This window comes from Eublepharis macularius, chromosome 5 (genome assembly GCF_028583425.1).
Source record: "Eublepharis macularius isolate TG4126 chromosome 5, MPM_Emac_v1.0, whole genome shotgun sequence".
Lineage (NCBI taxonomy): Eukaryota > Metazoa > Chordata > Lepidosauria > Squamata > Eublepharidae > Eublepharis > Eublepharis macularius.
The window spans coordinates 112,194,582-112,261,909 of record NC_072794.1 but is presented as its reverse complement, the minus strand read 5'-3'; the positions used below and the strand labels follow the sequence as shown (position 1 = coordinate 112,261,909).

At 42.0% G+C, this 67,328-nt stretch overlaps 2 protein-coding genes across 3 annotated transcripts; one reads left to right on the top strand and one right to left on the bottom strand.

Annotated features, from left to right (window-relative positions):
* Window positions 1–21,438: 21,438 nt before the first annotated feature.
* Window positions 21,439–26,531, bottom strand: SNRPE (small nuclear ribonucleoprotein polypeptide E). Its single transcript, XM_054980671.1, has 5 exons — window positions 26,376–26,531; window positions 25,280–25,306; window positions 23,104–23,166; window positions 22,620–22,698; window positions 21,439–21,709 (listed from the first exon to the last, which is right to left on the bottom strand). Exons 1-5 carry the CDS (start codon window positions 26,427–26,429, stop codon window positions 21,654–21,656), a joined length of 279 nt encoding a protein of 92 aa, XP_054836646.1. The 5' UTR covers window positions 26,430–26,531; the 3' UTR covers window positions 21,439–21,653.
* A 1,128-nt stretch (window positions 26,532–27,659) lies between these two features.
* Window positions 27,660–65,980, top strand: ZC3H11A (zinc finger CCCH-type containing 11A). Of its 2 annotated transcripts, XM_054980729.1 has the most exons (19): window positions 27,660–27,772; window positions 34,010–34,063; window positions 36,701–36,892; window positions 37,867–37,986; window positions 43,886–44,009; window positions 44,863–45,066; window positions 45,897–46,013; window positions 51,363–51,443; window positions 53,347–53,448; window positions 54,688–54,750; window positions 55,226–55,321; window positions 55,927–55,992; window positions 56,394–56,882; window positions 57,860–57,936; window positions 59,254–59,572; window positions 60,756–60,928; window positions 61,233–61,300; window positions 63,780–63,827; window positions 64,029–65,980. In XM_054980729.1, exons 3-19 carry the CDS (start codon window positions 36,839–36,841, stop codon window positions 64,285–64,287), a joined length of 2,460 nt encoding a protein of 819 aa, XP_054836704.1. In that variant the 5' UTR covers window positions 27,660–27,772; window positions 34,010–34,063; window positions 36,701–36,838; the 3' UTR covers window positions 64,288–65,980. The 2 variants fall into 2 exon arrangements, with proteins under 2 accessions (XP_054836704.1, XP_054836705.1); XM_054980730.1 differs by lacking the exon at window positions 63,780–63,827 and having other exon boundaries at window positions 27,660–34,063.
* Window positions 65,981–67,328: the final 1,348 nt, after the last annotated feature.

The window sequence follows — 67,328 nt, the reverse complement described above, 5'->3', positions numbered from 1 at the left end:
CATTTGCTTTCATCAGACCAGTCAATCCAGTGCTTCAAAAGGGATAAAGTTCAGTCAGGAAGGACAGCGAGACAATAGGGTGTGTAGGCTTGGAACAACAATGCTATCTTCATAATGGGAGATAAAGACAGAATGCTACCTGTTCCTTTTCTCTTCTAAAGGGCTGGGAGCATCTGTTTTGCCTATGTATTTTGTCATTGAAAGAGCTGGGAAGCGGCACAAGGCCATATTTTCTCTTTGTGCAGGGGCTAGCTGCGACATGCCACCAATCCTATCTCAGGTTACATTCAACTGAGTCCTGGGAATGAACCAGACAATCACCTGTACATGTTAAGGTTGATAGGAGGAAACAAACTGACAGGAACTTGTTTTTACTTCTTGTGAGAAGTAAACCATTGTTTAGAAGTGGGCATGGGCCCACTTGACAGCCACACGGGAAGCTTTAACCTTAATAACTACATTTGTAACTAAGGGTTCTGAGCTAATACATGTTGCCTGATGTTTTCCAAGTAACTGATCCTGAAAAGGCAAGATGAAAAATAAGAACTGGAAAATGGTATAGTTTCTGTTGCTGTTCCTGCTTTGGGTGCCACTGCTAAAAATGGAGATGGATGTACTAGAGCAAACCAGAAAAATGTTTTCTTGAAGTGGCTGTATGGGACAGTTTCATTTCAAGGTACTTTTAAAAGGAACACTGAGTCCCAAACTATATCATACAATTAACACTTGACTCTCAATGGGCACTGGCAACAGGACGGCACCTGTGAGGTCAACCGTGGAAACTCAGTTGAGAAGCACTGCAGGGGGCTGATTCAAGACCATGATGTGGGAAGGATGGGATCCTGTCTCCCCTCATGTCATTTCCTTAACCCAAAATGACCTCGGGGTGGGGTGGGGGAGGTATTTGCTCCATTGGTCATGCAGTAGTTTGGACCTCAATAATCTCATCTCCAATCTATAGATATTCACTTCCTTTAGGCTTTCATCACAGGACTTCTCTTCCAGACCCATAACCATCTTCATTGCTTTGCTCTGAGATTGTTTAATCTTTTATCTTTCTCTAACTGTGAGGTACCCAGATGAGTACAGATGAGATCTGATTAGTATGGAGTAGAGTACAATAAATTGCTTCCCCCAGTTTCAGTTTCAGAATTTCAGTTACTATCACACATGGCAACCTCACCCTACCCGACATCCAGCGCACCCCAAATATCCAGGACTCCCCTCCCCTTGCCCTGATTCCTACCCTAGGCAACTCTGAGTAAAGCCAGCTGAAAGTGACAAATACAAATGGATTACATCAACAACTGCCCATTCTTAAGCATTCTCTGTTGTGGCTCCCACCTGCTGGAGGGACCTGAGCAAGTCAAAAAGCTGCCCACACTCCTATAGTTCTGTAGAAAGTGTAAAACTGAATTGTTCAGGTATAGGATATTTATAAAGTGTTATTGCCATTTATAAGTGCAGTTTTTTAAAGTGAGTAAGGCTGTAGTCAATGTCTGTGGAATTTAAGGCAGTATTCGTAATGTATATTATTCTGTTTTTATTGCATTGTTCATTAATTTTACAATCGAGCCTGCTCGATGAGAGCAGGAAAGCTCCCATGCTCCTATTATTCCTTCCATGGAATGTGTAAAACATAATTGTTCAGGAGGCCTTTTTTAAAAAAAAAAGTGAATGAGCTTGTAGTTAATTTCTTTGGCATGTAAGGCTGTCTTCATTATACTGTTTTTATAGCAGTGTTCTGTAAGTTTGTAATCCAACTTTATTATACTGTATTTAATATTCAGTATGTTTCTCTATATTGTTCTCCAGTCTTATAACTCTGATTTATTGTCTGTATCATATTGTACTTTAGTATGTTGTTCTCTACTTTGGTTGGTGTTATATCGTTCTTACTCCATTGTTTTTAGCTGTAACCCATCTTGAGTCTTAGGTGAGAAAGATGGTCTATTAATGAGGGAAATAAATAAATCAAGGAAGGAAGAAAGGGGTCAGTATATCACTTAGCACTGGGCTTAGGAGAAGAAATGATTATACAGATACAAAGTCCAGAAGCGGTATGGAGGCAAACATCAGCAGAGAGTCTTCTCTTGTGCTCTGCATGTGGGCTTCCCAGAAGCACCTGGCTGACCACTGTTGGAAACAGAATGCTAGCTTAGATGATCTCTTGATCTGATCCAGCAGGGAAATTCTTAATTTTTAATGATGTGTATTTTTGTGAGTGCAAAGATAATGCTTCCAAGGGCTGCCACATTTTCCCCATCTCACAGATAAATTCCCCCTTCCCCTTAAGTTGAGGATCTATTGTGGACTGTGTTATATCAGCAGTAATTATTGTCCAAATCATCATCTGTAAACCCATTTCTAACTATGGTTGCAAAGTGAGGTTTGGTAATGACAGTGGTTAGTGATGATACTAGGACAATGTAATGCTACTCATACTTAGGTCTGAAACTGAATGGGAGGAGAAACACTCAACTTCACTCCTCCCTAAGTTCTCAGTCATGTACCAAGAGGTCAGAGGAGAGGTCCTCTTTGAATCTGAAGGAAAGACCCAGCTGGAGTTTCTCTCACCGTTTCTACCATCCTGCATGTACCTGATAACTTAAGGGAGATGAGGAATGGGTGGTAACCACAAACAATGACTGGCAACAAGATAAACCAAACTTTATTTCTTTATTTACTTAACTTAAATGCTACTTTCCCCCTAGTGGGGATCCAAAGCAGCTTACATCATCTGAACGAGGGACTGGCTCACACGATCACCCAGGGCCAGCAAGCTTCCATGGCAGAGCGGGGATTTGAACCTGGGCCTCCTAGATCCTAGTCTGACACTCTAACCACTACAGCACACTGGACCAGTATGCCCATGCTATGTCTAGAAACCCATATCCTTATTCTTCATCTGCACCAGTTCGTTATGGTGTATTAGCGGGAACGACTATACCAACAGAACTGCATTTCTCTTCTGAGAATTAAAAATCACATCCAAGGTTCCAGTTGGGTCCACAATTTTGAAAACAAAAAACATGGATTTTTCTCACTTTTTCTCTGAAACCATGAGGCATACACAATTGTTTTATTTTTTTAACATTAAAATACTCCAAAAGTGAAACTCCTAATCACGATAGAGTTACCCTACTCTGTTGTATCTCTCTGCTATAAGAAAATAATAGTCTGGATTCCAGTGCTTTGTGTCTTGGTCTAAATAAGAAATCCTATATTTCAGCAACCATAATTTTTTACCCACCATGCTGGAAAAACAATATGAAAATATTAAAAAATAAGTTTTTGAAAGAGCAGCAGTTTAGCTTCTTTTTTTTCAAAAAGCAGCCTTACTTTTAGAATATGCTTAATGCAGGTATAATGGTTGAACTTATGTACAGTAGAATTTGTCTCCGTAGTCAATTTGTTGGGCTTGTCTTCTAAACGCCCTGAAAGAAAAAACACCTGGGCCTTCCTGATATGACAATGCCTCCTTAGGAACACAAAAGCTGGTGCTGATATCATCCATCCCAATTATTATGCTTAGCAAAAAAACCTCAATTCCCCCCTCACCCTGCAAACAATCATTGCAAAGAAGAGCCTTACCAAAGGACAGAGAGCAAAACCAGCCTCCCAGCCGGGACAAATGAGTCTTAAAAGACAACCAAGCCCAAGAATATGGCATGTGGCTGCACGAAATGGATAGTGTCAAAGGCAAGATAAAACCTAGGGAAAAGAAGTCTTGGGTGAGGAATAATTGCAAGGCTTTCAGCAGCCAACATGGTGGTGAAGAAACCAACAAAGATCAGAAAAGTAGCTAAAGAGCTCCACAAAGACTTAAACAATTATCTAGGAGAACAGAGAGAGAGAGAGAGCGAGAGAGAGAGAGAACACGAAGATAACAAAGGCAGAAAACAAAAGGATGGGATAAGCTCCATCTACTAACCATTCCTAGGGCCAACTAGATTTCAAATAAGAGAGCTGGCCAAGGATATGAGATGATGAGTGGATAATGGATTGGTTTATTCTGTTCCTGTTGTTTTTGAAAGAATTTGTTGTATCCAGAAGTGTATGAAGCTGCTACAGATTTATTTATGCAGTACAAAGAGCTCTCCCTTCACTGCAACCTTTTGAGGGGGGTTAGGCTAAGAGTGTGTGACTGACCGAAGGTCACCCAACAAACTTCCATGGCAGAGTGGGGACTTGAAACTGGGTCTCTCTGATCCTAGTGTGACATGCTGGCCACTATGCCATACTGGGTCTTGAATGGGGAGAGTGTGGGTGCTCACTGTGGAAGTTATGGATCTCCTCTCCATTAAAGCATAGGGGTTGATGCAAAGGGAAGAGATAGGAAGGGTGTAGATTTAAAACTCCAAATGCAAAGCTTCTTCATGCTTCTCTCAATCATACAAGCCAGTGACTTCAGGCAACAGCTCATAAGGTTAAGCATACGGAGTGCAATGCTGGCACAAGGGGCCAAAGGAACCCTGGCCAAATCCACACGCACTCACCATCCGCTTATCTTGCGCAGTCATGGCAGTTGGGTTCATTCCACTACCATGCTGTGCATCATCACATTCACTCTCCCAGTGCGTCTTTGTGGCGCTATCAGTTCTCCACACGCCACTGAGTAAAGCGTTATAGTGGGCAGTTCCCTCCTCTGTCGTCAGTGTTGACGGTGGACGTCACTTCCCTTTTTTTAAAAAAAAGAAGTTAATTTTGTGCCTTACCAATATTCTGACTTTTGAGAAATTGAAAGGTTTCCTCCCCCTCTTCTTTGATTGGCCCATTTTTTGCTTTGTCACAGACCACTTTCTAACAATTGGCTGGTTGTTATGGCGGGCAAATTTGAAATTAATTTGTCACATTAAAACATTCTCCGGAAACCCTGTTGCTCACAGTGGTTTTCTGCTTGTAGTAGTCGCCAACATGGATGCTGGTAATAGCAAAGAGTGCTCTCCGCAAGCTCTTAAAAATGGCGGAACACACTATGGGAATGGTCACCATGTGACATGCGCATGCTCCAGGGACCGTTTCTTTTCCCACGCAAACTGCTGCTCACTAAAGAAGGTTTTGCAGTATACCTACCTTTCTTTATTGTGCAAATGCGCTATGAAAGCCCTTTTTTAAAAAAAAGGGCCGGGCATAAACAGATTTCCACCATTATCACGTGGTACGGAAAGGAGGCGCAATTGTGATGTGGTGATGGCGGGGAAGACGCAGAATGAGAAAGCGTGTATCTGCTTGAACAGCGCCACGGTTGCGAAAAAGGTGCGGAAACAAAAACGAAGTGTGGATTCGGCCCCGGTTTAAGCAGCAGCTGTAGTAGAGCAGCTTCTATTCATGCTTCTGCACCAGCATTCTACTCCTGTTGTCTCCAAGCAGCTCAGCTGAGACAATCCAAATATTTGGGTGGAACTATGAACAATGGTAATAATGGTTTTTGCCAATTCCAGTTGTGATAGCTGGCGGAACAGCAGCAGTATTTCTCACTCCTCCCCATACCTGGCATTCTATATAGCAAGTGATGTACAGCAGAATTTCTCTGCTCATCGGTGAAAATTCTGGATCATGACTCACTTTCTTTAGGATCACCTCGATTACTACATGCTCTTTGACACTTGACAAAACAAAACATTTTAGTAAATTTAATAGCAAATATTCCAATTCTGGGGGCTACTTAGATAGGATCTGGCTGTGTTGGATACATATCTTTCTACTCTGTCCAGAATCCCTGTTTTAAAAAAGTAGGTATCATAGTTCATCTCAATCAGTAATCATTAGCATTGTTCTGAGATTTAGTTTGACAGCCAAATACTGTTTAGAATGTAAGGACGAGGAGGAGTTGGGCCCAACAGGAGTAGAATGCTGCTGTAGAAGCACGAACAGAAGCTGCTCTACTACCGCTGCTGCTTAAGTAGGGTTCCTTTGGCCCCTTGTGCCAGCATTGCGCTCCATATGCTTAACCTTATGAGCTGTTGCCTGAAGTCACTGGCTTGTACGATTGAGAGAGAAGCATGAAGAGGCTTTGCATTTGGAGTTTTAAATCTACACCCTTCCTATCTCTTCCCTTTGTATCAGTCCCTATGCTTTAAAGGAGAGGAGATCCATAATTTCCACAGTGAGCACACACACTCTCCCCATTCAAGACCCAGTATGGCATAGTAGCAAGCAGGCAAAATCCACATGTTTGTCCCTCATCAAACTCATTTCAACAATAGCTGTTAAGCCGAGGAAACAACCAGTTTGAGCAACAGGATGCATCTTCTTGATAAGGCAATCAAGATCAGAAAAGAGCCATTTCAACTTGAAAGCTTAAACGCATCATAGGAGCTGGTTGCCTTAGGAGATTGGCCGTGATATGGAGCATCTATAACATTCACTGTTAACAGCCTCAGGTCTCTTTTTCCTGTAATTGCTTTGACTACAATGTACAAATTGCTCAGTAGACTCCCCCAAGCTTTGTGACCAGAAGGAAGAGTGTGAGAATGCCCGGTGTAGTTGTCAATAAGGGTTTCTTGAATGGAGTGGCTGTTTCAGTATGCACAGAGCATATGAAAGGCCATTCTTCTAGGCTTTGTTAGCTGGACTGGCTGAAAATCAGACTTGAGGATGGAAGTCTGTCAACTTACTGCTTAATGAAGGAAGAACATATTAAGAACTTGTACAACTACAGGCTCAGCCTTGGCAAACTTGATTGACCAAACTCAGTGTATTCCACTTGTACCACAAAGCTTATTGTGGGCCTTAGTTAAATATTTGGGGGGGAGGAATCCAAAAGACATGGATAGCAATGACAAAGAGTATGCATGTGCTTTGCCAATTGTCTTAATTTTTGCTGCTATTGCTGCCTGCACCCTGTTGCAATTTATATTTTATTTCTAGGATGTTTAACATAATTGAAATCTCTCAAAATAGGTAACAACCTGACCACAACTTCCGTTCATGTTGGTAATTGTAATTTGGATAAAGAGTTTCGCAACTCCTTTCATCCCGTCATTTTTATCAGGACATTTTATTTATCTTTCTTAAAACATTTTGAAAATCTGATTGCACACACATCCGCCTATTCAGCAATCTTTGTTAATAGAGGTCTCTTTTCAGCTTCGCATTCTTCTTCTCTGATTTGGCCCACATCTTTTTTCATAGTTTGGTAAATGACCCTCCTGCAAATATAGCAGTATATTCAGATATGATTTTTAAAAAAACAGATCTAAGCAGCAAGCTGTTAAAAATTCAAAGGACCTGCCTAGGCATTATTGCCAACACTGCAACCAGTGCTGAAATTACAGGGGTCCAAGAGAGTCCCAAGTTCTCATTCTTGTGATAGTCTGTTTTAATTTGCTTCTTTCATCTCTATTTAAGGTCCTACTTGCCTGGATCTGTACCAGTGCCAAACAGCTTATGTCCAGAACTTTACACCAACCTCTTCTTATGGCTGTTTTATTCATTACATTTTGAAAATGTGCCTTTCAAACATCTCAACCACATATGTAATTTACAAATGTGACAAATATGTACTATACAGTTTCATGCACCAAAAAACTGAGATTGGCTGTGGCTCCTGGAGTGATACAGTTGGGAGAAACTCAGGTTTGTTAGTGCCTAATGAAGTGACCCTTCTATTGAGCAAGATGAGATTCCACCATGAATGCAGTGAAGAGGACAGGGGTGACAGCTGACACAAATGGTGGACTTCTGGCCAATTTCAGGTAGATGCTGGTTACTGGGGTTCTTACAAGGAAAGATGGCCTACATTGGTCCAAATCAGCAAAGCACTTCTTTCTTCCTAATTTTTATATTTTATCTTTTCCCTAAAATTCCCAACAGCAGAGCTCTCTATAGCATTGAGTTACATACCTTGTAAACCGCTATGAGTGTGCGTTAAGCTGTCCTGAAGGGCGGCATATAAATTGAATGTTATTGTTGCTATTATTTCAAGTATAGAGGGAACTGCATTATCCTGGGACAGAGTGGAAAAATCGATAGGCACCCACAGACTCTCCTGTATAGGTAAGTCCATGCAAAAGACCAAGGAGTCAGACACTGGATCTCTCTACCTGATCAAAGTGTGACAGATTCCTTCCCATTCCAATACACACAGCTCCGAAACAGAAACAAAGACATTGCTAAGGGGCCCAAACCCCCTTCGCCTGCCTGGGTCTGTTTACATCACAGAGTTGATCCAAGAGAAGAGGGAGGGAAACTGGGATCTCTCCCTTTCCATCTTTTCTATCAGCAGCCATGCAAGGAATATTGTTCAGTGTTGCACAAAAAGCATCCCTGAAAATAGAAGCACCGGGGCCGAGCCTGCCAGTTGCTGTGTGAGATAACGTCTACTTGCAAACACTGGTGCTTTTGTATTGCTGTCACTGTCCCTATTGTTCGAGAGCCTATTGCCTCGGGGATATTGTTCGTGTCTTTTGTCTCAGCCCAGCTCCTTTTTGTTTGACTTTACTTACTATTTCATTCCTCTCCTTTGTGCTCAGGTTCCCCCTTTTGTCTCCCTTTCTCTCTCTCTTTCTCTCTGCCCCCCCTTTCTCTGTGGGATTTGTATTTAGCAATTGTTCCAAGATCACTGGAAAAACAATATACCCAGGGACTCTTTTTTCTCTTCTCTATTCTTACCTATTCAGGTGGGGTGGGTTGTGAGGGAGAGGAAGGAGGAAGAGGAAGTTCCAGGACTCAATGACTGGAAGAGCCACAAATCTGAGGAGAAAGCTGGTGTTAGAAAATGTTAAGCTAGAACTACTTCACCACTTGAAAAATTCTTATCCTGGTTATCCCCTCCCCTCCCCCACATGCTGCTCATCAGAGACAGAGAGCACAGGTTATCTGGAGAGTCGCAGGGCATGGGGCAAGTTTCTGGATACTAAACTCTTTTGACAGTCCAATTTTTAGTTTAATGCCGATATGAAAATTGAGCTTGCTGGCAAATCAACACAATAATGTTTAGGATTCAAGCAGCATGGTCTCTACACACATAAGAAAACTGAAGCAAAGGAGCTGAGCAGACTGAAAGAGCTTTAGTAGCAGCACCATCACTACTAAAGGGCAGAGCAGGAGTCAACAACTGGAATTCTGTAGTGATGAACTGATATATTCCAGAGGGTTAGCCATGTTAATCTGCTGATACTAAAATAAAAGAGACTTGTGGCATCTCAAAGACAAATAAACATATTGTAGAATAAGCTTTGATAAACTAAAGCCTACTTTGTCCGATGCGTGAAGCTGACAGAGGCATATGTTTACTAAACACAAGAAAGGGCCAATTCACAAGTTACATAGTTTGCATGGTGAGTCACCTATTATAAAGTCCACATTCTTATATGTAGGCATGAGTCCATGCAAGTTGACAAACAGCAGCTCCCTTGGGTTGTTTCTGTTTGGGAAAACAGTGGAGGGAGGGCATGATGTCATTTCTCTTCATGCATTTTGCTCCCGATCTGAACTGGCCCAAGCTCACTTGGAAATGAAGTTTCCAACTGGGAATTTCTAGAACAGAGTAAATGTGACATTCTTCTGAAAAATGGTCTCTGGTTCTCAAAAGCGTGTGCCACAATATTCTTCAAAATGCCACAAGTCTTTATTACTTTAAATCTAGATTTCTTGTTCTGTCACAGATACTTTCTTTCATCAAGGCACTGGATTTTGTCATATTTCAGTTCCTTTTGTACAAAAAAAATGATACATCACTATTCTTTTCTCCATCTACCACATGCAATTTTTTGGCTATGCTCTTTTATTATATACTTTTGTAATGATTGACACAAAGGCTTACTGATAACTGGTTATAAAATTTCTAACACATAATAAAGAACCATAGTTATTGAATTTTTGGCCCTTTGCAGATAGATGATGTTTCTTCCCGAGAACTTTTTCTGCTTTTTGTTTGGTCTTTTAACAGATTACTATGGCAAAAATTAGTATGCCTTGGACAGGGCCAATACTTTTGGCCTGGAGGGCAGCCGAAACCATGCTGGTTTGATACAGATTCCTTCTGCCAAGTAGATGGAACGGAAAACCAAGGCTGGGCCACCTGGGGTTGGGGGAGGTGACAGAGATAGGATTGCCAACTCCAAACTTGGAAAATCCTGGGGTTTGGTGAGGGAACTTTTTTCTCCAGGGCAACTGATCTCTGTCTTCTGGAAATCAGTTGTAATTTTAGGAGATCTTCCGGCCCCACCTGGGGACTGGTAACTCTAACAGGAGCACATCTAATGGCAAGGCCCTACACAGACACGGACAGAGCACACTCACCTGTAACCTCACTTGAGAAATTTAGGTTGTTCATGTTGTTTTTTTATTCATGTACTTTCCATCTGACTTCTGCCTGCATTTCCATAGGGACCCAAACAATACCAGCCTCATCTGTTTATTTGCCCATGCAAATTCATCCTGCTACATTACCCAGTCAACCTGGTGCTTTTGGCAGGTGGTCCTGCTGTAGCGAACAAAGCCACAGCAGGGCTGGGCTGCGGAGGGGGCAAGGGAGAAAGGATTATTCCTCTACATCCTATTATTCAAAGGTCACACGTACCTTGTGAATGACGATATTAAAAGGGAAAGCAGCCCTTGATTCTAAAACAAAAGGTGCAGGGGCTCAAACTCATCTGAAAGGCAGTGTTCTTCCTCTCTGATCTAAAATGTAGAGACCACAGGATGTTACTAATTGTTGGAAAAAGGCACTCTGCACATCGCTGTCAAGTAGCATCTTCTCTGTAGGTACATTATATATTCCTGGCCTAAGCAATGACAGCACTTACTAAATTGAATAAGCTTAAGTTATGGAGGGTAGATTTTGGCTGAATATTATAAGAAACCTGAGAAGAACAGTCTGACAATGGAGCCAATTACTGGGGCAGCTTTGGAGCTCCTGCATTGAGAAATGTATTAGGTCAGGGGACCCCAATGTGCCAGTGGACACCATGACACCTGCTGATGCCTTTCCTGGGGCCCACCAAGTGTTTTTAGAAGGTGGGTGAGGCCAGGTGTGGCTTTTGCCCAGCAAGGCTTCTGACTGATCATTGGAGATTTGATTGGCTGTGCAGATTTTTAAAGACATTGTTTTGACAGCAGCTGCCACCACAGCACAAGAGCTGCTGTAGGATTGTAGTTAAGTAGTTGGGCTGCAAATCAGCACTCTCCTGGTTCAGTTCCCACTACCATTATGAACTCTTGCAGGTGGCCTTGAGCAAGCCACTCCTCTCAGCCCCAGCTTCCTAGCTGTATTGTGGGGATAATAACATCATTGACTTTGTTCACCACTCTGGAGTATGGCACTAATCTGTCCAGAAGGGTGGTATATAAGCACACTGTTGTTATTATTAATCTTCACTATGTGACTGCTTTTTTATGGCTGTCTCTCACCTTCTGCAGCAGCCATTTTATGGCTACTTCTACCACACTGTGTCAAAACTCCAAAGGTGCTCACAGGCTCAAAATGTTTGGGGACCCTTGGACTAGATAGTCTATCAGGCCCCTTCCGATAGCCCAATACAGAGGACTACAGCAGGCAGGAGAGAGGGAGAACAGGCATGAATACCTGGGCCTGCCTCTGTGTGACCACAGCTCCTGTGTGCAGTGAAAGTGTCCACGTGTATGTCCCCTGTCCATGACCGTAGAAATTTGGGAAGCAGTATCCTTGTTCATGGGGAGGGAATGTAGGTGACACTTCCTCCACACATTGGCATTGTGCAGATGATTCTGCTGGGGGGTAGGACCAGGGCACGGCATCTGCTGTCCCTCCCTGTACATTCAGTTAACACATGGAGAAGTCGTATGTAGAGGCCTTATACACAATCCATTCTGGGCCTTATGACACAAGTCATTTTAACTCATTCATGGGCACATGCCTACCGGCAATTCCATGAATAAATGTGTGAACCAATGAAATATGACTGCAATTAGCAAGTAATGTACATGACTGTGATAACCCATTTTCCAGCCATCAGGATTACAAGATAGTTTCAGGTGGGTAGCCCTGTTGGTCTGCAGTAGAAGAGTAAGATTTGAGTCCAGAAGCACCTTAACGACCAACAAGATTTTTCCAGGGTATATACTTTTGAGATTCAAGCTTTCTGCTGGATGTATCCATGATCCATTGGCTTACATGATATATTTCTCCCCAAGGGAATACAATTCTGAAGAAAACTGGAAGTGTTTGTATATAAGAGAAGAGCTCTACATGAACTGGCCCAGAGTTGGTACAGTAAGAGCCTGTTACTTAGGATCACTCAGCTAAAAAGCTGAGGCAGTGTTGGATGTTACGAAAACCTTCACAGTTTGTGCCTGAATACATGCAAAGTCCATAGGGATTTTTGGCTCTGTATGCACCTATAGATCTGGACTGTATATACTATGAACACTTCTTCCTCTCCCGCTTATCTGTTTTCACATTACCCTTTCTTGGTGCCCCTGGAATTTGCAAGGAAGAGTCTTATTTATTGGCATCCCCACCCCCAGAAACCACAAGGCAACAGGAAAACTCCATAGACTGTAGCTAGAGCTTAGCCAAACAATAACCATCCCCAGAGACAACAATGCCCCATTGTCATGCATGGCCTTTTCAGTCTTTTCCATTGTGATGCCTGAGAAGCTGCAGCTAACAAAGGCAAAGCCACTTCCTTGTCCTGCTGCCACAGGGCACATCCTGCTTGGCTGAGAGAGCTGTCCTGGGGAGACATCTTGGTCTAATAATGGGGCTGGAAAGCCCCCAGGAGAGCACTTGGGAAGCAATAGTTGTGCTTAGAAATGGATGGATAGGACTGTGGCCCATTTTTGCATTGTTTTGACTTCAGAAAACAATAAGGCATTGTTGTTTCTGTGGGTCCTGTTTGAATTCATGCCAAAGAGCGACAGCAAAATATAGAAGTTACTAGAGAACCAGGTAGATTTCTCTGTGTGAGGCATGAAATAATTATCAAGGCATATTTTGCCTGGCATGGCACGCAGTGTGCCAATGGATACACAAAAGAAAAAGACAGTGACAGAGGGATTATGGAGAAATGGACATGAACATTCAAACTGAAATAATCAGAATCAGGTAAAGCATTCATGATTAGGAAGTCTAATCCATGCTTCTCAAGTTCAGCCATTGGTACAAAACTTTTTTCATAAAGGCAGAGATGTCCTGAAAACTACTCACAATCTACAACTAAAGACATACTCTAACAAAGAGATATAACATGACACAATACAAAAAACTGGTGTATTAGATAAGAGCGACAGACTAAAAACAGAGCTGAAGAATGCAGAAATGAGAAAGATGGGGGAGATCCTCCCCCTCCCAATATCAAGTGGCTCTTCTTTCTGTATGCCATGCCAGGCACTTCCATGTTTTGACTGCTCTCCCAGAGAACAAGCGCCCTCAAAATGTAGAGAGAGAAGCATTTGAGGGCAATTTTATTTCAGCTCTCTTTTCTGCTATGCCTAGAGAAGAAGGGGGTACAGATGGCTGCAGAAGCAAGTCCCTGTAGTAGATGTTCTGCCAAGAAGCAAGTAGATGTTGTGAACAGGGAGGGACAGAGCTGTCTAGGTGTTCAGCTCAGACCTCACCAAGAAGGGCAAGCAGACTTCTCTCACCACTGATGCCACCTAGAAAAAGAACAGAAGAAAGCAGAATGCAGGAAAGAAAGCCATGCTGCTGCTGTTAGGCATCCTGGAGTGGGCATAAGGGCAGCAACTGCTCAGCCTGATTCCTACACCCCATTTCCTCTTTGACGGAAAGTCCCCTTGATTGAAATGTCTTATTAACGGGCAAACGGTGGTTAAGAAACAGAGAGAGGCCTGAAAATTATGCATCATATCCCCCCAAACGATAAACCTAAGTTATCTCTTATCAATATTAGGCAATTAGGTGGTTTCAGCTGTGGTGGTGAACTTTTTAAGCTTTCAACATGCTTGCACAACATCTTGTCAGGGATCCACAGGAGCATTAATCCACACAGTGGCTAAAACTATGGTCCTAAACTTGGAGAACAGTTCCACTAGAATCAGAGGGGTTTAAGGGCCCAGTCATATAGTACTGCATATGTGCCTGGGAGCGAGTTTTTGTGGCTTCATCCCAGATGCACTTTTTTTGGAAGAGTCCCTGCTTTAATAGACTAACAGTGCAATCCTATGGAGAGTTACTTCAGTCTAAGCCCATTGAAGTCAATGGACTTAGACTGGAGTAACTCTCCATAGGATTGCACTGTAGATCTCAAAACACAGGAAAAGACCAAGCAAAGGGATGAAGAATGTGAACTCAAGCTTCAGACAGGTCACGTCATGCATATGCAGTCAACATACATGCTTAGGTACCTGGCTGTGCATCACTGTATGCTGTATGTTCATAAATGTGCCTCTAGTATCTAACACTTTCCATGAAAATGTTTCATTTCATGGCCTACGATAGACATATGCTGCAAAATAGGGCAGTGTAGCAACTTTATTCCATCTTCTCTAAAATGTTTTACTTAGAGAAAAGAGTAAAATGTGATTATTTTATGAGTGGTGTGGGAGAAAAAGAAAAAAAATCTTTTCCAGGGTGTTGGAGAATTTGGCAGTTTGAAGAAATCTTTTTCGGGGTAATCTTTGATTATACGTAATGCTTTGGAACATTTGGCAATGCAAATCCAGAGCTGATTGGTTGTTTGATTCATGACTACCTAATTCCAAGTTACAGAAAGTGGGCTCTTGTCTAAAAGAGTGAGTTTGTTGCAGTGGAGTGTTTAATTACATTCCCATTCTTGTAATGTAGGTTTCTGTATCCAAAGACACAGTGGAGGCACATTCTTCATTTGGGCTCTCTCATTAGTTTTTGCTTTGTGCTTACCACATCTGGTAGCTTAACACTTGCTTAGTCTCATCAGTCAGTAGCTTTTCTCACTTCTGTTTCCCTGCACTAGCCTTCATTTTATTTTTCTTTGCTCATCCATTTTGCAAGGGCTCTTATTTCAAAACACAAAATATGCCTTAGTAAAGAAGCTCACGACAGCATGATTGATGCAAATTCAATTCATTCAAAACTTGGTACTCTTCTCAGACAAAAAACAATGCCAACAGCCTCACAAAACTTTTTTACTGTCATGCCAAATCAGACAGAAATTGAGCAGTTAGATTTATCACAAGGGTTATGGCAGGTTCTCTAATGAATTTCTGAAGGGAAAAATAATTCATGAATATGGGATAACATTTGCTATATGGTCACAGGAGGACTACTTTTGCAAATTTTATTCAAATTCACTTCTGAAGAACTGAAAGTACACTATTCAGAATTTATTAAAATGCTTATATAGTGCCTTTTTAACATACAGTGTTAACAAGGCAGTATTTATTAATTGAAATGCAATTTCACTCAACAGCGATTGGACACAAAGTCCCCCTTTCTCCATCTCCTTACATGCCTTGGCACTGCTTGGCTTCTACAGTAGCTAAACTTTGTTTTGCCTGCACAGAGGTGGACCACTGATGCAAGGATGACTTAATTGGCTCATCATCCAGTATGCACAGCCTGAGCCTCTCTGCATTTTGGTCCAAAGGTCCTCCTCCTCCTCTGCCAATACTGTGCAGACGCCAGCCCTAAGAGTGCTACCTGGTGGCCATTCTGGCAAATGCCACATTTCCAGATGCCTCCATCCATCCATCCAGGCAATCCTAGAGTCAAGCAGTAACTGAGCAATTTCTGCTGCATCATGCAGTTCGCACTACAGATGAACAATGCAGAGTTTAATGTGCTTTTGGACCTTGTGTGAAACAGCACACAAACCAACGAACAGCATTTCATGAAGATCAAGGAATCAGTTTTATTACAAATTTAACACATGACCAATTACAAGGGCAACCTATGTTGTGCGTGATAAAATGGTTGTGTAAGCCAGCTCTCAGTCTCTGCAGTCAATTCAGAAACCCCAGTTGGTACAGAATGCAGCAACCTGATTACTAGCAGTTGCCTGGCAGAACATGCATGTCATACCCATCCTGCAGTCACTCCATTGGCTACCATACCTACCCATTCACTATAGGGCTCAGTTCAAGGAACTAGTTATCATCTACAAGGCCCTTCATGGCTCAGGAGGACCCACATACCTGCAGGATAGCTGCAAACATCAGATGGCTAACTTTCCTCCTGTTTACACAATGCTCTGTAGCCAAAGCTATTTGCATTGCTCTTTCCTATGTAAAAACCTGGGACCTATGTAAAGTATGGAAAACAAACACAGCCTTGAGCGATTCTGTACCTTCATGGCATTTCATAACTACAAATGCGCTCTCTGAACAGGAGCTTAATAAAATCACATCAGGATCCCAATTTATTTTTTTATATCAATGCTGGCAGTGAGGGAAAAGGCAACACAGATCCTTTCGTGCGTCAGGCAAACCATATTAGTCTGACCTGCTATCATGCTCTATACTAGCAGGCAGGGTCCCGAAACTATACATTTGTACAGAAGAGAGAATTTGAGCAATTTCTCACCCTTCCATGAAATTTTCTTCTACAGAATTATTAAGAAGACAGGAATTTTGTCTTCTTTTGCTTCTGCCCATTCTAAATCCAAAAGGCATGAGGATTTCTGCTTTGGATTGGTTTAACTCATGCCTTATGTACAAGTCTCAGAGGGTTGCTATTGGAAACTAATTGTCATCAGAGTGGGACTCATCTTGTAGGGTTCTGCAGGGCTCAATCTTGTCTCCTGTATAATTTAATTGCTATGTAAAGCCTTTAGGAAAAATCATTTGTAGATTTGGAGCAGGCTGTCACCAATATGCTGACAACACTCTGTATTTCTTTACCCAAATTGCCTGATGATACAGCAGAGGTCCTGAACTGGTGCCTTCCTGCTGTGCTTACATGGCTAAGGGTTGAACAGGTTGAGGTTGAATCCAAACTAGACATTCGTAATGCTGATCGGGAAGGCAGAAGTTTTGAGAGACATTGCGTTCTCTACCTTTGTTGGGGTCCAGCTGATGCTTTCTGCCCGTTAGGGTTACACTGGATCCAGCACTATTACTGGAGATGAACGTTAACAGCTGCTAAAAAGGCATTCTATCAGCTTCATTTAGCCCAGAAGACCACCTCTTACTTTGACTTAAATCAGTGCAGTTGGAGCCAGTTTAGTGTAGTGGTTCAGTGTGGCAGGACTCCTCCACTTGAAGCTGGCTGGGTGACCTTGGGTCAGTCACAGTTCTCTCAGAGCTTTCTCAGCCCCATCTACCTCACAGGGTGTTTGTTGTGGGGAGAGGAATGGAAGGGGATTGTAAGCAGCTCCAAGATTACTTTGTGTAGTGAAGGCCGAGGTATAAAACCAACTGCCCTTCTTAATCTATGCTACGTTTACCTTGAGGTTTGAATATTGTAACTCAATCTACATGGATCTGTGCTTTAATTCAGAAACTCCAGTTGGTGCAGAATGCTGCAGCCCAGTTACTATCAGGCATAAGGAAGAACACACACCATCTTATTCTGACTCTCCATTGATTACCAATCAGTTAGCAAGTTCAACTGAAGATTCTGATTGTCACCTACAAAGTCTTTAATGGCTTTGGGCCTACACACCTGCAGGACTTCATTTCCCACTATGCTCCTGTACTATAGCTTCGCTCATCTGAGCAACGCCTTCTAGAAGTGCCACAGTGCAAACAGATCAGCAGCTGCCCATTCACATGCATTCTCAATGGTGGCTTCCACCTTGTGGAATGGCCTGCTTGAGAAGGCCTGCCACATTTCTATAATTCCAAAGAATGTGCAAAATGGTAGTATTCAAGAGGCCATTTTACAAAAAAAGATTAATTGTAGGAGCATGAAACAGTCCAGGAAGAAATCTTTATAATGCAATAGAACTGTACTGCAGTTATTATTGTAGGAATCACCTGCTTTTACTGCATCATGTTCTACATTGCAATCCCCTTTTTTATTTATAGTATTACTTTCCTTAGTTTATTGCTTGCATTGCTCTCCAGTTCTGTAATCCTAATCCTATTGCATTGTTCACTGGCTGTTCTACGCTGACTGTGCTGTTTTATATCCTGTAGTCTGCCCTGAGTCTCAGTGAGCAAGGTAGACTGTAAGGAGATCTCATGTTACATTTCTGAGTTGTATACAAGGGAAAATTCCATCAGGTACAACTGCTAAGGCAAAGAAACACTAGAAAAAGAAAGCTACACCTAGTGACTAAGCAGTCCTCCTCAACATCTGATAATTTCACTATCATCCGCCCCCGCCCCCACGGGAATGCAACGGGTGTCAGTGTTGCTACGGCAGAGTATGATGCACAGGAAAGATCCCCTGCAACACGGTGCATGTATTAGACCCACTGCTTGGATACTTCTATACCTTGCTAAGCAGGCAGCTTTCTTGTTACAGGGCGTGTGTTATGTTTCCCACTGAGACTGGGTATAATTTGATCAAAAGCTGTTGCGCAGGACAGACAACTTGACCAGAAGCAACAAGATAGCCTGTTCGTAATCCTAAATGGTGTTGGTGAAGCCTGGGCTTAGCAGGTTTGTTTTAGCCATAGAAGCATTAGGGCTATTTATGTTATATTTTGAGGGTCCTCTTGATAACCACCACACCAAGTGCTACAGATAGGTTCAGAGATGTCAAGACAGCAGTCAACATCGCTACTCATCCAATCGTCAGTATGTACACTACAGCTGGCTAACTCCTGCAACCACAGAAAATAGTTTCATACTGTCAACAAGCTATGCAATAATGCACTGAATATGAGTTGCATGAGGTCATTACTTCAAGCTCCTGCACAACGGAAAAGCTATGTATTATGGAAAAATACAAACTTGCAAAGCAAACACAACGGCTTCAACAAAGCAGAAAGTCAAGCAAACAAACTTTTAAAAATGCTGGAGTTCACTCTACCTGATTTGTTTTTTTTCTGTCATTTAGAAAGAGAACTTTTTCCTCCTCCAGTTCAACAACAGGAATTTCTCAGGAGACAGGTGATCAAGATAGCAGAGTTAACAATCAGAAAGACAGAGACATGCTTACTATTACTAGCTGAGAACAGTCCTATGGCCTGAAGCTCAAAATTCATCTGTTTTCCAGGTTGTTGTGCAGCCAATAAAACTGCAAAAATGAATACGGAAGGAAACTCTCCTTCACTTTGGGCTCTCTGCAACAGAAATAGTGATTCCTTGCAAGGTGCAGCTGCACCCTCTAGTGACTACTTTCCCCCGTCAACTTCTGGTAAACTTTGTTTCTTCAGAGCACCACTTCTATTTATCCCTGTTCTTACAAGGGGAGATTTATCACTACCTGAGACACTTAATCTTACATTTTGTACTTTATACAAAACAAATTTTTCTCACAACCTCAGAAACAGAGACAGGAATTAACTGATTTCTTCAACATAGGGGCCAGCTCTACTTACGTTTGCTACACGGGGAAAAAATCGGGGGTGGGATTCACATCAAGAGCTGTAGATTCTGGTGGCTCTTTAAAAGACTAACAACATTTGCTTCAGCATGAGTTTTCATGAATCAGAGCTCACTTCCTCACATGCTACAACAGACTGACAGGGCTATCCTTCTGGAATTAAATAATACTAAAAAAACATTTTGATAAGAATATTAAGTAATGGTAAGACATTGCTATTAATTGTTTCTTATCACAATTAGCAAAATGGCAACTCCCTGTCCTAATAAAAATCAGTCTGCTCTGGCAAAATTAAGCTGAGTCCACTGACACTTCAAAGACTAAAAATAAAAATGTCAGCATAATCTTTCATGAATCAGAGCTTGCTTGACCAGATGAAGGATCTCCATCCACAGAAGCTATGGGGGGAGTGGGAAAGGGGTTGCAAGGAGAAGGCAGTGTAAAATAAGAACCAATCAGAGTAATAAATACATTCAGTTAGGGTGCGAACCACTCCCAACTACTAATAAGCATGGCAGGATTTTGCATAATCCAGATTCCTTTCTCCCAACACTGCAGTACTGTAGGTAGAGCTTCAGCAGCAACAAGAGTCATTACACTTCATTAGCCTAGCTTTCCTTCCTTGAATGTGTGTGTGTGCTGCCCTCAAGTCATAGCTGACTTATGGCGACCCCTGACAGAGTTTTCATGGCAAGGGACTATCAGAGGTGGTTTGCTATTGCCTACCTCTGCAGCCCTGGTCTTTGCTGGAGGTCTCCCATCCAGTTACTAACCAAGGCTGACTTGCTTAGCTTCTGATAAATTACCATAAAGGCAGAGGAGCCATTCTGATTCCATCCATATGGACAGAGCAACTAAAAAGAAGCAGGAGAGCTCAATGCTAAGACAAGTGTGCTGTTCCTTTTATTGCTCAGTGCTTAAAACTTTTCCACAATTGATTGTCAATGACATATTAAGGGACACTCAGTCAATGTCTAGACTTATTTTTTTTTTAAATTCTAGTTAGTAAAAATTCATTTGATGTTTACCATTTTACACCCTTTGTTTCCAGTCACTTAGTGAAAGGGTTAAATACAAAGGTTATTTCCCACCAGCAGATTTCCCCCTATTCTCCCCTTCTACTACAAACTCTAATTTGATATTACCCCTCTCACTGCTTCCAATAGTTCCCTATCCCCAAAACGCAGAGCCTGAGGGACCTGAGTGTGCTAGAATGGGAAACAGAACAGAAAGTTCCATTTCAATGGGAGAAGTGCCTTCCATCAGTAGAAAAACCTTTCAATCCAATTCATTCATGCTTCTGACACTGCTTCTCATAAAGCAATAAAAACTGCTTTAAATGTGGACCAATATTAATCAGAGAAATCTCAGTATCAGACATTTAGTCACTAGCTAGAGCTCAAATGTCAAAAAACATAAAGTGCACAATAAAATACACTGAGAGCTAAAGAGCTGGATCAGAGCAGTAGGGAGGGGATGTTTAACCCTAATAGGAATATTTGCAGTCCAGTTACTAGTGTGGAAGTTTTTATCCTAAGCATTCTGCTAGGCAGTCTTTTGTTTTTAGTTTTTAATGTGTTATTTGTCAGGAAATGTTCAATGTGGTTTTAATTTCAAACTGAAGAACTTTACTACTTGAACAATATTGAAAATAGTATGCATATTAAACAAAATAAAAGCTATTTTTCTTTCAGGATAATTCATGGACTGAAATCTATTTCCCCTGGCAACAGTTCTCTTGTATAGTGTGGTATAGTGTTTAGAGTGTCGGATTAGGATCTGGGAGACCCTGATTCTAATCCCCACTCTGCCATGGAAGCTTGCTGGGAGACTTTAGGCCAGTCACACACATTTAGCCTAACATACAGGGTTGTTGTGAGGACTGAGGAGAATGACGTAAGTTGCTTTGGGCCACCACATAGGAGAAAAGTGGAGCATAAATGAAGTAAAATAAAAACAAACTAGCTTAGAAAAGGCAGGTGTTGCTAGCACACACATTTAACAATTCATGGTTTGCTACACCATTATTTTGTGAGCACTTCAGCACAAGGTACATTCAATACTAACAGAGATTCAGCTATTAACATAAAAAAGTTTATTTATGAAGAACTACAGTATCACTCCAATGTTTAAAAAGTTATTGAAACTATGTAAGCACAAACTAAAGATGGCTTCATTATTTTCTCTCTTCTTAGACTCTAAAGCAGAGTCTGGAAGCAACAGAATTTACCATACATTTTCTTCCATATACTTAAGATTAACATCATAATCAGATCACACAGGGGAGCAGTTTCTAGTTAGAAACACTTTGTAGAAGAGTAATATTGTCCCCCTTTAACATGATTCGACCTGTAATAAAGAAAAGTGTTGTTATACCTATGCATATAAAAAGTTTGTCTTTTTCCTAGTTACATTTTAATTTAGTTTTCAGTTACATATAATCATGCATATGAATTACACATCCACAGACATGGAAGAAATTCAGCAACCCTTCTGCCTGCCCTAACCACCTAACTCTCTCTCCTTAGTATTTCCCCCTAATTCTCCTACACCATATGTTCTAACATTAAGAAAGTGCAATCAGTCATAATTATAAGCTATTAATCAATCCTTTACCATCCAAACAATTCGATAACTGATCTCCCAAAAATGTTGTGGCCTTTTATTCAGCATCAGCTCTATACCAACACTTTCACAGTCTGGGTGTTTTTGTTTGGCAAGCTAACTGGGAGTTGCTCCTGAGCCACTAGGCTTTCTGTAGAAAGCCTTGTGTGTGCATATGCAGACACATCACAGCATCTCTTCTATACACTTCTCTAGATTGCAGCCACTGCATTCTGCTTGATACCGTTCTGCATATGCTTACAGTTGACTGATGTCCACATTAACCCTACTGGCACTTCAGTTGAGTCAGTATTTTTATTTAATCCACCGTTTGGCAAGAGGTAGAGTCTACAAGCCTTGTTCTGCACACTAGAAAACTCCCACACTATGAATAGCTGCATAAACAAAACACTAGCATGTCAGGAAAGCTCAAAGGTGAGGTGACACAGACTCTCCCCCATCTCCTAACAGAACAGGAATTTCCTATGTATGCCACGGCAAAGAGCTCCAGCAGCCTTCCTGTGCCCAAAACTTTACGAACAATAGAGTTCGCCAACTGTCTTCATAATGTCAATGAAGCACCATTACTGGCCTTTTACAAATGACAGAAAAGAATTAGGTTTATACCCTCAATGAAAAAAACCTCTGAGCTTACCCAACTGTTTCCTTGATTTTGTCTTGGAGTGGATCTCCTCAGCATCATCCAGCACCAGATTCATGTACTCATCAAATCCCTGTAAGCCAAGAAGAGTTCTGTGAATTGCCACATTTCTAAAGCAAGCAGAACAAGGGGAGAAATGTTGACTATTAACCTCAACACATGGTAGCTTGCTATCCACTGACATCTACTGTTATTACCTAGTAACACTATGATACTGAGTTGTTACATAAAAAGGACGTGATTATCATATGACAGACACCATGTAGATATCATATCTGTCTGAATCCACCCTAAATGATTGCATGTCAAGGGAAGCTTACTAACTGTACTGCTTGGTTCATGTTGTCTAGACTGACACACTTAGGACAGGACATCAAACTCATGTACCTGAATCAACAGGATCTATTTCTATGAGGGTCTTTAGAATGGAGTGTGTCCTGATTGTGGGGGAGGGAGGCAATGGAGTTGCAATACTCACAATAATACACCCTTCTATCCGCATGTTCACCTGTTCATACAGCCAAACTTGAATTCTGGACCTCTACAAAATAAACAAAGAAGGTAGTAAGTTACATACCTATGCCATATTGTGAGCAAGAACCCCAGGCAAGACAGCACACAGATCTTTTTCCTTATTTATCCATAATTGCAGAAAATTCTGCAAAGGGCTCTTCTGTCATGCTATGCTTTGGAGCAAATAAGCAAAGCTTAACACAGTGAAGAAAATCATCCCATCTCTCCTACAAGGAGTGAGGGAGCAGGGGTATCTCAGCCATGATTAATTATGTAGCAGGCAGAACAAAAGAGTGAGAAAATTTCCCTTCTTTCCAGTCTGGAGGGGGCACCTTTCCAAACCTGAGGTATGAATTCCACCTGAGCTTCAATTGATGTAGTTTTAAATAGTCTGCAAGAATCCTGGAGGGATATTTTCTTCTGAGTAGACCACTCATTTTTGAAAAGTTCATTCTTCTGAACACAAATATTATTGTTTTGGACTCTGGGGGCAACTTTCCACTGATACAAATGCTTACATTAATAGAACTGTACTCAGTTGGGACAACAGCACCTATATCTCATACCACATCTTGAGCTCTGACAGGAACCAAATCTGTATCACTTCCCCTCTAGCTAGATTCATAATCAATTGTTACAATGCACAGTCATTTATGATATCGAGAAACCAGGTCGCTATAGCACAACTTCAACACGCATTTAAGCAGTTAGTGTGAGATAGTTAAAGTTACACATTATTACAACATTTTTGGTTTTAGTCACCCTTATTTCCTTCTCATCTTGAGATCACCCTCAGGGTTTGGGTCAGGGAAATAATAGCTGCGTTGCTACCCCATAGAGCTGGGGAATTAGTTCTCATTTTTCCTAGCTTATCTGACTCTATGCTGTCTCTGGTATACCAAGACAACCACATCCCATTGGTTATCCTCTTTCTACCATGTTTCTGAAATGCCCACTATTATCTATGTTGTGATTTACAAAGGAAAGAAGAAAAATATTGCCCTTCCAATATACCACTAAAAATGCACCCAAATACAAAGAAAGAGGAAAAATACAGAACAAAAGAGAAAATACAGAACAAAAAATACAGAATGAATCCAACTGACACCCATAGAACATAAAAAATGAAATTGTAGTAAGAATGCAGAATAGAAACACATGTTTTATGGTCTTATTAATGTCATTGTGTTTATATTTATTGATGTACTGTTTGCATATGGATACATCTTATGAGTAGCTGACATTGAAAATATGTAATTTTTAAAATTGTGCATTATTACTATTTCATTTTTTAATGCTGACTAGGTGTTGACTGGATTTATTGTGCATTTTCCCATTTTTATTGGGTTCCCCATTGTACTTGGGTTTTTTCTGTTTTCGATTTACTAACACTCCAGGTCCTGAGTTTTAGCTCACAGCCTTCTAACACATGAACAACTGACTCTTATTTCTATCTCAAAGGTTATTTGCTCTTTAGTCTCCTTAAATGACAGGCATTTACAGCCTGTTCTTGAGTTAAAATCTGCACAGCTATGAAGCTTCCTGGGCAGCTCTCAGCCTACTTCAAAGGTTGTGGGGGAATAAAACCTAGCAACCCTGATGAAATCACCTGGATTGCAGAGCTGTAATCACATCAGAAATGAAGTACACACAGAAGTATACATCATGCAACAGAAGCATGCATCATGCAACTATGGACATCCTAGTATTTATAGTCAAAAAGTCCAAGTCAGCTAACTCTCCCTTTGCATTCAGCACATTAAAATATGAAGCTCAAACTCATTACCATACTACAGAAATATAATACTTGACAAATTAGGCAAACAGCTACATAGAACAATTATACTGCAGTGTTACTACCAATCATTGCCTTTTATGTATCTGCTAGTTCTATAAACTCTTTCCATAACCTTGAAATTTGCCATAAGACTTATACCAAGCACATTCAGAAATACTTAAGTACACTTTTAAGAGCTGAAGACCCTTTATCAAGAAGTTACGGGGAAGTATGCAAACAAGCATACAAATCTCCAGCCCTAACTATGCTCCATTTGCCATTCTTCCATTAACCTCAAACAAAATGGTAGTCTTAAAAAGACCCAGATTTTATTGTGCATAACAAAGGACCAGTGTTCACTTACATTCTGCAGATATCTGAAGATGAGGTTCTGTAATGTGACTTAAGGGAAAAAAGCACAAGAAGGAGCTCCTAGAAAACTGATTTCAACAGCAGAATTAGTATAAACCCAATCTTTCCCCACTTTATACCTATGCAAGTAATTTAGGAGCAACAACTTTGGATACCTTGAATTACTTATAAATGTCACTGTCATGTCTTCTTTACATGGAAATGTGATGGGGCAAGAGAAAAAGATACGGAAATTTTTAAACGTGGCTCTTGACATCTGTAAACACCTCTTCCATACAATATAAGAATGGCTAAGAAAGGCAGTGGTTTTAGCACCCTGACCAACTTCAGAATGTGTTTTTCAGCACTCGAAAACAAAAAAAGCCCAGAAATTAAACATGCAGCTGGTTTCCTACATTCATCTTATCACCCAGAAAACTCATGCTTCTTCTCATTCAGGGACATGACCAGGGGCTGATCAGGAGCTCTAACTCACTCAATGTCATTGTTTTCCCAAGAAAACTGGCTTTCTAATCTAATACTACTTTTTTTTCAAAGGGCATTTCGTGGTTCAAAATAAAAAGTGGCAGATAGTGACCACTAACCAGCCAGCCTGTTCACGTTCAGACACCACAATTCACCCAGCCCAGGAGAGATTTTCACCTATATTATATTTGACTGGAAGAAAAAAAATCAACTACTATGACTGAACGCTGCAGAATTATTTAAAAGGTTAATTAAAGAAAGTTATTTTTTAAGGAAAACATGCGTCTGCCACTAACAAATGATATCTACAGACACAAATGGACTTGGATTTAGACTCGCTTCTGTTCTGAGAAAGTCGCGACCCTGCAATCATGTCTTTGAAGCCCAGCCCTCCCACAACCCCTGAACACTACAACGCCTGCTAACGAGAAAGGCGAAACTCGTCCTCACGGTCAGTATTCCCGCGTTAGAACCAGTGAAAGAAACGGCACTGGCCCGCGCACGCTCCTCCGTTCGCGCCAGTCAAGCTCCCCTCCCTCTCACACTATCGCCACTCCTCCCGCAGCCCCCACAAACCAGGCCCAGCAGGTGCGGCTTTGCTTCCCGCGCCAACAGAAGGATACGATGGGCTGGACCATCACTTTCTGGACCTTTTGACCCTGCCCGCGGTACGCCATGGCTGAGAACACGACAAAACACGCCGGAACCGCGAGCTTCCCGTCTCCCCCAACTCCCTCACACGCGCTGCTGGATCACGAAACGCGCCGACGTCTCAACACTTCCTGTGCAGCCAGGCAATCATGTGCGCCACTTCCGCTTGGGTCCTAGAACTGAAAAGGCCGTTTTGTTTCTATGGTGACGAAAATGGCGATCTTTCTTACAAAAGGGATACAAGAGTGAATGGTTACTCGTCATAACTTCAGGTTCCTGGCTGTAGTTGGTAGCGCCCTCTAGAGGCTGGTAGGACAACGGAGGGGTAGATTGTCAGCAGGCTTGCAGATCTTCCTAGAAGATAATTGCGGGAGATTGAGGAATCTCAGCGTTTTGCCGGAGAGATCTGAATTATAAGCGTGAACGTATATGCTCTTTATTTAAGGTGAACAATTTTTTATCCTACAACGGCCCCCTCAATAAAAGCACCAGTGTTTACCAATAGTGCCATAAAGATAGTTTCAGATGGGCAACTGTGTTGGTCTGCAGTAGAAGAACAGGATTTGAGACCAGTGGTTCTTTAGAGACTAAGATTTTCAGAGTACGAGCTTTCGAGAATCCCTTCTTCAGATAAGCGAGACAAAGCTCACTTCTTCAGGTACCTTTTAGCTACTATCGTTCACATATAACATGTTTCTGATTACCTTATTCAAGGTGGTAAGAGCATGTAAAGTGTTATCAAGCTCCCAGCAGCCAGCCTCTTCCTCAGCTGCTTAACTTCAGATACTAACACCACTCTATTGGGCTAAACCAAATTAGCTCATGGAGGTTACTATAGCAATTTTAGTTTTCTTGAGTTTTGTCTCCTGCTAGAGTAGATGAGTTCGTGTGTCTCCTCTACCTTTCAGGGTACTTAAGATTCAGCCTAGGTTCTTGGTATGGATGGCGGATAATATCTGTATTGTTTGTACAAGAGCAATCAGTGGTTATTTTTCAAAGAAATAAACAGTTTTATGTCTTAGATGGGCGTACATGTCAACGCTTCGAATCCCAGTCACATCTTCAAATGGCTGCTTTCCTCTCATTCATAACGGCAATTCTTGCGCAAGAGAAAAGGTGTAAACTACATGTCCCAGTAAGCTTTGCGACGTCTCTAACACGTGGCATCCTGGGAAACACCCCTCCTCTTGTGAATTTGCAAGGTACAAAGGCCCGCCTCCTTCCTGTCATCATACTTCCGGTGCCTGGGGAGAGGCGCCATCTTGGGGGCTGGCAGGAGCAACAACGTTAACGAATCGAGTCTGGAGAGAAGCTCGGTGGCTCGAGAGTGGAAGACTGACTGCGGTCAGAGGCTCCCTCGCGGGGTTCGGTAAAGTCTCTGTGCGCGGGAGACAGAGTTCTGGCCCTCCCCCCTTCATGTAGTTAGCCCAACCAAGGCTTCCTTGTATTTAATCTGCCGAATCTTCTCAGCGGCTTCCTGTAGGCCCCTGGCCTCTTGGCTGGATGGATGACGATGTTTAGTCCTGAGGCCTGGCTCTGCCATCTTCCCCTCTTCTTCACGGTGTCTTTGTTTGCTTTTTGGTTTTGTTAAACGCCCCCTCCGTGTGTTTTATATAAGAGGTTGGTCCCCAGGATCGTCTCATCCGCTTTTAATCTGCCTACTTTGTCACAGAGGCATACCTTGCAGGAGGCTAGGGGGGCAGCCGCCCCAGGCGCAAACTTTTGAGGGGGCACCTGGTCAATGCCGCCCAACGGGAGCACCCCTTTGCCACTGCCGCCTGCCTCAGCACCCACTCTGGCAGCGCAGCAGATGAGGAGGCGAGTGGGGAAGTGGGGAGGACAGCAGAGAGGTGGGCTGCCTCCCCCTTCGCCTCCCGGTCCATTCAGAAAGCGGGGAGACAAGCGGGGAGGTGGGCTGCCTCCTTGCTTGCCTTCTCGCTCCTTCACCAGCACTGCCTGGTGCCCCAGCGGTGTGGCAGGTGGGGAAGCGGGGAGGTGGCTGCCTCTTCTCGTGACTTCTCACTCCTTCGCCAGCACTTCTGTGCGCCCTGGTGGTGTGACAGGCAGTGCCACCGAAGGGATGAAAAGGCAACCAAAGAGGCAGCCACCTCTTCCTGCCCCTTCGCCAGCACTGCCAGGTGGCACGGCAGGCGGGCAGACAGGCTGCCTCCTCGCTTGCCTTCTTGCCCCTTTGCTGGCACTGCTGGGCGCCTCGGTGGTGTGGCAGGCAGGGAAGCGGGGAGGCAAGTGGGTAGGTGGGCTGCCTCCTCGTGTGCCATCTTACCCCTTGCCGGCACTTCCGGGCGCCCTGGCAGCATGGCAGGCAGTGCTGCTGAAGGGAAGAAAGGGCAAGCGAGGAGGCAGCCACTCCTTCCTGCTCCTTCGCCAGTGCTGCTGGCGTGGGAGGCGGGGAGGAAAGTGGGGAGGAGGGCTGCCTCCTTGCTTGCTTTCTCGCCCCTTCAATGGCACTGCGAGGTGCCCTGGCAGCGTGGCAGGTGGGGAAGCAGGGAGGCAAGTGGGGAAGTGGGCTGCATCCTCGCTTGCCTTCTCGCCCTTTCACCGGCACTGCCAGTGCCCCGGCGGTGGGGAGGCGGACTGCCTCCTCGTTTGCCTTCTCGCCCCTTCGCCCCCACTGCCAGGCGCCCCCGGCAGTGCAGTAGGCAGGGAGGCAAGTGGAGAAGTGGGCTGCCTCGCTGCTCGCCTTCCCGTCCCTTCACTGGTGGTGGGGAGGTGAGCAGGAAGGCAGACCCGAGTGTTTGTGGGGGGGGTGCCCCTGTGCAATAACGTCACAGAAGTGATGTCATCAAGCAGGGCTGAAGTGCATGCATGCTTCGTGCGCGCAGGGGGAAAGAGAACTACCTCCTGCCCCGGGTGGCGGTAGACCACCCTATGCAGCTCCTTTGTCCCCTGTCCCCATTTCGCATAAGTCGAAGATCAATATTACCACTTTCTTGGATCTCTGTGTGCACCCTATGGCTATCCTTTTCGTGTTCAACATATGTTTAAAGAGCTCGCTCTTTTTTCCTACTCGTCAGGGCTTTGTGAGCATCTAGGATGAACTGGCCTCACCCCAAAGATGATAAAAATTATCTGTGCCCTCAACATTTCCTCGTCTGAGCAGTTATAGCCTGGGCTTTCTATTTCTAACAGCTAGCTTTACCAGCTCTTGGGGTGATGGCTGGAGCTCTGGAATTACAACTGATCTCCAGGCTACAGAGATCAGTACCCTTGGAGAAAATGGCTACTGTGGAGGGTGGCATTTTACCCTGCTGTGGTCCCTCCTCTTTCCAAATCCCACACTCCCTAGTCAGCACCCCAAACCTCCAGGAATTTCCCAACATGGAGCTAGCAACCCTTTCTGCAACTTACTGGGGTTTCTTAGTAGACTAATCTGTTTTTGTAGAATTCATTCAAGATAGTGGGTTTGAAAAAAACCTGCTACAGAATATCAGACCAGTACTTCTGTACCAAAGGCTTGCATGGTACAAGTGACCCATAAAGTAGAAACCCTAAAAAGAAGGCTTATGCCCTTCTCATCATCTAAAAATTTTCATCAAGGGATCCCAGTTTGTAAATTCAGGCCAAAAGATTCCATTCCACAGGCATTTACTTAGGACTGATTTATTATTAAGCAGGATGGAAACAACAAGTGAATGTCATTGTCATCCTTCAAAGGTCTTCTCACAATCCTACTTTGCTCTCTTTATTGGGGCTTACTCCTAGGAAAGTGTTCTTAGGATGGCCATCTAAGTTATAGTCCCCATTATAATAACCTTTCTAAGTTCTTTGTGTATTCCTTTTGGATCTGTATAGAGAATGAATATCTGTTACATGTGCCAGTATCCTCAGTCTCCCTCACAAGATCGTCTACACTTTTAGTGGAAGGAGTTTGCATCTTTTTCTGAGTGTATAGGTGGCAGTGAGAGGGACAGAGTAATCTGTAAAAACAGAGAAGGATAAGAATTAAGAATAGACCCACTCTTTAAGCAGCACTCGTCTTTGCTATGGTTCTTTCTCTCAACATCAGTGTAAAGTTTGAATGACAGGCACAAATTAAACACCAGCATGAGTGTGCATGATGAGCCTGAGCCCCCTGATTAGGTTGCAACTCTCTGAGGTACATGCACAGGTGCTTAAAGATACGCCCTGATGTTCACAGTTCACATATTTGCTACAGGAAATGCTGGAAAACGCAATTGCTACAAAGTGTGGAGCAGTTTAGAGGGGAAAACATGGCAAAATGCTAAGCAAGTCTGTCTGTAAGGGTGATTGAAGACTGAGACCCTAGAGGTGCAATTGCTTCTGTACTTTTTTTGGTTGCTGCTCTTAAGCAAAATAGAGAGAGCTTTTTTACAAAAAGCAAAATAAATGGTCTTGCCTGAAATTGGAACAAGGGCTTCATTGTTTAGAATTCCTTTCATGCTGACATGCCGTATAAACCATGTATGAAAAGTGCTAGCTGTGGCCAGCCAGGCACTATCCCTTGAACATCAATACTTTAGGTATCTCCAAGCAAAATAAGCTGTTTATTGGCCTGTGGCAAAAGCAAATTAAGTAGAGATGGAAACTGTGCTGTTGTTATATTTCTTTCTCTCTTCACCACATGCAGTAGGACTCACTCTTAGTTTACCTCTTTCAGAGGAGTAGATGTGTTAGCCAATGGTGGGGGGAGGACAACCCCCCTATCATACATCATATATTATGACATAGTATAGGCTTTTATGGGCTTCATCAGATGTGCCTATAGACAGTAATTGGATGGAAGAGAACCATACTGTTCCAGAAGGAGCAAAAGATTTGCATTTCAGGGTACACTATGCAAGAAAACAATGCTGATCAGAACATCTAGGTGCCAGGAATTAGAGAAAAAAGAAATGCCATCAATTGACAGCAAGTTAGGCAAAAGTTTCGCTTTTGCAGCCCTACATAATGACAATTTCTGCAGTTCATACCTTTCCACTGGGCTGCAGCCAGCAAGTCAAATAGTGCCAGTGAGAAGAATGAAGCAGCAGTAACTTTGATGTTGATACAAATGAATTTCCATTTAGGGCTTCACAACTCAAAAGATGAGCATTTCAACCTTAGCCGGTCAGCTGTTACCTCTGTAGGCTAAGAGAGGCTGTTTGCACTGTTGATTTGATCTGTCTAGCACCCATTTTTGCAAATTAGGTTGCAAATGAAAAAAAAGATATAATGGAATTTATGTTTGAAGACAAGCAGTTTTGTTTTTGTTCTACCCCTGCTTCTCAAAGGATTATATAACTTATGCTATCAGCTGTGATCTCAGAGTCTTCTGCAGTGACTGTCCTTGTTTTCTACAATACCAGAAAAGGTTGTTCAGCAACTGATATATTTACAAGAATTTGCTTATCAAATCGGCATGTGACTTTTTCCAGTTCCTTCACCCCTTATGTAGTTATTGAGGGTAATATTGAAGAAGTTTCTGCATTGAGTAATGTTACTCTGATCCTGCAGGCCATGCTTACTGTACTCAATTGTAACAAAAGAAAACTTGGACTACTTCTGTGAGTGTGTGTTATGTGCAGTCAAGTCGCTTTTGACTTATGAAAGAAAGACTTTCAGAATATCCTATTATGAACAGACTTCATCAGATCTTGCAAACTGGAGGACATGGCTTCCTTTATTGAGTCAAGCCATCTCTTTTTGGATCATCCTCTTTTCCTACTGCCTTCAGCTTTTCCTAGCAGTATTGACTTTTCCAGAGACTCTTGTCTTCTCATGATGTGATCCAAGTACAATAGCCTCATTTTAGCTTCTAGGGAGATTCTGGCTTGATTTGATCTATAACCTATTTATTTATCTATTTGGCTGTCCATGGTATCCACAAAACTCTCCTCTGGGACCACATTTCAAATGAATCCATTTTCTTCCCACTACAGCCGAGTGCCTTGGTTCTATGAACATGCACACCTAAAATAGCAAAAAGGTAGTACAGGAAAGAAGAGTGTCTAGGCCTATCCTTAACTCTCACTTTATTGGGCTCTGATGGTATGTATATATGCCACTTGAGAAGGTTGCAGGTTTGAGACTGATCTAGCTGGTCTGTCACTTGTTCCTGACCATGTAGAAAAGCTTTCAAATGAAAAAAAAATGCCACTATAGAAATTCTGAACATTTCTTCTTGGCCATTTTGTTAGAACCCTGTTTTAAGATGATTTTACTTCTCATAATACTACCATGGGAAGACATAAATGTATTTTTGATTAGGCAATGTGTGGCTGTATATGAAAAGTATTTTTTTTTGCATCCTTTGCCCTGAAACAAAAGTCTTAAGTGCCTTGTTTCAGGGTTTTTCTGTGGTGTTGCTGAAACTGGCAATGAACTATTAAATTCACCAGCAATAGAAATAACAGGACTATTGCAGGCCCTGCTAAATATTATCAGGGAAATTTGATATGGAGGTATTTGTTGGCTCAAGTAGCCATAAATTGCCTTAGCCACTTTCCTTACAGTTTGCACTCTGAATACCAATAAAACAAGCTTCAGTTGAACATGGGTCTCTGGGTTTAGATAGTATTGTGCACCTGATGTTCCTTAAGGTGAATTTCAGAAGCCTTAATTACTATTATTTTGTTCATTTAGGGCTTAGGGTTTGTCATACATGATATTACTCACTGCCATAAAATAGTGAACAGAACTGTGGGTATAGTTTATTTTTTGCTTTAGCAAAGTTTGCAGTGCAGAGAAAAGTGCACTCTACTGTTTTCCAGCAATAGCTCCAACTGCTCCAACTTTCCATCAGTAGCTTCAACTGCTCCAACTTCTAAGCGCAAGGATTAGAATTTCAAAGTTCCTCTTCCTGTGCTTAGCTCATCAAGCTTGCATTGGTACTCCTTTTTAAAGTACTCTGTCTTGCAGTTACTTTCTTCTTAAAATTGCATTGCAACTCAGTTTGTCTAAAAATAATTGTTAGATTGATTGTATATATGCGTATTACCTTGTGTCTGTGCATATATACAACATACATGTTATCTGTGTTCTAAAACAAAAGTAACATGATTTGTAAACCATTGAAAATTTGTATTTGGATGCAAAATCAATTACACTTGAGTTCCCCAAATTTGATTTTTGACTTTAATTTAAAAAATAGCCTAAACATATTTTAACTGCCCATTCTTGTGTATACACTGTTTAGTGTATAGACATATGTATGTAAATATACATGTGTATATACATAATTTTATACATACAAGTATGTTTTTATTATACAGTTAATAAAGGTTGGGGAAGATTTTTCCTTTTTTCCAATAGGTGAAGAGATCTTGAAGACCAGAAATTGGAAATTATTTATTAATTTAAAAAAATCTAAATTGTCCGGCTGTGGAAGATGGATCTTCTTCTTTGCAGCCACTTTGAAACACAAGTTCGTCTTTAAATGAACTGTTGATTTTGAAGAGGCAATTAATCATCACTGTCTCCACTGTTCCTGATTGTTGAAATGGACTTGCTTCCTCCAGTAGTTGTTGTTCACCCTCTGTCTGAATTTTGAATGAGGATGAGATGTGTTACCTTGGCAATGTAAGGAAGAAAGTCTTTCTGTTCCATTGTTATCAATTCATGGATTGAGTGTTGATTCGGCCTACAGGAAAAAAATAACTGGAAGTCTTTGAAGACAGAGTTACTTGCTGAACTTACCCAGGTATGTCAATTAAAAGTGCAGTTTTCATTTTTGGAGCTTGGGGAAATGGACTGTATAATTTTTCCTTTATACTTAAATGATATCAGAACAGTAAAGACTAGTTCTAAGATATAATTACTTGGCAAATTAAGTAACTACTGTAGCAGCAATGAGGAGGGAATAGGGGAAGGAGAGAAGAGAGACGAGGGGGACTTCTGAGGTAAACTGGCGTCTGGATTTACAGCTGTCCAGCTCCCAACTGGCTCTTAGCTGCGCTTCCCAGGGATGATACGATTCCCTCCCGTGAGTTACCACATTGAACTGAACCTTAGTTAACCAAACATGAATGCTGAGGGGAGAATAGATTCCTTTTTCTCCAGATTTGGTTCCTCGGCATTTAAGGTCCAATATAACCTTTTAACCAAAGCATACAAGCTTACACTCAGGTTCTAGATCACTCTTTTACCTCACAGAGATCCTGGTCATAGAACCTGTACACGACAAGCTAGAATTGACAGGCTGTTCTCAGGATGCATGTTTATTTTACTAAAAACAAGTTTTCTCCCTTAACCTCTCCCAAATCCTAACTAAAAGCCTAATTAGGCTTGCACCATTATCCACAGCCACAAGAAGGCCTGTCTGAAGGGAAAGTATGTATTTTCCCTTCTTAAACTGGGACTGGCTCACCCCTTCCATCCAATGGAGTTCCAGGGCTCAGATTGGCTGGTAATCTCTTGAGATTTGCATAAGGCTTAAATCACCAGAATTGGTTCAGAGCCCTGGAGGGTAGGTGGGACTTTGGGGTTGATTGCCATACTAGTTTTTAGGTGATGCATTGTATTTTCATTATTTCCATAAGTTCCAAAGTTCAGTTGTGAATTATGTCCTTGTAACACCAGCTCGGTTTAGCATTCAGTTCTAGGTTTAGTGAAACAGGAAGAATAGAAACTGTAAAGCAGAATGCTAAGATAGCTCCAGGACTCTCTTTTTGACCATCAGTAGAGTAGAATTGAGCTGTAAGAAAGTCTTAAAGTTCAGTGTCATAAGATTTTGCCCATGTACATTAAATTATGAGTACGTCCTTTAGATTCCAGTGGAACCAAGGATGTAAAATAATAAGCTTTTTTGGTTTTGTAATTATAAAAATTATCCTGTAGGAAGTTACTTCCTGGTGAACAGCATCTTACATTGTAATGCAAAATTACAATCAAAGTCTACACAGATGTATGTGAAATAATGCTGGTAACCTTGTATGCCTGCACATCTATAACTTGGTGGTTATAAACATACCACATCCTGCAGCAGAACGACATTAGTTTATGGTTATATGAACTCCATAAAGTAAAATATGGCTGCAGCCTGTCACGTCAAGCTGTCATTATGCCTGTTAACTTGCCCGTCTTCACATGTATCACTTAACTCTCTCTAGCTTAATGCTTTTTATTGTTCTCAGTCAGAGATCGATACCCTTACAGGTTGGTTACAAGGGCTTGTGCACAGGGATGAGGCAGCGCATATGAGCATGTTCTAGCTGCTTTGGAGGTTGGCTTGCTGTATTTATAGACAGGTGCAGCTAACACCATTGAGGAAACTAATCATCAACTTCTGCATCAGTGATGAAGCATTTTATTACTTTGCCATCCTACCATCCTGGTTGAGACGTTTTGCTAAAATAGCAGTGATTATGCTCTGTCTCAAATGTTCTTAATTGTTAAGAACAGTCTGTTACATTTTAGCAGTTGTTGAAAATTGCATCAGTTTGACCAGTGGCTAAAGTTTCTCCACTAGAATGGAGTCTGATAAATTAATTGTCCATGAGTCTGATAAATTAATTGTCCGTGTGTAAGAAATACATACCTTCAGTTTTTTTCCTTTTCCCCCTCTTTCCTGCAAAACATACTGGGCCGATTCCACACAGCTTACCTGAAGCCGGGACGTTGTGGAACATGCTGGCAAAAATGTGGAAGATCGCGTTTTCTTGCACGAGTTTTGCGCAAAACTTGTGCGAGAAAACGCAATGTTTTGCGTTTTTGCTGGCATGTTACGTAACGTCCCGCATCGTTCTGGCTTCAGGTAAGTCGTGTGGAATCGCCCCTGGTTTAAACTTGCATAACTTGTTGAGAGCATAGTGGTGTCTGTTGATGTTGCTTAGAATGGGAATTTGTCTTACCCAATGTCAATACTGAGGTGGTTTGTTGAACTACAGCAAGCCAGCCTTTACTTTTGCTAACCACAGCCTGTCCTCTAGCCACTGCCTCTTCAACCTGATTGGGGAACCAGTTAAGAAACGAATAATGTTATTGTAGGAACTGAGAAAAACATTTCCTGAATACCTGCTTTTTTAATCTACTCAGTACTAAATAAACGAATCTTCATTTTGTTGTGGTTTAAGTTTATTACAGGATTAGGACCTTGTACTTATGTTGTGCTATGTTACAAAAATGCTAAGAAATTGGACTGAACCACAGTTTAGCTACATTTTTAACGTTAAGCATCAATCCAAGCCTGAATTAAAATGGGACATTAACTTTTCATTTCCCATCTACTTATTACGCTTTTAAAGTTTATTCAGTGGCTTTAAAGCCAAAAAGAATAATAAAACTTCTGCTCACTAATGTAAAAGTTTTTTTAAAAATCCTTCTTTTTGCTATTTACAAGATTATATATTGAAGAAGATAGCAGAAAGTCTGCAGAAGATTTGGGCCGATTTAAACCAAGTTGAGGCCAGCCGTCACTTGGAAACCACTGTCCAGTTGTCACGCTCCAGCATTGCTTGAAGTAAAGATTTAATCCAGCATGACTAAACAAGGAGATGACTGTTACTTTTATTTCTACTCCACGTGTGCCAAGGTTTGTATGTTTTTTCCAGCCTTCTCTGATCAAGTTTGCTTTAGTATACTAATTTGATAAATTCAACAAATTGTGTCTAAAACAAAGAACAGGTTTTTTTTATCTTAATGGAGAAAAATACAGGGTTTAAGAACAAAAAAACACAACCTCTAAAATGTCTTTTGTGCACTGGAAGTGCATCCAGGGAAACCTTGGATATATTAAAAAAGAAAGGCTTTTTTCCATTTACCATATGTGTTTTGTTTTACATTTTTACGTAGCATTGGCACAAGGCCTACAAAGAGATAAGAAGTTCCTCCTTTGAATCAGTCATTTCACTGTTTCTCTAAAAATGCCTTTCTCTGATTTTTTTTCTCCCACCTATGTATTTCAGAATTGTGTTGGTTTCTGAATATCTTGTCTAGCTTGCTGTAAAAGCCAGTTTCTAGATTTAGTGGCATTCTAGCTTTACAGATGGAGAGGTGGAGCTATGAACATAGGGCAGGCCAGTTTCCCAGTGAGTTCTGTCTATAAAACAAAAAAAATGGACTGCAGTTTGGATCTTAGTTGAGAGAAATAAATTATGCCTCTCACCTCAGACACTGATTCATCAGATGCAAAAGGTACATCTTGTCCTAGTACCACTGGTCGCATTGAACATCCCTTTATGTTTTTGTATATAAATTAATAGCTGGCATTCATTTCTGTGGGGAAATGTAGAAGTACTGCAGTTTATCAGAATGTAAGGATAGAGGCAAAATATGCCCACTACAGCTGACACTGGGTGGTCCAATGCCAATGTGTTTTTTTGGGTGCAATATACAGGCCCTTTCTGTCTGCAAACTTTGTTTACAATGACTGGCATTTTGCTAGCAGTTAAGAGTTGTGTTTTTTTGACCACCCATTGTGCCTGGTTGGCAGGGTGACTGTTCTTCTTGTTGTCAGATGGGTGATGTTAGGTTTCTGTATTTATATTTTCTTCCATTCTCAACAAGGGAGACAGTTGTCCCTTCCGTCACTGTGAAGCCGCCCTAGGGAATGAAACTATCTGCACCCTCTGGCAGGAAGGACGATGCTTCAGGAGTATATGCCGGTTTAGACACATGGAGATTGATGTGAGTGTTTATCTTAATAACCATTGTCAAAACATGTTTAATTTGATATGGATAGTGCTTGTAAAAGAGAGCTGGTATTGTTGAGATTATCTTGTTTGTGGTATTCTTAGCATGGAGCCTTTTGTTGAACTATAAGGAGATGCATATGATTTAAGGCTGAAGTGAAAACATGCAGAGTAAAACATTTTGATAACTCCAGCATTTGTTTTGAATCAATTCAAAGTACATTCCTAGGTCAACTGTTTTGTTGGAAGACATAATGGCTTGCAGAATTTGGAAAGAATTATTAAAATGGAGTAAGGAAGAGCTTGAAAATAATGATTGGGACTAGAAGTGTGCACAGAAAAAAATGTGGTAAATTCAGTTAAGTAATACTGAACTGGGAAAAAAATCAGTATTTCCTAAATTGATTCTCTAATTTGGTTTGGTATTACAGAGCAAAGTTGGTGAAATTCAGCCATGATTTCCTATGAGAAACTCCATTTGGGCTTTTTACAGTGGCCTGAAGTGGTCATTTTTTGACTGAATGTCACCAGATTTACAGGGGACGTACTCCTAACTCTCTTCATAAAGATTGAACCCTGGGAAGCCCTGGGGAACCCTGACTGAGACCTGGGTGAGGGATGGTGAGACAGTCGCCCTGGGTGAGCTGACCCCCCCCCCCAGGATACTCGGTCCTTCATCAGTCGCAGATGGGGTGTCGGGGGGGTGGCAATCCTTATCCGAGAGGCTTTCTCCTTCAGGCCACTTCCTGTTCCAGAGATCTCTGGTATTGATTGTGTGGGACTGGTGTGGAGTGCCAAGGAAAGTTTGGCTGTCTGCCTGGTGTACTGACCGCCCAGCGCACCAGCAGACACCCTGCCGTGCCTGTTGGAGGTGGTGGCGAGGTGGGCCTTGCAGTACCCCAGGTTGATAGTACTGGGGGACTTCAGCGACCCTGCTGATGATGCCGCCTTTGCACAGGCTGTGGACCTGGTGTCGGCCATGGCAAGACTGGGACTTTCCCAGTTTGTATCGTCCCCCACTCATAAAGCAGGCCAGATGCTAGATCTGATCTTTGGGATGGGATTGGATGTGGTTCTGGATAAAGTAGAATCTGTGCCATGGTTGGACCACTCGGTCCTGGAGGCTCGGCTGGGCATGCAACCTCCCCCCTGCAAGGACAGTGAGCAAATTTATGCTCACCCGCTGAGACTTATGGATCCAATTGGTTTCCAGAATGCTCTACGGGAACCGATGCTCCACAGCGGTTCATTGGATGAGCTGGTGGAGGACTGGCAGAGCCGGCTCTCCGAAGCCATCGATGAAATCGCTCCCTGTCCTCTCCGCCCCCGTAATCACCAAGCCCCCTGGTACACAGAGGAGCTAAGGCAACGAAAGCGGGAGCTAAGACAACTTGAGCGCATGTGGCGGTGATCTCGCGATGGGGAAACAAGAACATCTTATAGATTGCTTATGAAATCTTATGAGGTGGCAGTGAAGGCTGCGAAGAAGGAATTTTACGCAGCCTCCATTGCATCAGCTAGCTCACGCCCGGCTAAACTGTTTAATGTGGTATGTTCATTGGTCTCCACCAAAATTTGAATTCGGCCATAAGCTGTGAAGCTTTTGCGAGCTTTTTCGCTGATAAAATCTTGTCTCTCCGCCGCCATTTACCAGTCACAGTTGATACAGTATGTGAACTAGAGGCCCCTTGGCCATTTTTGGGGGTGATATTTGAACACTTCAGCCCCCTTTCCAGGGAAGAGGTGGACAGGATTCTGTGGGGAATGAGGCCTACCATATGCCTCCTGGACCCGTGTCCGTCATGGCTGGTGAAAGCCAGTGTTGACGGATTACGGGATTCCTTGGAGGCCATTGTCATCTTGTCCCTGAGCTTTGGGGTTTTTCCCAGAGCACTTAAGGAGGCTGTGGTGATGCCTTTTTTAAAGAAACCAGCGTTGGATCCAGCCAACCCACTCAGTTACTGCCCGAACCTCCCGTTTTTGGGAAAAGTGATTGAGTGGGCAGCGGAGAAACAACTGCAGAATTTCCTGAAGGAGACCTCGGCCCTACATCCCTTCCAGTCTGGCTTTTGCCCGGGACATGGGGTGGAGACATTGCTGGTTGCCCTCACACACGATCTTCGCAGGCACCTGGACCGAAGTGTATCGGCGCTGCTGATTTTGTTAGATCTTTCAGCAGTATTCGATATGGTTGATTATGATCTTCTGACCCACCGCCTCGCCAATGTGGGAATTCAGGGGACAGCACTACAGTGGCTTGCCTCTTTTCTTCATGGTCGGGGACAGAGGGTGGCGCTAGGGGATAAGTTATCATCCCATCAGCCACTAGTATGTGGTGTGCCGCAGGGGGCGATACTCTCCCCATTACTGTTCAACATCTATATGCGCCCAGTTGGTGTGGAGTTTCAGGCTTGGGTGCCACCAATATGCGGATGACACCCAGCTATATCTGTTGATGGCCGGCTGGTCTGGATCTGCCCCAGATGTCCTGGAGCATGCTTTTGAAGCTGTGGCTGGATGGTTGAGACAAAGTCGGCTGAAATTAGACCCTGTGAAGACAGAGATCCTGTACTTGAGTCGCAGAAATGTGGATTCGGGATCCTGGCTCCCTGCACTCGATGGGATGGCACTTACGCTGGCTCTGAGACTCAGGAGCCTGGGGGTGATCTTGGATGCCGCCTTGACAATGGAGGCCCAGATCACTGCAGTTGCCAGGTCCCCGTTTTTCTATCTTCGACAGGCCAGGCAGCTTGCCCCTTATCTTTCGTCCCGCAACTTAACCACAGTGGTCCAGGCAATGGTCACCTCTAGGTTAGACTACTGTAACGTGCTCTACGCAGGGCTTCCCCTGAACCTGATCTGGCGGTTACAGCTGGTGCAGAATGTGGTGGCGCGTGTTATCACAGGTCTGCTGATGGGTGAGCACATAACACTGGCACTGCATCAGCTGCACTGGCTACCAGTGGAGTACCAAATCAGGTTCAAGGTCTTGGTATTAACCTATAAAGCCCTATGCGGACTGGGACCTGCGTATCTGCAGGACCGCCTCTCCCCATACAGACCCCAGAGGACTCTTCATTCCAGTGAAAAACATCTGCTAAAGGTCCCTGGCCCCAGGGAGGCCTGCCTGGCATTGACCAGGGCCAGGGCCTTTTTGGTCCTGGCCCCAGCCTGGTGGAACGCTCTGTCTGATGACGCCAAGGCCCGGCAAGACTTGCTATTCTTTTGCCGGGCCTGCAAGACAGAGCTGTTCCGCCAGGCATATGAGCGGTGCTAGGTGGAGTCCCCCTGGTCGGTTGATGGTGGATTGGGCCCTCCCCACCACAAATACTCCCCATTCAAATCATTTTCTACTACAAAGAGGCTCTGGAGATGATTTAGGCTGGTTAGTTGTGCTGCTATTTTTATGTATATATGCATTTTTAAATTGTGTGGTAATTTTGTATGTTTTTATGGTTTCTAATTTATAATAATCGTTTTACATATTTTAACTATATGTTTCTGTAATCCACCCTGAGCCCGCTGGAAATGTGGGGAGGGTGGAATATAAATATAAAATAAATAAAAACCTGGACAAAGGCTGCCATGGCCAGAAGTACACTCCCAAATAAAATTCCGCACCAGATAGTCCAACGGAACCAAACTGACGCTCCCCTCAAAAATCCCCCAGCAGCCCCCGAGCAAGTTGCCCAGCCACTCTCCATTGTTCCCAATGATGAGAACTTTTACAAGTTCTTTCCCAGGGGCACATATGTACAAGGCAAGGATGCCACAGCCAAGGCACTCTCCCAAATGCAAGCTCATCTCTGGGAAAGCCCAACAGAACCAAACTGATGCAAATCCCTGCAAATCCCAGTGTCCCTTGACCAGGCTGACCAGCCAGTCCATTGTTCCCAATGAGGACCAACATCACACCAGAGAATCACCCAAACAAAACTGAAGCAAGAGACAGTCTTGCAACTAGAAGCAAACTGAAGCAAAGGGATGGAATTCCACCAGAACTAAAATGAAGTAAAGGGGACCAACTTTACACCAGAGAATCACATCCATTCCACCCAAACCAAATTGAAGCAGGGAACACTCTTCCAGCTTTGCCCAACAGAATCAGTGTCATTCACAGTACACAGGCACTAGGTACATCCAGTGGGGGAGCACTACAGAACAGAACCAAGCCATAAACTCAAGGCACCAGCAAGCAAGCACAGTTGAATAAGAGGGAGCCCACCCATGTGGCCTCGAGCTGAAACTGGCAGTGAGGTATTTGGGAAACCCAAGTAATCGTCTCTGCAGCAGCCTTCATCATCAGCCCCCTCCCACCCCTGCAATGAGGAAAGTTAAGTTAACTTTAGAACAACACACCTTTTAGAGAATCCCATTGGCCAGAGAGGGAAAGCTTCTGCAGGGATTGGCCACTCGCTCACTCCTTCCTTCCTCCTTCCCCTTTCCTTCTGCATCTGCCTCACTCCCCTCTCCCTTCTCCCATCTTGTAAAAAATTGTGGGAAACTGTGTTTCTTTACTGTTCCCTAGCAAAGGACCAGCCCATCTGCTATTACCAAAGTTTACTGAATTAACCCAAATTAATTCAGTCAACTTGAGTTTGGAAATACTGAATCTGATTTGGTATTTCATTTTGAGTTCAGTAATACTGAATTGTACTGAATCAGGTAAAATTAGGTATTTTTAAAGGAATACTGAACCCAAAGGAATACTGAACCCAAACTGCACATCCCTAATTGAGTCTTGGCAATAAGAAGCTTGCTCTTTGGGAAGTGTGGGGAAAGGGAAGCCCTTTAGATTTTGGCCGTTGTAATGAAGTAATTTCTGCATAGGAATTTGTATGTCTCCAAAAAAATAACTGCAACTTTTGAAAATGGGAAATGAGGTGTTGTGTTGTCATAACTTATCCTAAAGCATATATTTGGGCTTTAAAAAGTACATAGTCTTGGGGCCAACCTAGATGTGATCGCATTCTTGGGTTTGACCCATGGATGATGCCACTTTTAATTTTACTTCATTTGTATACTGCTTTTCTCACCAGTGAGGACCCCAAGCAGCTTATATAATTCTCCTCTCCTCTGTTTTTTCATCACAACAAACCCCATGAGGTAAGCTAGGCTGAGTTTTTGTGATTGGCCCAACCAAGGTCACCCAGTGAACTTCCATGAGAGCCAGAGAACCAGTTTGGCATAGTAGTTAAGAGTGGCAGGACTCTAATCTGGAGAACCAGGTTTGATTTCCCATTCCTCCGATTGAAGCCAGCTGCGCAACCTTTGGTCAGTCCCAGCTCTTCAGAGTTCTCTCAGCCCCACCCACCTAACACAATGATTGTTGTGAGGATCATAATTACACACTTTGTAAAACGCTCTGAGTGTGGCATTAAGTTGTCCTGAAGGGTGGTATATAAATCAAATGGTATTGTTATTATGGCACAGTGCATATTCAAACCTGGGACACCCAGATCCTAGACCATCACCTTAACCACTACACTACACTACAGCCTAATGGGGTAATTTAAAAATGCTGCAAGGGCATTATCCCAATCAGGTCCACAGCATAGCAGGATGATGTATTCTTGTTCCTCCACTCGTTTTCAAGTGCTCACACTGCCATATTCCCCCTGTCCCCCAAGCCCCTGGGACTGTTTTGGCACTGGAAAAGACATGTTGGGGGCAGGGGGGAGAAGAGCACTTCATCCCACTGTGCTGCAGGCCCAGTTAAGATTGGGCTCTTGCAGCATTTATAAACTGCCTCATTAGGCTTTAATATGGTGGTGCTGTTCACAGGCTGGACAGATGGACCCTGTCACATTTAGTTTGGCCCTTATTGCTGCAGCCTGGTGTGGACTTTTCGGGTTGTTTTTAGAGTATACCTACTGTTTATATTCTGTCTTCAGAAAAAGCGTAGTGAGATTCCGTGCTATTGGGAGAATCAACCAGTGGGGTGTCAGAAGTTGAACTGCGCATTCCACCACAACAAGGGACGCTTTGTTGATGGACTTTTTTTACCTCCAAGTAAAAGTAAGTTGCATTTTCATCCTCTGAAATTCCTCCAGCCTTAATGTACTTGCAGAGTGTTCATATAATTGCAGACATGCATGCTTTTTTAGACGCTGTAAGGAGGCCATACCCAAGTCTTCTTTCTATACCTCCATCTGGAAAATTACAGTGAATAGAGGCTACACAGAAATAACTTCATTTTGTTATTTATAAATCTCCTGAAACTTCTAGGTGCTGTACAAAGATTTTTTAAAAAGATGTTAAGTCCTGTCTGCATCTTGAAGCAGAGCCATGTTGAAAGTAGCTTCTTTCATACAAATCATGTGAAGGGTTTCCCATGTGGTTCAGGTAACTTTAACCACAGCAATGCAACCCTTCTTCTTAGAGGCCTCTGGTAGTACTATTAAAATTGTATGAATCGTCTGGGAGCTTCCAGAACACGGGCATACCAAGCAACCATTTGGGAGATTTTATTAGAAATTGAGGACATGCCTTCACCATCATTCCCTGATTAGGAAGCTTCCAAAGCACTAACTGTGTCAGGCAGTAATTTGCTATATGAACCTTTTTTTTTGATCCAGCCAGCAGTGCTTATCTTTGGAAGTGCATGAGGTTGAGATTATAATCAGAATGACCGAAAGGATAAGGCTGTCTTGTCTTCGTTGGCTGTTTTGAGTAGAATTTGAGATCTTAATAATGATTACAGTATCTAGCAAGATTATTAATATTGGCCAGAATCCATTGCTGATTGTGATTCTAATATTCTGTAATATGATTCTAATATAATGACAGACATGGTGGCCTGAATGAAAATTTGTATTACAAATCATGGCTTTCAACTTGTAATTTATGGGGTCTTTGGTCTTCCTTTTAGATATGCTTCCAAATGTGACTGAGTCCATAGAAGAGGATATAAAGACAACACAAATTTCACTGCAGCAGAATAAGCTTTCTGTCCAGTCCAATCCATCCCCCCAGTTACGTGGGGTAATGAAAGTGGAAAACTCTGAAAATGTCCCCAGCCCTACTCACCCACCTGTTGTAATTAATGCTGCCGATGATGATGAAGATGATGATGGTGAGCAGAATATATTTCCCTAAATCATGAAAGTTCTCTGTTTCAATACACACCAAACTCAAACATTCCTTAGTTCAGTTTTCAACCTACTGGCCCCCAAAGGAGCTAGTGACATAATTAAACTGCAAATACAAATTCAAAACCAAAACAATCAAATAATGTTAACTCTGATCCCCTTCCAAGCAAGTTGCACTATTTATTAAAGGTTATCAAATTGGGCCTTCAATCAGCTGAAGTGTCCTCAAGATGTTTTGTCTTCAAGATCTGCAAAGATGCAATCCAGAAGTGGTAATGAGAGCATACTCAGGTTGCCTTAATTCCGTTGCTGGTGTTTGTATTTGATGAAGCTCCAGCTTCTCTTGAGGTCTTCTCCTGTTTTCTACTCTCCAAAGGTCCCCTTAAAAGCCAGCAGCTTAAAGGAAGATGGGAGAGGCCTGGACTATTGTCTTTTCCCTTCCCCACTGCAGGACAGCTGCATCTTTTTTCTAATTATATCCCCGAATGTAGCCTGTTATAGGAAATACGGCAATACAACTACAACAAACAAACATCTATGATCTTGGGATTTGGTTTAGTCACTTTTTTTTTACCCACAATAGACCAAGAACCTATTCATGACTGTGTGGCTACCATTACATACATAAAATTATTCAGAAGTATCATTGTTAATCCAGAAGTATACCTGCTAGGTTTTTCAGTATCATATAGGTGAGAAAATCCAGATGAAACTAAGATGATAACCCTGTGCATGCTTACATGGGAGTATGTCACATTGAATTGAGAGTACTACTACATAGGATTAGACTTACTGATATTTTATATTCTTTCAGATCAGTTATCTGAAGAAGGTGATGAATCTAAAATGCCTCTTCAGCAAACTTGTGCGGAGACTCACAATGGATTACGGGTAGTTTCTGCTCGGAAATCAGCAGTTAGCACAAAAAAAGGTAAAGAGTAATTAGTGCACTTGACAAAGTCTGAAAAGTAAAAAATTGTAGACATCCATTAGGATATGGAATAGTTCATTAGAAGAATACTGAAATTTACATTTGGACTGAGTTATACTGCTAAAGTTGACTTGCTCACATGCATTTATTTCTATTGCTGGAAAATTTAAGAACATAAAGATGTAGTGGTCTGTCTAACAAAGTATGGTTTATTCTGATAGCAGCTTTCTAGGATCTCAGCAGAGAAAGATCTTCAATAGGACCACTGAATTGGAAATACCAAGGATTGAACCTCAGTCCTTTTGCATGCTTAGCACATACTCTACCACTGAGTGTCTTGGGTTTCCATTCATTGGCATTGGTATTAGTATAGGACAGTTGGGGCGTCTCACTTCACCCTCCGCCACTGTTTCCTCTTTAGCTTTCCTGAAAGCCCCTGAAGCCTTTCCATTTTTCCTGCTACCGTCTCTCCTTCCCAGCCACCATCTTTATATGCCATTGTCTTCAGCTTTTTCTTCTTCCCTCCTGCAGCGGCCACTCCAAGAGAAAAGCTTGTACAGTGTTGGCTGCTGGGCCCAGTTACACCATAGAGAATGTGCAAGGTCTTGCAAGAGACACTATTTGAGAGCCAGTTTGGTGTAGTGGTTAATAGCATGGGACTGTAATCTGGAGAACTGGATTTGATTCCCCACTCCTGCACTTGAAGCCAGCGGAGTGACCTTGGGTCAGTCACAGCTTCCCGGAGCTCTCTCAGCCCCAGCCCCATAATAACATACTTAGTAAACCACTCTGAATGGGTGTTAAGTCATCCTGAAGGGCTGTATATAGATCAAATGTTGTTGTTGTTGTTGTTTTTGTTCTATCTTCCTCACCACACTATTTCCTCTTTTCCTGCTCCTGGTAGCTCCCATGTCCTCACCTTTCCTTGCTTTCTTTTCTTGTTCCCACCCGCCAAGCAACGTATGTTTTATCTCCCCCCTCATCTTCAGCTATATTTATTTCATTTATATCCCACCTTTCTTCACAAGGGGCACCCAAAGTGGCTTACATCATTCTCCTCGCCTCCCATTTTATCCTCACAACAACCCTGTGAGGTGGGTTTGGCTAAGTGTGTGTAACTGGCCCAAGGTCTCCCAGCAAGCTTCCATGGCAGAGTAGGGATTGAAACTTGTCTCTCCCAGATCCTAGACTGAAAAATCTAACCAGTGCAGAACATTAGCTGTTGTGCAGTGACTGCTCTTGACCAGCTTACTGGATCGGGGGAACTCTGTTGACGTGATTTATCTGGATTTCAGTAAAGCTTTTGATAAGGTCCCCCATGACATTCTGATGGGCAAACTGGAAGACTGTGGAGTAGACTATAGGACAGTTCGGTGGATAGGGAACTCGTTGGAGGACCGCACTCAAAGAGTGGTGGTCAACGGCATTTCATCAGATTGGAGGGAGGTGTCCAGTGGGGTGCCGCAGGGCTCGGTTTTGGGCCCGGTACTTTTCAATATTTTTATCAATGATCTGGATGAAGGAGTGGAAGGGCTGCTCATTAAATTTGCTGATGATACCAAATTGGGAGGGGTAGCAAACACCCAAGAAGATAGAATTAAAATTCAACAAGACCTGAATACTCTAGAGAAGTGGGCAGCTGTGAATAGGATGCAATTCAACAAAGACAAGTGCACAGTATTACATATGGGCCACAAAAATGAGAAGCACAAATACTGGATGGGGGATACACTTCTGGGCAGTAGTATATGTGAAAGGGATCTTGGGGTAAGAGTGGACTGTAAACTGAATATGAGCAGTCAGTGTGATGCGGTGGCAAAAAAGGCTAATTCAATCCTGGGTTGTATCAAAGGGGCCATAGCGTCGAAATCGCAGGAGGTCATAGCCCCTCTCTATACTGCCTTGGTCAGGCCACACCTGGAGTATTGTGTGCAGTTCTGGAGGCCTCACTTCAAAAAGGATGTGGACAAAATCGAGAGGGTGCAGAGGAGAGCGACGAGGATGATCAGGTGTCTGGAGACTGAACCCTACGAGGAAAGGCTGAGGGCCTTGGGAATGTTTAGTTTGGAGAAGAGGAGGTTGAGGGGGGACATGATTGCTCTCTTTAAATATTTGAAAGGTTGTCATTTGGAGGAGGGCAGGGAGCTGTTCCAGTTGGCAGCAGAAGCAATGGGCTAAAACTACATGCACAAAGGGTACCGACTGGATATTAGGAAAAACTTTTTCACCGTCAGAGTAGTTCAAAAGTGGAATCAGCTGCCTAGGGAGGTGGTGAGCTCCCCCTCACTGGCAGTTTTCAAGAAGAGGCTGGATGAATACTTATCAGAGATGCTTTAGGCTGATCCTGCACTGGGCAGGGGCTTGGACTAGATGGTCTGTATGGCCCCTTCCAACTCTATGATTCTATGAGTAGTTAGTAGCCAGGCCTGGTGGATGAGTCATGGAAGTTGTGTGATAGCAAGTTGTTCAGAGGTTGCTGCTAGACCTGGACCCTGGTAAGTCCTCAGTCAAAGGTCCAAACAGCTCTAGAAAGCCCTGCTCCTTCCCCCAGAAACCAAGGTTTGAAGGCAGGCAGTACTGTTGTGGCTGCCTAGCAGCGGCCACTGAGGACATTGATTTCTTAAAGCCGCAAATGCTGCTTTTCTCTTTTGTGGTGGTGGGGAATCTCCCTTTTTTCTTTTAAAATATTTCAGATGTTTCTGTAAAGCTGGGGCTTTGCTCATGTTTGTAGAAAGAAGTGTTGTGTGGGTTCATAGCTTCAGTCTCAGGATTTAAATATCTATAGATAGGCCTGCATTGAATTAGATGTATTAATGTTGAATCTCAGTGGAGTTACTCCTAATGCAAACCCCACAATAATAGGATGAAAACTATCTTTAAGGACTTGGTTTTTGATAAAAAGAATATGCAAGAACACTATAAAAACATTCCTGAAGCTTTAAAAAAAGAAAAAGAACAGTCATTATGGCCAGATTAGTGATGTTACAATTATGAGTAGTATGATCACTAAACAAAATATTAATGGATTTGTTTAACTTAATTTCCTTCTTTCTTATTATTTAATTTCTAGAATTTGAATATTTTTAATTTCCTCCAAACCTGAATGGATGTCAAGGAAAATAAAACCCTTGGCTCTTCCATAGCTGTTTACTGGCTCCTTGTGCCATTTCCATCTCTTCAGTATATGATGGTGAAGAGAACTGGCAAATGAGTCCATGAAAGACTGCTCCATGCACAGATTAAAGTGGTGGTGGTGTTTTTCTTTGCATAGTGGGGAGCACCTGAACCCATGAAACACATTACTTGGCTTGTTGATAGGAAAATCAGTATTGTGCCTTCTCCAGGACCATGGATACTAGGGGTGTGCAAAAAAAAATAAAAATGGGTTTCTCACTTTGGAATTTCTGAAGCAGGGGGGGAAAGTCAGAAATAAGCGATTTCCAAAGCGGCAAGCTGCTTCGTTGATTTGGAGCACACCAACAAACTTCCTGCCCCGCCGCCTATTTCACCTGATGGGAGAGGGACGAGGAGGTTCCCTCCTCTCCCTCCCATAGGGTGAAATAAGCAGCGGAGTGGGAAGTTTACCCTGCCACTTGCTTCAGCTGACTGGCAGAGGAGGGGGCTACCTCGCTGGTCAGCTGAAACTAGCCCCAGGGTTTGAATTTAAAGTGCCGTTTGTATTTAAAGCACTTTAAATACAAACCCTGCCAGCTGGCTTCAGCTGACCAGCAGGGGAGCCCCCTGCTTTTTCACCCAATTCGTTTAGGTGAAGACTGGCATTCAGTTTCAAACTGAACACCAATCTTCACCCCCTCCCATCGGGTGAAGAAAGCAGCCAGCCGGGTGTTTTGAACACATCAGGTGAATGACAGCAGCAAGGCTAGTTTCAAACTGAACGCCTTGCTTCTTCACCTAATGTGATTGGGTGAAGACTGGCATTCAGTTTGAAACTGAACGCCTCGCTGCTTCTTCACCCGATCAGACAGCGGCAAGATGTTCAGTTTCAAACGCCCTGCTGCTTTCTTCACCCAATGGGAAAGGGAGGATGCTCCCCCTCCCATCGAGTGAAGAAAGCAGTGGGATGTTTTGAACGCAGCAACACTTTTCTCGCGCTTGCAAGCAGTGAGAAAAGTGTTCCTTTGAAACTTCCCACCCCGTTGGCTTTTTCACCTGCTGGAAGGGGGACGATGGGGTTCCCTCCTCCCCCTTCCATGTGGTAAAAAAGCTGTCGGGGTGGGAAGCTTCAAAGGAATTCTTTTGTCATCGCTTGCAAGTGGCAAGGAAAGTGCTGCTGGCTGCTGCCCGAAGCTTTCCAAAAGCTCCAAAGCTGGGTAAAATACCTAGTTCGGAAACCCGAAGCACCCCCCCAACGGATACCTTACAAGGTCAGAAGTTTTTTTGTTTTTTTGTAGACAACCCTTTTCTACAGTTGTCCACTAGATGTTGCCTGCTCCTGCTCACAACCTTTTGCTTGTTGTGTGTCAAGGAATGGTTCTCTGCAGATTTCCAGTACTGATTTTCTGTGTTTCCCTATAGGAGACTTCAGGGAACAAGTCCACTGGTATTATGAAACCAGGAGGTCATGCCTGCAGGGCTGTTGATGCCATTGTATTAGTAGCAGTCTTAGGTTGTGCTGCTGGTGGAAGCAAAGTGATGCACTGTTAATGTGAGAGCTTGAACCCATGTTCTGTAGTGGACAGAGTGTTGGTTTTGGATGTAAGAGACCCAGACTGAAACTTCTTGGCTATGAAGTTTGATAATTTGTTTTGAGTCACGTAAGCAGTCAGCTGGTTGTGAGAATATGGAAGCATACCTGATAATGTTATAAAAATAATATTAGTGTCATTTTCTTGCAAGAGAGACTATGGTCATAGATTATATAGCAGGAGTTCCCAACCTTTTTGAACCTGTGGGCACCTTTGGAATTCTGACACAGCATGAAGGATGCAACCACAAAATGGCTGCCACAAGTGGCAGAGTCACATACGGAGAGGAAGCGGAGAAGAGGATAATTTTTTTTTAATGCACCAAAAAAGAGTGGTGAGAGAGAATGAAACCAACATTGTAGTGGCAACTGCTGCTGAAACAATCATTTTTAATGTGCACAGCCAATCAGATCTCCAGTGGCTCATCAGAAGCCCAGCTGGGCAAGAACCCCACATGGCCCACCCACTTTCTAGAAACACTTGGTGAGCACCAAGAAAGATGTCAGCAGGTGTCGTGCTGGGGACTCATGTTAAATAGCCTTAAACATAGTTTTCTTTTTGAAATTCGTCATGGAGGAAACAGTATATGTGAAATCTCTGGCTATCAGTCCACATCTGTCATTCAGACTTTTACATTTTTCAGATGATAGTTTAAATTTTGGAATCAAAACTCTTGAAGAACTCAAGTCAAAGAAACTGAAGGAAAAATCAAAGAAGCAAGGTGGTGAGTTTGTTTTTTTTCTCCTCTCCCCCCTGCACTTGAGGACTCGAGCAGTAAGGATTCCCATGCACCCCCCATTCTCAGAGCCAGTTTGGTGTAGTGGTTAAGAGTGGCAGGACTCTAATATGGAGGACTGGGTTTGATTCTCCACTCCTCCACTTGAAGCCAGCTGGGTGCCAGTACTCTTAAATATAAAGTTGCTCCATTTCCCTTCAATTCCATCTTTAGGACTTGGGGGATCCCTCCCCAAAAGGTGCTGGTACCCAATACTGATGAGTACTACCACCAAAAATGCCCTGAGTGTAAGGATATGTACAATTACGGTTAGCAGCTTTTGGTGAGAGGCACAGGTGCTTCAGTTGACAGTGGAACATCATCCAAACATCCAGAATGTGTTGTGGCTAGGGAGAGAGATACAGGATACATGATCCAGCTAAATAGATTTATGATGATTCAAAATAATCCAGCCATACTGGATCAAATTGAAGAATTCAAGATCAGATCTGGAGAGCCAAACTCAGCTGGGCCAAACTCATTTGGCCACAGACAGCTGTAGCAGAGGTGGAGCAGCAGTGATTGAGAGGGCAGTGGTGTGAAACAGATGCAAGCTCTGTGCTGGCAGGGACAGGAGGTGACAGGGGAAGGTGATTCCCACCCTGCCGCTCCATCCCCGTCTGAGTGCCAGAACAGCCCTTTAAGTTACTACTGACCACCTTGTAAACGCTGCAGCTCGAATTAGCCTCATTACCCCGTTTTCTGTTTGTGATTCTCTACTTTTAAAATGGGGTTTTCTGGTTGGGCATTGGGATTGAGAGGTCCTGTCACATAGTAGTTAAGTGGTTGGGCCATGAATCAGCACTCTGCTGGTTGAAATCCCATTACTGCTATATAGAGGGTAATAAGACTGACTTGGTTCATTGCTCTGAGTGGGACACTCATCTGCCTAGAAGAGCAGTATGTAAGCATGGTTATTATTATTCTCTGGTTGGGCATTGGTTCCCTCCTTCACTTTGGTTCTGTTGGGCTTTGTTGGTTCAGTTTGCATAAGAGTGGGACTTGCATTTGGGACTGGCTTTTGGCCAGGGGTTGCCTTTGACTAAGGTTTCTTTTTGCCTGGAAAACCTTGGAAATGTTTTCCCCGTAGGAAACAGTGGAAAGTGGCACAGGGCAGCTTGTATAGGGGCTCATAGGATTGGACCTTAGGGTCGAATTCCTGAAAATTAGAGAGTAGGTTCCCTGCAAATTTGGTGGAGTTTGGGTGAAAAATGACCCCACCCTCATCCCCAGATAGTTTTTCTCATAGAGAATAATGAATGCATAAATTTAGGGTTCTCTAACTAAATTAGAGAATCTGACCTGGATTTCGGGGATACTGAATTTTTTTAAGTATCCCTGAAATCCAGATCACATTTTTTTTTTTGGTGCACATCAGTTGTAGCTAACAGTGAGCTTGTGGCTGAGGTGGAATTTGAACTGGGGCTTTCCAAGCTCATACTAAGTCCACCTTAGAAAAGTCACTATCCTCTGCATGTGGGAATTAGAATTCCTACCTTTCAGGCTGCTGTAAGGATATAAACATTATTAAAGCCAACACTGCATAGTGGTTTCAGTGTTGGTGTTTTAAACTGGGTCAATGGAAGTATGGGTTCAGATCCCTAGTCTGCCAGTAATTATGCTAGATGACTTTGAACTAATCACTTTTTCTCAGCCTGACTTGCTGAGAGGATTGTTAGAAGGAAGAAATTGGGAGAACCGTGTACACAGCCTTGAGCTTTCTGAAGGAACGGTAAGGTAAGAATAGAGTAAAATGTATATGAAGTTCTTCAAGAATTCAGAAGATCACTGTTGAAATGCTAAATAGTAATAAATAGTGGAACTTAATACAGCTTTGTTTTGCTTTGATCAGACAGTTCCTCTGAAGTTGCTTTCCAAGCTCAGACCCATCCAGGCCCACAGAAAGAAAATATACGAACTGTGGTCAGAACAGTGACTTTATCTGCAAAGCAAGGTAACTCTGCAGTGCTTATGGCTATAGTGTTTATCCATGTGTACTTGGTCTCCATAGTTTAACGGTGGTACTCTTTTGTTGGTATGCTCATAACCTGATTGGTGTATTCCTAGTAATGCTCTTTCTTAGAGTAACATGCAAGGCATTCAACAGGCAAAGTACCAAACCACCTCTCTAGATAAAAGGGGCTCAGTCAGACCTTTATTTAAGCCAACTGAGGTCTTTGTCTTAGAACTTTATGGGCTGTGAAGCATTTGGTAATGCTAGCAAGCTAGCCCAAGATTGTTTTTAGGATAAAATCACATGCAATTGCATTGATCAAAAGAAACAGTATATCCAAATAATGGTCACTACCAATTCTTGCCAATATTTGCATGCAAACACCTAGTATTTAATAAAGGCATGATTCAGTCATAATGACAAGCTATGGAGAAAGTGGAGGAAGATGTCCACTTCTGTGAGCTCCTCACTTTTGCTGGGGCTAGAATCCAGTTTGTGCTTTGGATATTAACAAACATATTTGGAATTCCAAAAAAAATGTGTAATTATCAAATAATGCACCAAGGAGACAAGGAGTGTATGATTCTTGTTGCATTAGTTTGTTGAGCCTGTAGCCAGAATAATTTTATATAAGAACATATGCACAATACATCAGATATAATCCACAGTGCATGTATATAGCCGACATGACCTAAATCTGTAAATGGTCTCCATCGTAGTATTACCACATTAACAAAATCAAGTCTTTTTTGCTGCAGCTACTGCAGTTCAGAAAATTTTACACTATCTTTATACTATGTCAGTTATAAAACAGGCTCAGCCAGTTGTAGTTTGCAGTTTATATTTACTCTTAATTTTGATGTTTTATTATATTGTTGTCTGTTAATTATTTAAAAGTAAGCTGGAAAATGATACATAAATCGGAATAACTTGATTTTGCCTCCTGTCACAATACACTTTTCTCAACTTTGCAATTGTCTCAAAAAATTCCTTCACCAACCTGGCAGTCTAATTAGATAAAACAATTTAATGTGTTTTTAATGTGTTTTTTATTTTAATATTTATTTTTACTGCATTTTTCATGTCCATATAAAAGTGCAGCTGTTGATCTAGTTGTAATTATTTATTGTTTGTTTATAGTCTACTAAGTTGGGCTTTGAGCAAATTATATATACTACAGTCTGGATGTGTTTCTTCTTAATAAGTAGCCACTTGCCTTTTGCCTTTTTTTTCCCCCAGGAGAGGAACCTCGGATTCAATTGACTCTCGCAGAGAGATTAGGAAAACGGAAAAACCCCATAGGTGAGAAGAGGATTAAAAAACCTGTTGTCCTCTGCTATTGTATATATACTTAGCATGCAGAATCTTTGTTTTATTGTAGCTGCACATATTTGGATAATGCACTCATTTTTATCTTGTATCTTTTATCTTGTATATTATCTTAACCATCAAAGCCTGTACTGGTTATGGGACCAAGTAGAAAGTTTGGCAGGGAGAGGTGTTATTACATTTGATATTGCAATAGAGAGTTTCTTAACATATCATGTTAACTCTGCTGCTTGCATTTCAAAGCTCCTTTGATCGAAAGGGTCACTTACGCAAGTAAAAAAATTCATAGCAAAAGATGATCGGCTGTTTTGGCTAGGAGCTCATAAACTGGGGTTTTACTTATTTTGTACGTTTAGGTTTTGAAATTGTAAGCGCTTTAATCCACAAGGGAAAGGTAAATAACTAAAAACCCATGAAAATAAGCTACTGGTTTTCTTTCCACCCTCAGGTGCTGAGAGCAGTCTTCCCTTAAAACGCAGCCTTGCTGAAAGACTAGGAAAGAAAATAAACTCCCTAGACAATGCTGGCAAAACACCAAAGAGAGGTATGGCTGTTTTATTTGTAATATGCATTCCACATTACAGCTACAGAGAATGTTTGTACTGAGATACGGAAACTTTTTTAAAAAATCATGTCATTTTTCTTTTAAAAACCAGCAGCAGGAGATAGCCGCCAGGTTTCTAGGTGTATCATTCTAACTTTCCTTATAGCATACAGCGTCTGTTTCAAATGAAGCCATTTAAAAATATCTAATAGGCTACTATTATGGATAAGAGGTGTGTATTTCCTTATCCATAACAGTAGCCAGATAGATGTTTGTATAAATAAATATTGGGCATCTTGTGGCTGACAAATCCCTAGTTCTATGGTAAGACAACTCCAAATTCTGCAAATCACGCAAATGTTTTATGCATGCATAATTAGATACTTTCAAAACCTGACATTTTGCAAAGACTAGAGAATGCTGGAGAAGGGTGACAAAAATAAGGCAGAGTCTTATGGATACCTTGCATTGATTTGTGATGCTTCCTGTAAATTGCAGGAAGCCACATAGACTTCTAAAGGGAATCACAAAAGAAAAAAAAATAAACAAAACAGTTTTCTTTACCTTTTTCTTTTATCTTTTCTCCTTTTTTGTTTTTTTTGCAGTACAAGTTCCCAGGTCTCTTAAAGAGAGACTAGGCTTACCAGCTGAGCAGAACAATGTGGAAACTGGTAATTTTTTGTTTGAATATCCTAGTGAACTTTCTTAGTATTTTGTGCAGGTAGATTAGTGATATAAAAACCAGCCTTTCTACTTCCTTAGCAAATTGATTTTAAGCTTCTTTGCTTACATGTTATTAGAAATCCTGCTCTCAGCAGCTGTTGTATGCTTTCAACATTCTGACTGAGAGCCTGCTTCAGTATATGAAAATCTGCTATGGGTTGCCACATGATCTGTACATGACACTACAAAGCCCATTATGATATTGGCATGTCTGCAAAAGATTATATAATTTCGTGGGTGATGCCCAGCTTTATGGAATGATATAAAGGCATAATAGTAAAGGAATATGATCTTGAAGTAAAGAAGTTTTCTTTCAGTGAGAGGGTTTTTTAAATTCTTGGTGGTGCAGAGAATGCTGCCAAACCTGCAGGTGAAATCCGTGTGAAGACACTTGAAGAAATCCGCTTGGAGAAAGCCAGCCAAAGAAAAGGAGAAATTCTACCCAAGGATGAAGTACCTTGTACAACAGATGATCCCAGTCCGGTGTCAAAGCCATCCCCAGCGATCAGAATCAAAACTTTTTCTGAAGTCTTGGCTGAGAAGAAGCAAAGACAGTTGGAAGAAGAGAGGATAAAGGCTGAAAAAGAGAGCCTTGGCAAGCCAAAGCCCGAGGGGGAGCCCCAGAAGCAAGTCTCACTGGTTTCCAGTAAAAGAAAGCTGGAGGAGCTTTCAAGTAAAGCCAAGGACTTCGGAGAGGTGCGCATCAAAACACTGGAAGAAATTAAGCAAGAGAAGGCTCTCCGCATGCAGCAGAGCGGAGAGAACAGCACAAAAATGCACATGCAGCCTGAGCATGCTGTCATTGGGAAGAGATTGCTCTGCATTACAAAGCCAACAGGTAATGCATGTGCCTTATCTTTGGCACCTTTTTGCTTCTGAATATTCATCCTGTGCTCCATTCCCTTCTTGAAACAGGTTGATGTTGGTATAGCAGGATAGACACAAAGATAACCTTCCTTCTTGGTTACTGTAAAGTAAGAGAGAGGAATATTAGGGATTTAATCTTTCATCCTTGCAGTGTTCAGGGTGCCAGGTGTGGAGACAGAGAAAGCTAACCCATGTTGCTTTTCGGTTTGTCAGATTTCTTTCCCTTTGATTTATTTTATTTGATTCGATTTATAATCCACTCTTCCCACAAGCAGGCTCAGAGTGGGTGACAACGTAATAAATATATGTAATAAAAACATACAATAAAATGCTAATATCCTATAAATACCATATAAAACATATTAGAGCAGCACACAGTACATCCCACATCAGATATCTTCAGGGTCCATGGGGCAGGATGGCTGAGAGCTAATTATGACAGGGTCAGGGTACATACAATGCCCAAACTAGATGCTAGGAGAGGCATACAATGTTCCCAGTCTCATCTTTTACCTTATAGTAGTAATGTGCAGGTTGCAGTGGGTGACATTTGCATGGGTGAATAGGAGATAGGTACTTAACGGCTCAGTGTACACTGTCAGTCAACCACCTCCAGTTCTTAAATCCTCGTTTTTTAATTTCTCCAGGGCAGCCTTGGGCACTTTCAGGGGCAGAGGGTTCAGCTCTGAAGGTATTTGGACTGTGGCATTTGCTAGGCTCTAGGGAATTGCTGCTGAAATGACCTGTCTGCTTAGCAATGTGATGTCACATAAAGCAGGGAGGACAAACTTGTATTGCATGTGTATGTTGGAAGTAAACAAGTGAGTCAACCTGTTCTGATCAAAGACAGCAGACTACCGATAATCCTCTGATAGCATAGACTGCAAATCTGCAGACTTTGGGAGAGATGGTTATTCACTTAGAATTAAAAATGTGTTGTTTTAATAGCCCTCGGAAGGGAAGAAAAGAAGCTTCTGGAACTGAAATCTTCTCCCAGAACTTCTTCAGCAGATGCTACCACAAAGGTAGGTCATTCATTACACTCCATAAGGCATTTTACATTTTAGAAAGGGGGTCTTGGTAGTGCTACTTGTTCACCTTCTAGAACACCTTAGCAGCCTGGAAACCACTTCAGTATCCAAGTTAAGAGTCTGGAATTAGTCTGAAGCAAAATCCAATAATAAAAGCCATGTAATAATTTTTATTAGGACCAGCCAAAATAACACACAACAATCTGTAAGCTTTTAGGTTCTCCCTAACTCTTCCTCAGGCTGGATGTAAGAAGAGGAAAGAAGGCAGAGGGAGATGTCTTGGTCCTCATCCTGTAAGAATTCTATGTGAAAAGCTGAGCAGGTGTGCAGATCTTAAAAGGCATTGGAGTCAGTGCTCTCATGGCCTTCTGGAATGAAGAAATTGCTGGGTTTTTTTGTTTTCAGTTGGGTCCTTCCATTGTTTGCTGATTCAGTGCAGAGGGCCAAGGGTGCATCCTAACACTAGCACTGTTTTAAGTTTGCATATCTGCTGATCTCTTCACACAGGATGCTTTCAAGATGAGGCCTTAAGATCATGGCCCGAGATATTTTTTCCCCTTCCTTTCCCCTTTGTATTTTTAACATCTGGCCTAATGAAGTGTTCCTGAAAAGCTGAAACCTTGCATACTGTGTTGTGTTGTTTTAAGTGGTTCCTGGTATGAAGTATTAAATTACCCTTGGTTTAAAGCCTAAACCAGGAGCGGTTGTCATTAATTCACAGAACTCGTTTTCTTACTCTGTTTATGTTGTTTAGGCCTCATAAGCTTTGTGACTCTCTACCACAGGGTTAAAATCTAATATTTTGACATACCATGGCATTCTACTTGATACGTCATTGGGCTTTATTTGTGGGATATATCCAGCCTAGGTCTGTGTCATGGATGTAAAAAGCAAAAAAGTTGGAAAACGTGTATAAAATCCTGTGATTCTACCGAGAGCTAAACAACATGGGGAGTACTTCAGTGTCTTGCTAAATGTATTCCCTATTCCAAAATGCAGGCTAAACTTTATTTTTCCTGTGAAATTTTGTTTGTATTGTTCAGATTATTAAGGCTCCTTGAATCAAGCCTCCGCAGTTAGTAGTTATCAGTCTGTTCATTTGAAGCCACATTGCGTATAATTATGCTTCCACCCAGAAGTGAGTTAACTCTTGCTCTGGTCAAGGGACATTAAGTGCTCGCTGAGCACAGTCTTCAGATTGTACTTCTAGAGTAAAGATGAATCAGTCTGGATTCCATTGCAAGAACCGGCAAGCTGAGGAGAACATGTGTAATACATTTTTACCCTTGTATGCCTCTGATTTCCTACTAGCCTTTAGATGGCAGTGCCAGCAATTCACATTCCAAAGTCTATGTGAAGAGCTTAGAAGAGATAAGGAAGGAAAAGCAATGGGTAAAACAGCAACAGGAAAGGAAGCCCCATGAGGAACAAGTGACTGTGCCCCCTGCTGGGGAAGAACCAGCCTCAGGAAAGGCCCCAGTGGCTACAAGTCCTGAGTCCCCAGTGACAAAAGAGAAAATTCGTCCACCTGCAAAGAGATTGTTGACGAGATCCCAGGAAGCTGTGCCAGATAATGCTCAATTAGAGGATTTGGGACTTTCCACGCAGCCCATGGAGCGAAGACCTAAAGGTAAACAGCATTTTTTTTTAGAAGTAACAAGTAAAACAAGAAACTGGCCTGCCTAAAAAAGTTTCTTTCTACCTCTTCTGTCAATACCTTAAAGTAACAGCATCCAGATAGTTCATATTTTTTAAGCTTGATCAAATTTTTCAGGGAAGATCTGAGTTGTATGTTAATTGTGCTTGCACATTTCCCTTGGAGCAAAGAAGAAAGCCTTGCTCTCACCCTTGGCAAAACCATAGCGACACTAATCGAGATGGTTTACCAGGCCAACCACCCTTGGTGCCAGGTTGTCTAGAGAACAAGTTTTGCTTTTATTTTCCAGGCACTACACTCTAGTTTCTATGGAAACCAGGTTTTTTTTCTAAAATCCACAGTTTTTCTGAATATCTGAAATTACAAAGTTCAGAAATGCTCAGGAGCTTCTTAGATTTTTTCCTAAATCTGTATTGCATATCCCTACCAGGCTCCTTGGTGTTGTCTTGTAGCAGCCATTTGCCATGATGCCTGAACTAAGCCTCTGTTTGCTGCTCCTTGAAATAAGGCATGTTCTGTCTCAGATGCTATCTGTCCTGCTACTCAAGCTATGGGACTGAGAGATCCCATAAGCAGTTGCTGAAACCAAAGTGGAAGTAGTAGTAAGAGCTTTGAACATTGTCTGTGGCTGCCTGAATGCCTGGATATTTCTGCTTAACACATAATTTGATCCCTCTCAGCATTACTGACATGGAGACTGTCTTGCTTCCTTTCCAGCTATGACCAGAAAACTTTAATCTCTGAGTAGTGGTGGTGCCACATTTGAGCATGGTCCAGTGCCGTCCAGTTGCATAGCTCTGCCACTACGACAGACATATACGCCTAGTTCTAATGACCTAGATCAAACAGCTTCTCATGTTGTTTTAACAGTGCAGCTAGCGCAAAGTAGCTTCAATCAAGACTGCATTTTTTAGACAGACAAAGAATTGATGTGGGAAGAATACAAAGACTGTGTTGGATGGCAAAAAGCTGTGCCAGCTCTCTAGAAATGTTCAGTTGTTGCACTTCACAAGTTTGAAATTTGTTGATTTGTATTTTGTAAGAAGGGCTCTCTTGAGGAACATAAATATTTTCCCTAAGATCTTGTGCTATTGTAAAATAATAATAATAACTTTGCATTTACTGACTGGCTGCTGTTTGCTTTTTCATATTTCAGCCAAGCCCAAGGTGAACATAAAACCATCTGGAGTGAAACCCACATCTCCAGCACAGCAGACATTGAAACGGAAAGCATCAGAGTGCCTTCCTACTGCTATTGCAGCAGTAAAACCGCTGAGCCCCGTCCCCAACACAAGCGTGAAGGAGTTCCCATCAGAAAACACTGTGGTGGTAAAGAAATTATTCGTATTGCCCGATTTCCACTGAAACTCTGATAGAGAAGACATTAGAACTGTACTGGGAGTTACATACTATGGGTCTTATGACAAGCGCAGCAACATTTTGTAACTTTTCAGCTTCATAGCTGATAATCTTTGGGAAAGTATCAATTTGTATACTTACCTTGAGAGGCTAATTTCAGTTTTGGAATAAGGGGAGAAATAAGGAATTAAATAGGTATAATCACAGTTGAAGGAACCTGCTGAGAGAGTGCAGTGTGTGCGTGTGTTTTATCTTATTTTGTGTGTTTTCTTAGGTAAGTGCTCCAGGCCTTCCAGAGGATGCAATAGCCACTGTTTCTGAGAAAGAGACTTGTAAAATCAGGTAATATTTTATTTGGTTTAATTTCATTACAGTCATGTTTTACTGTGTTATGTCTTATTTTGTGATATAACCAGGTCCTCTGGAGCCAGGTTCTCTGGAGAGGCGGCATATATGTTTTCTACCTGAACACATACATCATTGCTATTGTCTCTTAGGTACTGCTGAAATAAATGTTGTTAGTCTTTAAGGTGCCACTGGGCTTTTGTTTTATGGTATCTTAAAACAGCTTTGCAAGTTAGATTAGAAGTTTTAATAATTCATGGAGATCTTTAACATTCTTTTCTTTTAGGTCTGAGATTGGAGTTCCCAGTAATAAAGAAGCATTAGGAATAGATTTAAGCAAACTTAACTGAGTAGTATGAAACTAAGTTATAGTACATTCAAAATAAAATTTTAAGTTTATAGTAGTAATAGATCCTGAAGTGTAGATGACTGGGGAAGGCAATGGCAAACCACCCCATAACAAAAAGTCTGCCAAGAAAACATTGTGATGCGATGTCCCCCCATGGGTCAGTGAGGACTCAGTGCTTGCACAGGGGACTACCTTTACCTTACTTTTACATTCTGAAGAAATACAGGTTAAGAGAATTATAGTTAAAACTGACCATAATGTTTAATAAACAAATCAAAAGAAAGTATAGGATTAATTTAATATAAATAAGGAATACATTGTTCTGTTAGTTGAAGTGTTTTTCCAGTCATTCAAGACAAAGAGAAACACTGTGTTACCAAAAATAGTGGTGTTCAGGTCCTAGTGTACCCAGTCTGGCAAAATTTGGGACCAGTAGCACCTTAGAGACCAACTGGATCTCCAAGGTAGGAGCTTTTGAGAGTCAGCTCCTTTGAAGCTCATACCCTGGAAATTTAGTTGGTCTGTAAGGTGCTACTGGACCTGAATCTTGCTCTTCTATTACAAACCAACATGGCTACCCACTTGAAACTAGTGTGGCAAGATTCCCAAATTAGCACATATTGTGTCTCTGGAAAAGACACAATATGTGCTGCAGCAGATGTACTGTATCCTTCTCTGTCTTAAAGACAAATGCATTTATTTTGACACGAATTTTTGTAGGCAGGACCCTGCTTATGTTGTTGAGAATCTAAATATCGTGTTTTTCTAAAGAAATGCTCAAAACAGCTTACAATAAAATACAGTACAAATCACAATATAAAATTACCATACAATAGAATTACCATAACAAGATAACTAAGGCACAAGAAAATAAGATCTTTGCTTGGTGCCTGAATGCTAATAGAAAGGTGTCTTGAAGACATGACCCATGACAGAAAAGCAATTTCTTTGGTCGCAATGCATCTCACTTCCAAAATTCCCAGAGAAGAGCTTTCAGTGAAAATCTGAATGTATAGGTAGGTTCATATATAAGAAGCTGGCTCTCCAGATAGTAGTCTTGGTGACAGGAATTCATGCCCCCCCAATTGTTTATCTAAGAGTGATCCCCCATGGATGCACTATAGAGCCCTCCATTGGGTTTCCTAGCTTCAATTTGCTTATACCTAAAATGCAAATAGTCCATCCTGGCTTCAAGTTGGAAGTACTTTAGAAGAGACCTTGGTGTCTTCTGGAAGCACCCATTCAGAAATAGCTGCCTCCAGTGAGCCAGTGTAGTGTTATGGATAGAGTAGTGGACTAGGATCTGGGGGATCCAGATTCAGTTCCTCACTCTGCCATTGAAGCTTACTGGATGACCTTGGGCCAGTCACTCTCAGCCTAACCTACCTTACAGGGTTTGTTGTGAGGAAAAAAATGAAGGCAAGGAGGAGGATGTAAGCAGCTTTGAGTCACCATTGTGGAGAAAGTTTTAAAAATGTTTTTAACTCATAGGAGGATGCTTGGCTTATAGCCTCCCAACATTTTATGATTGGCCACAGCCTCCATGGCAGCCATTTTGCACTGATGTCCTCTTTCCATTCTCAAAATTCCAAAAGTGTCCACAGGCTCAACAAGATTAGACACCCCATCTAGAAGGTGCCACTTTTCTTTTAAAACATACTTGACATATCACTGATCTGATTTCTTCTAAACAACTGAAATCCAGTGGCACTTTAAAGACTAATTCTAGTATGAACTTTTGTGAGACAGATATAATTTCTTCAGATAATATTGTTAATCTTTACTGTGCCACTGGACTTCAGTTTTGTTTTGCTACACAAAGATGGCTACCCCACTGGAATCATCAGGGGAGGCACTACTTTCTTCAGCCTTGCATTTTGTATTTACTACAGGTATGAAAAGTTTGAATCAAAGCATAGGATCATATAGTGTCAGATAACACCTGATCTAAGAAAATAGTTGATCAGGGCAGTATCACTTATGGTATCTAATAGCTGTCACATTCCAGAGCCATGGCATGTCATGAAACATTCTAGGAAGTATTCTTTCTTCTTGTTAAGCAGAGCATCCCTTTCTGTCTTGACATTGTGCTGTAAATATTTTTTCATTGTTGTGTCTTCTGTGCAGTCCCATGTGTGCCTGCACAGAAGAACACTCGATGAACAACAGTTACAGGTAGGTGCTGCCCTGTTATTTAATCTACCAGATTTTGGCTGCTTATTTTTATATCTCTTGTTAACTTAGAGCCCTGTCAACAGAAGTTCTAAAACAATTTATTACCCTGTTATGTGGAGATCAGGATTTCTCCAAGTGTTTAGATGTAATGCCTCTTTACCTGTTGAAGGTGTCTGACTTTGTTTTTTTCTCTTTGTGAAGCTCTGATCCATGTATGGATAACCAGGCAGCTTCCTTTTTGCGGACTGAGACAGTAAGCTCAACTTCATCCCATGCAGTAGCAAAGATGCGCAGGCTGAGCTCAACAGGAGCTGGGAAGCCACCCTCTTCAGTTGAAGATGACTTTGAGAAACTGATCTGGGAAATCTCAGGAGGCAAACTGGAAGCAGAGATTGATCTGGATCCTGGAAAAGATGAGGATGACCTCCTGCTAGAACTTTCTGAAATGATTGACAGTTGATTCTTGCACAGTTTCTTTGTTTTAGAAAGAAAATTAAAGATGTATATTTTGTTAGATAACTGAGAATATCTGTTTCTAGCTGAGGAATTGTAACAAGTCTTAAAGCACACTTGAACTAGTTGAAGAAATCGGCAGTAGCTGCATTAAATTGTCCTAAATTGCCCTGCTGGTCAGAGGGATGACCTTTCAGAACTCTCCACTTACCATCATGCCCACTGAAGAAACAAAACCATGCATGTTTCAATTTGGGAAGATCCAGTATCATTCATAATCCCATGAAAACTCCATTTGCATCAACTCAGTGATCTTCATGAAGATTTTTATTGAGCTGTTGTATTGTTTCCCAGCCATGTGTGCGAAGCTGTTTGTCCGTATATTTCAGAGCTTCCTCTTGCTTTGTGATTTTTAAAGGTAATTTCTGTATTACTTTTGGAGTTACTATGTCAACTCTTGAGTTATGATTGTATTTTTTATTAGATCCATGGTCAGCGATGCAGGTTAAAATGATGGGGAGTGAAGAAAGTAAGTAATGTTAGACTAAACATGCTGCCAAAATACAGGTGGAGATTTTTCCCTCTTCGTATTGAAAATGTTGCAGTATGTTCAAATAAAATATTGAAAGTTTTTATAACCTTCCCTATCTTTACCAACTGCAGAGCTTTCGGCTAGCAAGTTTAAATTCATGAGGCAAATGATAGAAACCCCCATCATACTCCTGTATCCTTTCAGCGAGTTGAAAAGCCTTGTGAGGGTATACAAAATTATTCTCAGGTTCTCTTTTCTCTTTCTACACTGAGATCTGGATGACCCACTGTGCTGGCACTGCTTGGGTCAGCCGAAGCTTTGGAATGCTATTGTCACACAGCTGGAGGTCTTGTTCCTACACATGCAACCTCCTCAGCCAAATCTGTACAGTGGTCTTGAAATTTGCCCACCTCTGAACTTCCTTGGCACTCAGTGACCAAGTGTTTGCAGACTTTCCATGAACATTTCTGTGCACCTTCCTGCAGCTTGGGTGTATTGTGTATCTTACTGTTCCTGTTCATTCTTGCTCCCATGTTTTTACAACCATGTTATTATTATTACTGCTATCTTTTAATTAGTCCAACCCTGCTGCTTTAATTTACGTAAAACTATAGGGATGGGATGCAAAATGTGTTTCTGGTTGTGTTCTTTGCACCTCTCCCCAAGGATGCCTATTGTAAATATATTCATTTCTTCAGGGGAAAAAAACCCTGTGCTCTGCAAGTTCACTTCAAAGTGCTGCAGTTAGAAGTGAAGATTGAAAGAAATTTGTTTTAAAATTTATTTAACAGTGGCTGCCATGAAGAAGCTACTAGTCTACATATTGTTCCAGAGAAGTTAGAACCAATGACTTCAGTGTACCAAAAGACTTGCAATGGAACTTCTGGCTGACTGTATACACAATAGTGAGACAGTGAAAGAATTTTCTATATTGTTTCAGTAGTGACTGTACTGTTTGCTTAAGAAGAAATTGCTGTCTATTTGCTTCACTTTGCTCCTTTGTAATCTGATAAATGGATTTTAAGTACTTCATTATTTTCTGTATATTCTTGTCCTTGTTTTCTATTCTATTGAAGGCATTACCTAAAACACACGTTTACCATAACTTTAAACAGTTCTACAAGAATGATGTAATTGTGTTTTAAATAAAGCTAATGTAAGAAATGTGTTCAAAGAAGTTTTTGTATGTGGTGCCGGGTATAATAGCCTTTCAACATCCACAAGTGAGATGTCAATGTGCAAGAAATTTAGTTTTGCCCTAAAGATATTTGTGTTATAATAAGTCTAAAAATGTGATTGTTGTATATGATTTTCATTATCATTCACTTTCTGTAAAATAGAAGGAGGTTGGATTATATTAATACTACATATTTGCAGAATTTTTGTGCAGCAGGTCTAACAAAATAAGTAAAGCCCTGCTTGATCAGACCAAATCCAGCATCTTGTTTCCATGTAATCCAGGATGTGAGAGCAGGCATCCAAATGTTACTGGAAGTCTGTAAGCTGGAAATGAAAGCAGCTGTTTCTCCCAAGCAATTGGTGTTGACTGCTTCTGAAGACGTTGGTTAACATAAGCTAATAGATATTCATAGCGCTCCCATTCGTGCCTTTATCCTCTGCTGAAGCCATCTTTGCTGTAGTGCCCATGTCTGCTTCTTGTGGTAGTGGCTTCCAATAAGTACTTCCTTTGAGAACACGTAAATCGATCACCTATCCACTTCCTTGGCTGACCTTGAATTACGTCATTCCAGATGCTTTATCAAATTAAATGGCACTGGTTCTACAGATCCCTCAGACACACCACTTGCATTTCCCCTTTGGGAGAACTGTTCATTTGCTCCTACCTTTTCTTTCTGTTGTTTATCTAGTGGCTATTGGCTAATCCAGGAGAGGCCAAGTTGACTCAGGAGCCTTTGATGAAGGGCTTTATTAAATGTTTTTGGAAGTCCAAGTTTTGTTACATCACTCTTACATGCATACCTGTTGCTCAAAGAATTCCAAACTGAGGCAGGACTTCAGTGTGGTAGTGATAGCTTGCTTCCAAAAAGCTAAAGAAGTGGTACAAGACTGGATATTTTCAGCCAGCCTTTAGAGAGAGAACTATGATCTATTTTAGAGGAGGATAGTTTTCTCCTAGCCATTGAGTAGCACTGAGTGAATGTAGAGTAAATGTACTTGGGTAATGTGTGAATGTGATGTGGCTACCATAACGTCATTGTGTGGAGATCAAGCATAATTCTGGGTGATCTCCAGCCAGCATCTGGAAGCTGTGAGTCCTATCTAATGTCAGAGGGTAGATGCAGGCCGGGGGGGGGGGCGGGGGCAGATCTGCAAAACTAAATAAAAATAGGGGTGGTTCCCAAATAGTTAAAGCTGAAGAACTGCTGTACTATCTAATAGGTGCTCACAGTGCTGCATTCTACAAGGCCCTCACAAAATCAATAGATGGCGGTTGTGAGAACTGTTCATTCCCAATGACAAAATATTTACTTGGATCAATGGGCAACAGAAAGAGA

Bases quoted from the DNA above. Each gene is read 5' to 3' on its own strand.
- ZC3H11A (XM_054980729.1), top strand. From the start codon at position 36,839: ATGACTAAACAAGGAGATGACTGTTACTTTTATTTCTACTCCACGTGT. The intron at 51,444-53,346 runs GTGAGTTTGTTT...TGCTTTGATCAG, and splicing joins AAAATCAAAGAAGCAAGGTG to ACAGTTCCTCTGAAGTTGCT. The intron at 53,449-54,687 runs GTAACTCTGCAG...TTTTTCCCCCAG, and splicing joins GACTTTATCTGCAAAGCAAG to GAGAGGAACCTCGGATTCAA.
- SNRPE (XM_054980671.1), bottom strand. From the start codon at position 26,429: ATGGCGTACCGCGGGCAGGGTCAAAAGGTCCAGAAAGTGATGGTCCAG. The intron at 23,167-25,279 runs GTAAGTGAACAC...TTTATTTTGTAG, and splicing joins TCTTCAGATATCTGCAGAAT to AGGTCCAGAATTCAAGTTTG. The intron at 22,699-23,103 runs GTGAGTATTGCA...CTTGGCTTACAG, and splicing joins GGATAGAAGGGTGTATTATT to GGATTTGATGAGTACATGAA.